This window comes from Diceros bicornis, chromosome 35, assembly GCF_020826845.1.
Source record: "Diceros bicornis minor isolate mBicDic1 chromosome 35, mDicBic1.mat.cur, whole genome shotgun sequence".
NCBI classification, from domain to species: Eukaryota; Metazoa; Chordata; class Mammalia; order Perissodactyla; family Rhinocerotidae; genus Diceros; species Diceros bicornis.
The window spans coordinates 18,960,315-19,031,200 of NC_080774.1; the positions used below are offsets into that span (position 1 = coordinate 18,960,315).

General features: G+C 51.7%; 1 protein-coding gene across 1 annotated transcript; it reads left to right on the forward strand.

Annotated features, from left to right (window-relative positions):
* Positions 1 to 8,089: 8,089 nt before the first annotated feature.
* CMKLR1 (chemerin chemokine-like receptor 1) lies at positions 8,090 to 47,265 on the forward strand. Its single transcript, XM_058532284.1, has 3 exons — positions 8,090 to 8,161; positions 42,334 to 42,409; positions 43,058 to 47,265. The coding sequence occupies exon 3, from the start codon at positions 43,061 to 43,063 to the stop codon at positions 44,174 to 44,176; it is 1,116 nt and encodes a 371-aa protein (XP_058388267.1). The 5' UTR covers positions 8,090 to 8,161; positions 42,334 to 42,409; positions 43,058 to 43,060; the 3' UTR covers positions 44,177 to 47,265.
* The last annotated feature ends 23,621 nt before the right edge of the window (positions 47,266 to 70,886 follow it).

Here is a 70,886-nt window from a genome sequence, read left to right on the forward strand (position 1 = left end):
TTTCTGATTCTAAGTCTAAATTTTCGTTTGTCGCTCTTAAAGTTAACATGGTGATATTGGACCCACAAATACTTTCCTGTCCTCAAGATAATCCCCATAAAGTGTTCTGAGTAAATTCCCACCTTCCAAGCCCCTAAACATGGATTTCCCTGCCGCTTAGGCAACTGCCATTCTCTTCCCCTCCTAGAAAAAGGAAACAAAAATAACAATTTTTTTGAGCACAGCACATTTATCGAGCCAAAGGTTTTCATATCTATTATCTCATTGAATCATCCTAAAAGCCTACAAGAAAAGGCTTTAGGATTATCATCCCCATTTCATGGATGAGGAAAATGAAGCTCAGAGAGGTAAAGGGACTTGCCCAAGGTCACACAGCAGATAAACAAAAGAACTAGAATTTGAACTTGGAAAATCCTACTCCTGTCCTGGGGTCCCCTTGCATTTGGAGTGTGTGTGTGTGCAAGTGTGTTTGTGTGTGCGTGCAGGTGTGTGGTTAGGGCAGGGGTTTTCCTTGGGCTGTATTCCCCCAGGGCTGGGCATAAGGGAAGTGGAAGTGTGGGCGTCATTGTCAAGTCCCTGGAGTGGGCCAAGATTGCTGACCATAAGGCAGCTGGGTGTTTGTCCTGGCCTGGGCGAGCCCAGTGTGGCTAAGTGTTACAGCCACTGGCCAGAAAAAAGAGAAGGAGATGGTGTTTGAGGACCCGGATTGACGGCATCTGTGGGTCCTGGATGATGCTGAGGCTTTGCCTGGGCCACGCACACAGTGGGTGTTTGGAAACAATTTCCTGTGTGAAGAGTGAAAGCTCAGCCCACGTGAGAACTTAAGATGGATCACGCCCAGCGCCTGTTCTTAAGGCCCTCGGGGGAGAGAAGGCAAACTTGTAACATGTCCTTTTATTCATTCACTCAACAAACATTTATTAGCACCAACTATGTGTCTGGCACTCCACAGGTAGAATGATGAAAAAGACAGGATCCCTGCCCTCATGGAGCTTTGGTGGGGCCGTTGAGTACTTATATTTGCCCCCACTAAAGATGAGGAAAGTGAGGCCCGAATTGGTTGAGTGACTTTCCTAAGGTCATTTGGTGGAATTAGGACCTAGGGCTTCTGGTTCCCAGTCCAGGACTCTTTCCATGCCCCTGGCTGAAGGGGAGGCCCTAGACCAGGCCTGGGATGCAGGCACTGTGGGTTGGCAGCCACTTTGTGCTGCTTCTGGACTTCAGGACATGCTGGTTTCAGGCAAAATTAGGAAACCAGTTAATTCTCTTTTGGAACCTCCATATTTTTGCAGTCATGGGCACAAGCATGGTAGAGAAAGAGTAGAATTTCTTGCCCTCTGGATGGAACCAAGAGGCAGTAATTCTACACAGTGTGATCAAAGAAAGAAATACCAGTGGATCTTTCAGATCTCGTCTCTGCCCCTTAACTTCCCGCCACCTCGGCATCCTCTTCTGTAAGGTGGGGACTATTAGTGCCTACTTCGTCGGGTTTTTGTGGAATTAAATGAGTTAATACATATCAAGCACAGAAAACAGCACGCGGTCAACTCGATGAAGGCGTTTCTATTTTTATTCTCAGGAAAGCGGGCATTGAAATTCGCCTTTGCACGTCTGGGTTGACGTGGGCATCTGGTGCCTTGTGACCTTGGGTTCCCCGGCTGGGAAAGGTCATTTCAATCTTCTGCCTTCCTGACTTGCCCCGGGGCACAGGCCTGGCTCCGAGGGTGGGGGCTGCTCCACCCACCATAGCGACGCTCTGGCGGCCTTGAAAGTTCCAGCAGCTGACTCGGCAAGGAGGTCAGCTGCCGTCCAGGCAGTGTGTCGGAATCGGTTCTGCTTTCTCAGGATGGCTTGGGTCCTCTGATCTCAGCCCTGGGCTCGTGTGGAGGGTGGCTCTTGTGCAAGGAGGGTGGGTGGGGCGAATGGTGCAAGAAACACTGGGTTTTTCCTTCTGGGAATCAGGGCTCAGAGAGACAAGAGGGCCGGTGGGGAGAGAGTGTGGTGCTGCCAGGCCGACCCGGGTTCTAGTCCTAGCTTTGGCACCAATCAGCTGTGTGAGCTCCGGCAAGTCACATAACCTCTCTGAGCCCCTGTTTCCTCTTGTCTCGGAGTTGCTGAGAGAGCGTCTGTGGAGCTCAATACAAGATCTAGGTGATTAAGGACAGGGGCCATTCAAAATACACCCATCCCTTGTTATCTGAATTTATTTGAACAGCTATCAGAATCTGTGAGTTCCTGAGTGTGAGATGAAGTCAGAGCTCAGATAGCCGGTGTATGAGTTTCCTGTTTCCGTTATAATAGTCACCACAAACGTAATGGCTTAAAACAGCACACGTTTATTATCTTAAAGTTCTGGAGGTCAGAAATCCAAATGCGTTTCACCAAAATCAAGGTGTCAGCAAGATTGCATTCCTTCTGGAGGCTCAAGGGGAGACTCTGTTTCCTTGCCTTTTCCAGCTTCTAGAGGACGCCCACATTGGTTGATTCGTGGCCCCTTCCTCCATCTTCAGAGCCAGGAGCAGTGGGTTGGTCCTTCTCACATGGAATCACTCTGACTGTCCTGCCTCCCTCTTTCCTTTATAAGGACCTGTGCAATGACATTGGGCCCACCCGGATTATTCAGGACAGTCTTCCTATCTCGAGATCCTTGACTTAATCACACCTGCAAAGTCCTTTTTGCCATGCCAACTAACATAATCTCAGGTTCTGGGGGTTAGGACGTGGACATCTTTGGGGGGCTGTTATTCTGCCCACCACAGTGGGGATATCTCAAACATTGATCTGCGTCTATTTGTTTGCTGAATTTGAACACTGAGGGTTTAGATGGCCATCCTTGTATTGACAGTGGCTCATCAGGACACTGACCAATCAGAACAGACGCTGGTGTAAACAACCAATGAGGCTGTCCCAGGATATATGGGGTGATTGTCAAGCCTGGCTGTGGCCCCAGGCTTTGCATAATTCAGGCCGGATTCAAATCCCTGCTCCACTTCTTGCAAATCTGGCTCTGAGCAAGTGAGTTTTCTCATCTGTGAAATGGGATGGCAATATGCCCTCCACAGGGTGGTAGTTAGGAGGAAACCAGAGTGCTCGAGTTAAGTGCTTAGCGTGGTGCCTGGAACCTGGTAAAGGGCTCCACATGAAACAGTGGTCCCCAGGCTGAGCCTCTCCACATCAGGCACTGGCAATTTCTAGACCTTCTGTCCCTACCCCATGCTGGGGAGCGGTTCTAGCCTGGCTCACGGGCTGCAAAGAGCAGAACTCTTTCCTGTTCCCTTGAAGGAAGAGGGTTCATTGTTGAGGATGTGTGTGCCAACTTGGGGGATGGGGGGGCAGGTACTAGCCAGGCTCGCGTTCAACTAGAAGATTCTCAGGAGCTGAGGTGGCTTGAGGGAGGGGTTATCCTCAGCTGCAAGACCCTGCAGCTCCCTGTTCTGCTGTCTTACTGTCAGTGTAGCTCAGTCTCCTCCATTGCTGCCTCTTTCTGAGTTTCTCTTTGAATTGAGTTGACATTGACCTTGACATTGTCTAGTCCAAGGATGGAGTTCCACACCCCTCCCTGATGAGCTGTGGCAGATATCACGAATCCAATCATGTCTCTCCCTCCAGCTGAACCCAGAGCTTTCCGTTATTTATCTCCAAGCATCAGACCACTCCAAGTGCAGTGTCTTGAAAGGACTTCTTTGCTCACGATTCTGTCATTGGGCAGAGTTCTGCAGGGATGGCCATCTTTGTCCCATACGGTGTCGGCTGGGTCACTCATGGGCTGCGTTCAGCTGGGAGCTCCACCAGGGCTGAGACATTTAAGACGGGCTTGCATCCTGCCGGGACTCCTGCTGTCTCCCTCCATGGCAGGACTGCCCGGACTTCTCCACCTGGAGGCTCAGGGCTCTGGAAGAGTGAAAGCAGAAGCCACCAGGCTTCTTGAGACCTAGGCCTGGGGCTAGCACAGCATCATTTTTGCCACATTATGGTGGTCACAGCACGTCACCAGCCCAGCCCAGATTCAAAGGGAGGAGAAATAGAGTCCACCTCTTGATAGGGGGAGTGACATGCGTCTGTGGGCGGGGGGATGTTAGGGTCTATATTTAAAGACAATCTGCCAACCAGGCTTGACCTTAAAATCCGACGGATGACAATGGTCGTCTAAGGTAATCATTCCTCATTCCTGAGAGTCTTGGTGCATTTGTGCTGCTGTAACAAATGCCACAGACGTGATGGCTTCTAAACAGCAGAAAGTCATTGCTCGCAGTCCTGGAGGCTGGAAGTCTGAGATCAGGGTGTAGTGAGGGCCCTCTTCTGGGTCGCAGACTTCTGGCTGTGTCCTCACGCGGCGGAAGGGGCGAGGGAGCTCTCTGGGGTCTCTTCTAACAGCACTAATCCCATCATGAGGGCTCCCCCCCATGACTTAAGCACTTCCCAAAGGCCCCGCCTCCTAATGCCATCACCCTGGGGGGTCAGGACTTCAACATGTGAATTTAGGGGGGACACAAACACTCAGATCACAGCCGCGAGTCAGTCCACACTTCCGCTTTTCCAATGGGAAAACTGAAACTGAGAAAGCCAGAGGGACTTGTCTAAAGGGGCACAGGAAGGTGGCGAGAGATCTGGATAGAGCCTCTGTGCACTCCAGCAGCATCTGCTGAGCACCTACTGTGTGCCAGAGAGTGGGATACAGGGAGGGACAAGCCCTGCCCTCAGGGGCTCCCAGCTGAGCAGGAAAACGAGGGAGTAACCAGAGTGCGGTCCATTTGGCTGGAAGGTTGGCTTTAACAGCAGGGTGCACGGGGCCAATGCTTCTGGGTCACATCACCCACGATGATTGCGTCCATCATCCATGCAGTATATAGGTGAACCCTGGGCCGTTTTGACCGACAGCTTATTGTTAAATACACTCAAATTAGTGCATTAGTGTGCAAAGTACACAGGTGCAAAGAAGGGGTAGCTTTGATCTGGGAAGTGAGGAAACAGTGCCTCGGGAAGGAAACATGTATTTGGGCTGGTTCCAAGGAGGAGCTGGCCTTGAGTGCCTGGAGCAGATGTCGGCCAGAAGTCAAAGGTGTTTCAGGCAGGGAGAGCAGCAGGAGCAGAGGTTGGGAGGTTTGGCGAGTGCGGGGTGTCTGGTGCGGGTGGGTGGAAAGCTGTGAGTGGCTGGAGGCAGTCTAGGTGCTCTGCAGGGCCCTGAAGATCTCATCCAATTTTCTGGGTGGCCCAAGACTCCCCATTTCACCGCAACAGCATCCTGGTGTCGCCAGGCCTCGCCCTCTCCAAACTCGGTGCTGCAACTCGAACATTTGGACAATCAAAGATTCCAGACAACCCCAAGCTAATTGAGTTTGAAATTCCAACTTGGCAGAGAGCATGTGGGTTTGTGGGTTCATCTCCTGGGTTGTCTGGTCCGTAAGCCAGCTCAGAGAAGAGAATATTTCTCTGCATGGTGGCTTTATGGACTGAGGGATGGGTCCCCTCTCTTACCATGCCCAGAACTTGCTGACAGATGTAGGCACGGAGCTGGGGAGAAATGAGGTATTTCCTTCCAGGGGTAGTTAATCTCGGATGGCACCTGTGGTCGGCCCGTGACGTGTTGACTGGGGGGAGAGAGAGGTTGCCACTGCCCACTGGAGCCAGACTGAACTGGGCTGGGCATCAAGGGGTCCACCGGCCTCCCAGCCGCAGGGGAGGTAGAGCTGAGTGACGTCAATACGGGGTTTTCAGGGAGTGCGGGCAATTGTCAGTCTCTGTCGTGACACACCTGACCCACAGGGGCCTCTTCACCTGTCGGGGATTTGGGTCATGAAGAAAAAGGGCGTCCTTTGAGTAAGAATGGAATGGCCACCCAATGGGTGGAAGCAGAAACTGCCAGCTCACACACCTGTCTTGAAACCCATTTCTGCCACTGCAGGCTGGGAGACCTGGGAAAAGTCACTTCACTGCTCTGTGCCTCAGTTTCCCCCACGGTAAATTGGGGGTCATGGAAGGGCTTTCCTCATAGGGGTGTTGTTGTGTGGCCTACATGAGGTCACGTGTGCCACAGGGTTGGGGCTGAAAACCAAAATGTGGCCTCAGCGTGAGGGGGCTGGCTCCGGGGGCGGGGGAGCAGCTGGGACCAGAAGTCCTGAGCCAGGAGGGGCTAAGAAATGCCAGGTATGGACCGTGCTAGGGTCGTAGCTTGGCCTAAGCTCCCCATCTGTTTTCTGTGTTGGCCTGAAAACATGGCAGGGACCGGGTGGAGACCTCAGATCGCCAGCCTCTCTGCTCCTGGGGGAGTTGGGGCCTGTCTGGACTAAACGGGCCTTTCTTTTTCCGTGTTAACCTCTCCTCCTGTGAAAAGCATCAGACGTGAAGGAAATCAGAGAAACAGGGCTCTGGGGAAGGGTCGGGCGGCTTCCGGAGCCCGGCTGGGCGAGGCCCCTCCCCTCCCCATCACTGATTCCTGGGGGTCTTGGGGGGCATTCATGGGATTGGGGCCCTGGGCCTCCTCCCTGCCCCGCCGGGCTGGCCCCTGCCCTAGTTTGCTGCTCGCTCCTCTTTCTCGGCCTCTCTCAGCTCTGGCCTCTCACATTTTCCATGGGGCTGGGCAGCCAGCAGCGCGTCCTCCTTCCTCCTTCCGAGAGCCCTTTGTGTTGTTTCCACTGCTTGTGGGGACAGGTATCTTTCACTCATGGAGTCCCAGGTGGCCTTCTGCCCAATCCTTCAGGCTGCCAAGATTGTCTTCTGGGGCCGGTCACTCTGGACGGATCACGGCAGACTCATCGGAGACGCGGGAGGTGGGGCAAACGGTCCCATTTTACAGCCAAGGACACTGAGGCCCAGAAAGAGGATGTGCGCGCACTCGCCCCTTCATTCTCTAATTCAGGACGTCTTTGTTAGCCAGCCTCCCTCTCTGTCTTGGAAATGCGCCCGCCTCGGGGGGCAGTTAGCTCTCTGCCCTCTGGCAGGGCCCTAAGTGTAATGATTCAGTTTGGAATTCGACAGATCTCAGTTGGAAAGGGGCCAGCTACTTGCTCTCTGCCTCAGTTTCCCCACTTGTAAATGAGATTGCTGACAGGATCTGCCCTGAGTTGTGTGGTGAGGCTTAACTGAGATAATCCAGGTGACGGCTTTAGCATTGGCCCCCACACTCAGTAGGCTCCTATAAAGTGGGCGTGCCTTAGACTTCCGGGCACTTAAAAAGAGATGGGGTTTGTGCAAGGCCCTTGGTAAATACTTTCTCAAGTGAGACTGGATTCTTTAACTGCCCCCTTCTGCTTCTACCCCCAGCCTGTAGCAGCCATGTTTTCCTGTCCAGGATGAGGCTCAGAGACCGAGGATCAGAGAGGTTAATTGGCTGCCTAAGGCCACACAGCTCGTAACAACGGGAGCCAGGCTCCTGTCACCTTGCCCTACCCTTGCCTGTACTCCACAAGGGCTATTCCTGTTCTCCCAGGCCCCTTCTCCAGAGCCCGCCTACCCTCCTCGTCTGTGATTCCCAGGCCTTTCCACTTTACCTATGCCACAGACCCTCCCCACTTCAATTAGGGCTATCTCATATATCTGATAGCTCGATCAAAACTTATTAGTCTCATGCCCCATTTCCTCAGCAGCCTCTTCTCATCCAGATGTCTAGCTGAAAACCAAAGCAATCAACTCTTTCACACTGAGGTGTCTGCAGCTGATGACAGCTTGCGGGAGAGGAGTTTGTGAGCAGGCTGGCTTAAGCCAGCAGAGTGTCCCTGATGGTGGACGTTCAGGCACTGTGGACTCAAGGTGAGAGGGGCTTCTTGGCCAGGGATCTTCCTGGAGGCAGGCGAGCAGCAGCCTCCCCTGTGCGAAGACCTGAGGACAGGAAATTACTGAGTCAGTTCCATAGGAGAAGTTTGTAGTTCTAACTTCCTCGCACCTTCACCGGGGCCTCTCTCTTCCTCCCTTTTCTGGTAGGTGGAGTGGCCAGAATTGGGTTCTTCTTTTTACGTGACGAAGCTGCGTTATCAGCAGAGCTCAGAGAAACAGGGCAGGCCCGGGAGGCCACGGGGGCCAGTGTCGCAATCTTGGCACGCCCCGTGTCTACGCTGCCCTGCCGCTGGACTGCGCGTTCTGACAGAGCCTGGGGGCAGAGGTGGTTGCTCTGTGTCAGGTGTCCCGGATGAAGAGCCTGGGGTCCCTGTCGCCCTCTGCTGAGCTGGTAAAAGCATCTTCTCGCTCACAGGCATGCCTCCCTTCCTTGTGTGGGCGTTGGGGCTGGTGCTGGGCGAGGCCCGGGCGGTGCCGGCTGGTGGGTGTGGGGAGAAGCCCAGCCCATCACCGTGTGTTTGAAGAGGCGGGATGGAGTGGTGGTCAGAGCTTCTGGAATCCAAGGCTTGGCTTCAAATTCCTTGACTTCCTGGCTGTGCATCCTTGGTTTCTCATCTGTAAAAAGGGGGTGAGAACGACATCGCCTCGCAGGGGTTTTGGCAGGGGGAGAGAGAGGTCTAGGGGATAGCACATTTTATTTTAGTTTTTATCTTTATTTTTTTGGTATTTGCCACAGCCAGTTGTTTAAAGGGAAGAGGCTGGGATTGGGGAAGCTGGAATTGGGAGACCACGTAGGGGACGCTTAGCTCCCAGCACTCCGTAAATGCGCCGCATCGGCTGTTTTGTCGCACGCGGGCTGTCCGTGTCCCCAGGGTTGGGGCCGCCGGACTGGGAAGCTCTGCCGCCTCCTGATTTCTCGCTGTGGGGCTTTGGGCAAGTTGCTTCATCTCTCTGGGAGGCGTGTTCTTGAAAACTGGGGCTGCGTCAGCTCCCTCTCAAGTGGTTGCGAGGATGCTGGGGGAAGTCAAACTCGCCCCTGGCCCCGGGCAGTGGTAAGTTTCTGGAACCATCTGAAAGGCCTCTCTGGGCATCATCTGGCTCCCCCGGGGGTGGTGGTGGCCAGCCTCTTTCTCCCCTTGGATGTCATATGGAAAATGCTGGGGGCAGCTGCAGACACTCAGGTTCCTTAGGGGTCTGCAAGGCTGGGGGGCTCTGGGTTGTCTCCCCAGACCTGGGGTGCAGAGCGAGGCTACTGTGAGGAATTGGAGCAAAGGCCGGCGGAGGGGCCCACTGTCTTCTCGGTGTGACCCCTCCTCCCCTCCTCTCTCCCCTCCTCCTCTTCCCTCTTCCCTCCGTTCTTCTGCAGCCAGTGCTCTGAGCTTCCAGAGGCTCAGTGGAACATCTTTGGACAAAACCAGGCATGTACCTGTCCCTGGTGGGAGGGCCCTCGAGGCCTCTGGTGCCGGCTGGGTTCTTGGTGGTTCCTCCCTCTGGGAGCTGGCTGTGGTCAGAGGCGATGCTGTGGAAGGAAGGAGGTCTCAGCTGTCCAGGAAACGTGCCCGGGCGCCCACGCCCCTGCACCCGGCACATCGTGGGCACTCAGCAAACCTAAGTGAGGGAATGGACAGAGGAGCCCCAACAGCAGAGGGTACACCTCGTACGTTAGGGAACAGGATCTGGGGCATCGTCTGAAGCCCCCTCTTTCCCTTAGGGAAAACCAAACCCTCACTAAAGTTATTTTGAGGTCCCATGCTTTATTTTTAAAACACGTAGAATTATTTGAAGGGCATATGCTTCATTTAAAAAAATAAATAAACGCGTGGGAATTTTGCATTTGGCACCATAATATTCCCACGCATTTAAGGATGAAAATTGCAGCCCTTGGAAATCTTTGGCCCCTGTCTGTGCTCTGGATTCCTGTCTCTGTGGCTCATTTGGAGAAACTTGGGGTAAAGAATGCATGGATTGTCAGGTCTGAGGGGGGCGCTCATAGACAACTAAGCCCTCTTACCCTAGCCTCTTTTCATCGCGTACATGAGGAAATAGAGGCACAGAGAGGTTAAGTGACTTGCCCGAGGTCACACAACTAATAAGTGGCAGAGCCAGAGTTTGAACCCTGGCAGCTTTGACCACAACACGTGCAAAGGTGCCACTTTGGGGAGCCCTGTTCCTGTCTACCGCCTACATCTGTGGCTGGGAAGCTGGGGCACGTTTCCTGGACAACTTGACCCACATCCTTTCATGGCATCACCTCTGATCACAGCCAGCTCCCAGAGGGAGGAACCACCAAGAACCCAACCAGCATCTGGGGCCTTGAAGACCCTCCACCAGGGACAGGAAAGTGCTCGGTTTTGCCCAAAGATGCAAACTTTGGGGTCCCCCAGCTGGAGTCCTGGAGCTCGGGGTCTCTGGATCCATTGGTCTCTCTGGAGCTGGAAATAGCCCTGGTGCCTGTCACCTGAAGCGCTGGCTGCGGGGCTCTTTCTCCGGGTGGTTCAGCTCTTGCCGCATCTCCACCCCTTGACCCCGTGCCACTGTCTGCGAGGCAGCTGTGAGTTGGCAAGCATCCTAAAACTCATTTCCAGAAAAGGAAACTGAGGCCCACACATGATATTAGAGAAAGAGGCTGGCGTCCAGTCCTGTTTCTCCAGCTGCGCAGGGTCACGCACCCGGGCAGGGCCGGGACCCCCAGTTCTCCATGCTGGACCGGAGGGCACCTTCCAGCTTAGTGTCGTCTGGAAGATCTGCAGGGTCACAGCTGAGAGACAGAAGTTGTGCAGGTTCTCTGAAAATAGGAGCAGAGTTGGGGCTGGAACAGCATCTTCTTCCTTCCTGTGTCCCTCGGGGGAACATTCAAGAACCAGGGTTTGGACAGGAAAGACAGAGCTGCTCTCTGGGTCTCAGTTTCCCCTGATGTCAAAGTGGGGGTTGACAGCCCCAGCCCGCTGGAACCCGTTATGTGGTCAAGTCTTTGCCATCCCACAGCAAAACAAAGAAAGAGAAAATATTGACAATAGAATGAATTGTTTCATAAAGTGAAATGTTTTCAACTGAGAGAGATGAGACTGCGTCCCACGGGTTTTGTTGGTATTAACATGTTTCTCTTCTGAAATGGTGGGGTGAGGAAGGGACAGTTTTAATGTTGCAGTGTCCTTACGTGGCAAACGTAGAAAGGTGACAACTTTAGGACAGTCTCAGAACCCTTTGGGGGATGTAGCTGGTTCATGAAATCCTGAAGTTTGGAGTTCACTGAGCAAAGACAGTCTCTTGGGCTCCTTCGAGCTCAGGGAGAACCCAGGTGACAGGCGTGGCTGAGATGGGGCGACTGGAAAGAATGGAGAGGTTGGGCCTGGGCATGGAGGTGAGGGTTCCAGCTGCCAGAGCCAGAGCTGGACTGAGGAGAGCGGAATGGACCTGGCACGTAGTAGGTGCCGACTGGGCAACAGCATGAAAAGATTACCATGTAGGTGTTCTGTTCAGAGTCAGGGCAGTGGGCGGAGAGAGGACAGGAGAGGAGAGAATGGAAAGGGTAGATGCTGATCTTGGGCGAGAAGGACACAGGAGGCTGATGGGAAGAGGAGCAGGAGGGAGACGGGAGCCTGCCTTGCCTGGGAGCGAGGGTGAGGTTTTGGTGGGAAGTGGCCTGTGTGGGGAGGAGCTAAGAGAAGGGCATCAGGTTGGGGATACACAGGAGAGGAATGAGTACAAGAAAGTTCTAAGAAGGCTTGTAGTGGCTTCTGAGCTGGATGTCTGTCTTAGGTTGGGTTCCCCAGATGCAGAGCCTGAGGCAAGGGTTTGGGTGAACATGTGGTATGGAAGGTGTGCTCTCAAGGCAGGGTCGGGGTTAGAGTGAGGCGAGTGAGGCAGGGTCATGCAAGCTCAGGGTTCCATCCCATCTTTATTTAAAATGTTGATATTTTGCTCATCATGCATTTTGTGCATTAGTTTTGATTTTTTAAAAATATCACATTAATGTATTATTTACTTTGATTAGTGAGTTTTTTGGCACACCGTACATTTGCATTCAAGGACAAGGTAGGGAAGGAGCTAAGCAAGGATGTGGTCTCAGTGGAGACTAACCTCGGCCTGGTCCCGTGGGGAGCTCTGGAGCCTGAACCGTCCCCACGTCAGTCAGGGAGGGGCAGCTCCTGCTTGGCTGAGGGCAATTCTCAGGAGAAGGGGGTGGCCGTGACCTGCGAGCATCTGGCATTCTCTGCAGCTATGGGATGGGTGCCCCCCCGCATGCTGGTACAGGGGATCTGAGATGGGTCCCAACAACATTTATGACAATACTCTTTGTGGTTCTTTGAGAGATGGCAGTAAAAATATGAATCATTTACAAGTGCTTTTGGCTGTCGGACTGTGTTTCTTTGAATATGACTGTCCTGGAGCTTCCAGGGCCCTGCTTCTGCTCCTGTTATAGAATGGATGAATGGATGGATGCTTTTCAGCAAGAAGGATGCTCTGGGCCAGGGGAGGGGAGCAGGAAAGTGGGCAGAGCTAGTATGGATGTGGGCATGGCCTGAGGGGTGGGCTCATTGGAGGGTGGGAGCTGGGGGCAGGAAGGCCGAAGCAGAGGAAGTGTCTGCGCTCTGGAAGGAAGGAGAAGCAGAGGGAGGAGGAGGAGACTGAGAGGAGGGAGGAGGAAGAAAGTAGGCGGGAGACGGCTTTGCCCCGGGGTGACCAGGCGTGTAGAGGGGGTCCCGGGAGGTGACCTGGCACTTCCGGCTCCTCCTGAACCAGGAAGCAGAGGCAGTGGCGGAGCCCTGGGGCCTGGATGTTCAGTCCTGGGTCCCAGATCCCTGGAGTGGGTTGGGCTTCTTGGTGGACTCAGGAGAGAGCACCAAAACCCTATGTGTTACATACCTGCCGGGGCTCCGGGAGAGGGGCCCGGACTTCTTCCCTGAATCCCACCCTCCCTTTGGGATTTTAGGGAGGCACCAAAATCTTTCTGAAACTCTGCCTCTGCTCCGCGCAGTGCCCGAGTTTGCACCATCAAAACTTTAAATCCCAACTCCATTATAACATTCGGCTCCAGCCAGGTTACTTGAATGTGCAAAGTTCTTGTGCCTCTGAGCCTTGGCCTCTGCTGTGCCTTGGCCAACTCCCACTTGTCCTTCAAGCTTCTCTTCCTCCAGGCAGCCTTCCCTGACTTGCCAGCTGGAGTTGATTCTATGCCCATGTGTTCCCCCAGCACGCAGAGCTTCCTGTGCTGTGATTTACTCATCGTCTGTCTCCTCTGCCTGGCTTTAGGTTTCTTGGGAGTAAGAACTGTATCTTTGTTTCATCAGCTCCTTGCCTGGCACCTGGCAGATGATATGGGCTCAGCAAAGTTTATTGACTGTATGAATGAGAAATATGTAACCTGTCATCAGATACTTACACCTCAGTGTGAAAGAAGCTCCGAGAGGAGGTTTTTATAATCGCACTCCCTTATGACTGTACCACAGTCGTGTCTGGGACAATGTCATATAATTGTAAGAATCATAACCATACTTGACAATGTTAATAATAAGAATAGCAATAGATGACTTACTGAGAACTTACCATGGGCCTGGGGGTGTTCTAGGTGCTTTATAGTCCTTCTCTTATTTAATCCTAATACCCACTCTACGAGGTATATACTGTTACTGCTCCATTTTAAAGATAGGGAAACTGAGGCACAGAGAATTTAAACAACAAAGAGGTCTCACGGGTAGTAAGTGGCAGAACTGGGATTTGAACTTGGATAGTCTGACTCCAGAGCCTGCCCCCTTCACTGTCGTGTGTTGAGCGTGGCTTTGGGTTCAAGTCCTGGCTCCTCCGTTTTCTAGCTGTGTGACCTTGGGCAAGTTGCTTGACCTCTCTGAGCTTCAGTTTCTTCCACTTTGAGGTGAGGTTGCTCATCAGGGCCGTTGGGAGGCTGGAGCAACATGAGGGGTGAGAAGGATCCAGAGTGATGACAGTGATGATTCCCGCGGCTTGGCATCACGGCGGTTTCAAGGGTCCCTGCTCGTGGCTGCAAACCGCGGGGGCCCTCGGAAACCTGCATCAGCAGAGACGTCACCAGGGTTCTTGGCAGGAGGGTGAGGAAGCAGGAAGGAGGGAGACAAAGGCTCCTCTGTCAGCCGCTTGGGCCCGCCCTTGGGTGGCAAGTCGGGAAGACGTAAGTGCTACGAAGAGGCACATGAAGCCTCCAGCCTGGGAGTGGGGTGGGCACCCCGTTGCCCGCCAAGATTTGTTCTTCATGAGCACTGGGTGGAAAATTACTTTGGATCCTTTCCTGGGGGCCCAGGAAGGTGAGGGCCAGTTCATGGAGGGGAGAGCTTTCTCCACGCCCCAGGAATGCGATCTCTGCTTTATTTTAAAACAGAATAAAAGCAGAAAACAGCTTCAAGTTGGCGGCTGCTCGGGGCTGCTCGAGGCTGCCAAGCACGCTCCAGAAAATGGCTCTTTGCAGGCTCCAGCTCTGGCCTCTGAGATTGGGGCCAACACTGGAAATCTGCTGGCTGGCCTGTCGCTACCCTGTTCTCTGCAGAGCCTGCCTGCTCCAGCCTGACTGGCCTCTTCTCCGGGGACCCACAGGGTCCAGATCTACCCTTCAGGGTTGTCGAGGGGGCCTCGGGCATAAGTCTGTCTCCCTCATACTGTAGATTGTTTCACATCCACAGAATTCTTTCCTGATCCCTGACCCCTGACCCCCACAATAGCCCTGTGAACGATTGTTATCTCCCTTTGATGAACGTGGAGACTGAGGACCATGAGCTGGAACAGCTGTTACAGCTGGAATAAGAACCAAGATCCTCTGACTTTCTGTGAGACCTTATACCACACACATGGCCCGGGCTCTGTGGGGACTGACAGTCTATGTGGCTCTGAAGAATTTTCTTGATAGATTAAAACAGAGCAAAGAGAGGGTTGAAACTCATTTGCTCATCATAAAAGACGAGGGCTTGAGAGCCCCTGATGCTATTAAGAATGAGTGGGGAATGAGACACAAAATGATTGATTGCAACATTGTAATGCATGATGTTGATGTTGATACATGATGATGAATTGTAACAGTAAGAGACTGGAAACAAGCTAAGTGCCCATCCCTAAGGGACTGGTTAAGTAAATGATAGCAAATCCAATGATGGAGTACCATGCAGCCATCAAAAATCATGGATGCTTTTTAAATACTGATATGAAATCATCTCCAAGATATATGGTTAGGTAGGAAAGGTAAATTGCAAAGCAGTGTGTGTAGTATACTACCTTTTATACAGAACAGGAGAGAAATTAGAATATACATTTGTATTTGCCTAAAGAAACTCTGGAAGGAGACATGAGAAACTAATAAAAGTTGATGGGTGCAGTGGCGATTGGGTGGATGGTGGCAGGGTAGGAGTGAGGATTTATATTCTAACCTTTTTATACTTTTAGGTGGTTTTGAACATCACCAATTAGAGGGAGTTATGTTGCCTAGTCAAAACTTTAAATTAAAAATGCCAAATTAGAGTTGTGAACGGATGCCCATTAGGCTAAAAGTAAGTGTTACTATGAAGTATTGTTATAAGCTCTAAGGTCCATGGCTTTCATCGCTATTATCTCCTTGACCATCACATGAAGACATTAGGGATTTTAAACTTAGCTCTACCCGACTCCAGCTCCTTGATGTCACACAGAGAAGGTTCCTTCTGGTCCATTTGAACCTAGCCTGGGAGGGTCCTGTTTGGGGTTTATGCGGGGCCCACTCCTCCCTCCAGTGTCCAGGTCATCGTGGTGGCTGGGATGTGCTCCCGGTGGCCCCCTGTGGCCATGGGTGGCCAAGCCAATGTCTCACAATGGACTTGCTGTCTCATCCTCAGAGAACCCTTGAACGCTCGAGGAAGTGTTTATAGGAAAGAACTATGTCCCCGTGGGCTCTCCTTGATGCTAATAATCAATGGAAAGAGAGACCCACTAGAGAAGATAATGACCGAAAACCCAGGCTCAGTCGAGAAAACAACCTGATAGAGCTTTTAGCTAGTTTCTTCTCTGCCAGAGCCTCCCCAGACTCTGCCCCCACCCCACCACCAAGCAGGCTGTGTGTTAAATAGTACTTAGCGTTTTCTGCTAAAATTAACCAAAGACACTGATGAGACCCCATCACGTATTTCGGTTGGCACGTGGTCACCAGTTGCTGTATGGCTCTAGCTTTCCATCCCAACGTGAAGGTCCCTCACATTTCTGCTGGGTCCCCACCTCGCCCCTAGCTCTCTGGTCTTTGGGAATTTTGGGAATACCCCAGGGCTGCCATCATATGCTCTTGAGCATTTGCGTAAATACAGCAGGAAACGCCCCCATACCGTCCACTCTCTGAGCTGCCTTGGGCCTCCCCCGGGAAGGATGAGCAATCATGGGCCCCCCCTCAGCCCACTCGGGGTAGGTCCATCGGGTCTTCCTGAACTTTCTCAGGAGCCAGGCAGAAAGGTTCCTTTCAGCTCCTTTCTTCTCTGTCTCTCTGTCTGTCTGTCCGTCTCTGAATCTTTGCATTTGCCTGGCCTGTCTCTTCCTTCCCCACTCTCGCAATTCTGCTGCTTCCGTCACTCTGTCATCGTGTCTGTCTCTGCTGTCCCCATTCCTGTCTCTCGTTGTCCCCCTCCTCCCGATTTCTCTGTCTCTTCTTTGCTCTGTTTTCTCCACACCCTTCCCTCCTCCCATCTCCTCTGTCTGCACCGTGGTGTCATCATCTTGTGTTCCCTCCGCCCTCTCTCAGCCGCCTCTCTGTCCCTCTTTTAGCTCCCCTGCTCCCTTCTCCCCACTGAGGTCACCCACCTACCAACCCTTGCCATGCTGGGGCCTTAGGTGGAGAGGACTCTTCTCCCAAAGCCCCCAGAGCTGAGGGGCAGGGCCGACCAGGGCAGCCACCCCGGGCTCGCAAGGGCCTGTGCCGGCCTTAATGCTCTGCAATCACCATCTTGAAATTCTTAGTACTTTTTGAGTAAGGGGCCTGTGTGCTGACTGCACTGGGCTCCACAAAGTACGCACCTGGTTCCACTGAGCGCTGTGGGCGTCCTGGGGGGAGACACGCTGGGGCTGAGAGGCAGGGTCCAGTTTCTAGTGCTGCTTCTGCCACTCGTCCACCCAATAGTACTGACGCCCGGACGTGCCTCGAGCTTTCCAAGATGCTCCCAGTGGGCGCTCGTCCTTCAACAACAGAGAGTAGTTGCCAGATTCGCTCCGGTTTTTCAGATGAGACAACCAAGGCTCAGAGAGGCCAAGTCACTTGCCCAAGGGCACACAGCTTGTGTGCCTGGACTGAAGAAAGCCACCTCTGGAATCTGGACACTCAGGCTGAGACCAGAGCGGCCTCGGCAGGCCACCCTCTTATCTGTGAGCTAAGGCTCAGTCTTTCCATCTGTGAAACGGAGGTGATGAGAGTGGCCATCTCTGTGAAGAACCAACAGGTATCTAAATCCTGGAGGGTTCCTGACACAGGTGCCTGGTGCGTGGCTACCTTCTTAGATAGTGACCACAGCCTCTCTGAACCTCAGTTTCCTCATCTGCCAGATGGGGATCTTGGTAGTAGCTGCCTCACAGGGGCCTTATGGGAATTTCATGACGCAGACAAGTGCTCAGCACAGGGCCTGGCACAGGTGGGTAGGCCAGGTCGGTACTCGGAGCGTCTATTCCGCTGGCTCCTCGCCCCCTGGGGCAGAGGAGGGGTGATCATAAGGAAACCATATGATTTAATGTCCAAATAGAGTGGACCATTAGAGTGAAAGGGGCGCTCTTAACATGTATGTTGGGACTAGAGGGATACACCGGGCTGTGGGGTCACACACGCAGGGGTCGTGAGTGTCGTGTCAGCATCCTGTTTCCTGAGATCACGCTAACAGACGAGTGAGGGTGGGGGAGGGAGCACAACGACGCCTCCGCCTGTCCCCAGCTGGTGGCGAGCACGGCTGGGTTCTGCATTTGCACAGAGCACGGCGTCCCACTTACCTGCTAACAGGATCAAGGCATCAGTCCAGAGACACAAGTCAGGGAGAACGCCTCGACGGCCACGCAGTCCAGGCCCTCTCCCAGACATTCTAGAAACTTCTTCAGATTAAGCCAGCAAGGATGTCTAGACTGAAACGCATAGTCGCTCCCTCCCCAGCACAGCAGGGAAAAGTGGCTCTTATTGAGCTGCCGTCTGGGGCAGTGCTGCCGGCTTAGAGGGGGGAGCACTGTATTCCGGCACCAAGTGTTGGAAGCCTCTCTGGAAACATCCAGAAGCTCGAGGCTGCGTTGTTGAGGATGCGATCACCTCCCTACAGGGACCTCTGGAGAAAGTCCTTCTGCTCCCGGCCCCGGGAGGCTTGCCATTCCCCAGCAGGTTTGTTGCTAGCGGGGCACCTGACCTGTAACTGGTTTCCCTTTTCCAGACTGGGAGTCAGGAGTCCACCGCGTGGCCCACCCAGGCTAAGAATTTAGGACATTACTTATCGTCTGCATTCTTCCCCTCCACCAGCCCTGGCTCGTCCTCCGTCTCCGCCCACATCTCCCTCTTCCCTCACTCTTGCTTTTCATTTACATTCCTCTAGATTCCTGGATATCTCTTTTGAGATATTTTTCCCTCCTTTCTGGACCAAGCGAATAGTTAAGCAAATCAACAAACCTACAGGAGAAACATCCTGTAGCGCCCCACCCCCTGCCCTGGGAAAGCGGTCCCAGCTGGTAGCGAGGGGTTAAGAATGATGCAGAGGAAGTGCCAGCTGAGGTTAAAGTGAGGAAGTGGCCGCTGCCAGGCGAAGGAGGTGGCCTGTTATCCATATGACTCCAGGGGGCTGAGCCAGGCCTGAGGTGAATGTGGCAGGTTGCTCAGAGTTCAGTTGAGTAAAAAAAGGGAGAACTTTCTAGTGACTCGAATTTTTCTAGAAGTTCTGCTTGTGGCGGTGGGGGAGGAGAGAAAATGGCAGGACCCAGGGAGAGTTGATTTCTGATTATTTTATTTCTTTGAGGCTTGAGGGAGATCTGAGCCTGTTTATGGGCTGCAGGGAAAAGGCGGCTGGAGAAGAGAACAAATGTCATCAGGAGATGAGAGTGAGGACTCGGGGACAGCAGGAGGGAAGGTCCCAAGTAGAGGCTCCCCTCCCCTCCGCCCTGTTTCAGGGCGAAACTGAGACTCAGAAAGGCAAAGCGAATTGCTGAAGGCCGCTTCTTACATTGCCTGGGGAAGGATGCCTTATACCCGTCTCTCCTCATTGCAAAGTAAGCTCGCCTGGGCACGGAGCACGCCCACATTGCTCTCTACAGCATTCCCACGCCCGACACCGTGCCTGCCACACTGCAGAGATTTGACAGATTAGTTGAATGAACAAACAGAGTTTATGGTGCTGCAGCTATAATTCCAACTTACTGTTACCTGACTCCAGAAATCACTCTCTTTAAACCTCACAGCCCAGGGGCGCGTTTCCCAGAGCCAGGGTCTTTACATCTATAGGGTGATCGACCTGACCTGATTTGCCTGGAACATTCTGGTTTTAGCACTGAAAGTCCTGCCTCTCAAGACCCCCCAAACTGGGATGACGGGTCCCCCTCTGGACCCTGCATTTGTGATCTCGTGTCGCCTTTGCATCAACCCACTTTGCAGATGAGGAGGCCGAGTCCGTGACGCAGGAGTACACGGCAGGCCTGGGGCCGGGCTGGCTTTGGCGTCTGGCTTTGCCGCAGCTGCGTGAGGATTAAGCGGTCAGCGGCACCGAGCCGCTCTCCTTTTTCTGTAACGTGAGGGTGGCAGACCCCTTGATCCTAAAGCCTCTCCAGCAACGGCGTTTAGGAGTCTGGAATTTCCTCTGGGCTTCAATCAGCTGTTTTTTCCGTTAGGGGGCAGCGAGGGGGGGGCGGGGGCAACTTTCCCAGCAAGACCCTTCCTGGGGCACGGCCTGAGCCTTGCCTTGGGAAAGGTGACAGCGCCCTGACGGGGTCGAGGGGGAGGGCAGCCGGTCCCTCCTCCCGAGCGCCTGGGAACAGGGTGGGATCTCATACTCCGCCGGCCTGGTTGCTGGCAGCGGCAGCAGCTCTCTCGTCAGCCGCCTGGGCTGCAGCCAGGGAATTCCAAGGGGCCAGACCTGCCTGCGTGCCCCGGGGCCCCTGTGCCTTGGGCTGGCAGCCTGGGCAGGGTGCGGCTGGGGCAGCTCTGGGCTCTGAGATCTCTCAGGGGTCTGTTCTGCTGCACAGGCCTCTGCAGGCCCCTGCCTGCCTCGGAGCCTGGTGCATGGTGACCGCGCCGTCCAGAGGTGGGTGAGTCGTGTCCCTGGGGGCTCTTTGAGGTGGGGTTGTGGATGTGCGAGACGCTGCCACCCGGCCAGCCTTGAGCACAGGTGAGGCCAGCAGACGCAAGAATGCAGGGCTTTGCACCCAGTGGGGTCCCCATGGGCAGCTCATAAGACGTCGAGGGCAGTCACGGTGATGGAAGACGTGGGCCCTGGTATCAGAACAGCCCGGGTTCAAGTCCCACCTCTGCCCCTTCCCAGCTGTGGGGTCTTGGGCGATTGGCCTTGCTTCTTTGTGCCTCAGTTTCCACATCTGCAAAATGGGAATAAAAACACCCACCTGGAAGGTTTGTTCTGAGTAGAGGCACTGGGTACCTGATAAGCGGGGGTTCATGTCCTCGCCCCCACCCTCTCGCTTACTGTTCCTCTCACTCTAGGGCTGTGCCTGGGACCCCGTGACAGGTGAGGGCTCTGAGTCCCCACGGAGAAGCCTTGCTGGTGGGACTCAGGGAGAGGAAAGGACTCTGCTTGACTGCTTGCCCAGCCTTGTAGTGACCGGGCCGGGCTGTCAGCCCAGCAGGATGCTGGGAAGGGCTGTGATGAGGACAGAGGAACACTGGACACCATGCTAGAGGGCCGGGGCTCCTGGAGCACAAGGGAGTGGGCTGGTTTGGAAGGACTTGTGCTCCCAGGGCCCCTCTGGTCCCTCCCATGGGAAGTGGCCTGGGGCTTCCCAGGAGTCCTGCAGCCCTGTTCTGGGGTGGTGAGCCCAGGTCGCTGACCTCGCCTGGGCTGGCCGAGGGGAACAGAGACCAGTGTTCACGCCCAGGGGCCCTCCCTTTCTCTCTCCGCCGCTTGTCGCCACCCGGTTTCCCGTTCTGTGCTGCCTCTTCCCCTTTATGTCCCCTCCCTGGAGCTCTGCGATGTCAGGATCACACACACACGCACGCACACGCTCACCCCACACACGTGCTTTTAGTCTTTTCTTCATCAGTAGTGAGAAAACAAGAGCCAGGATCTGTTCTAAGCGCTTTACGTATGTCAAGTTATTTAATCTCAGAATACTGCTGTGTAAGAGGTACTGCTATTTCCCCCATTTCACAGATGGGGAAACTGAGGCACAGGGCGGGTAAATAATTCAGGCCCCACAGCTGGCTGAGATTAAACCCAGGCCACCTGGCTCCTCAGCTGTGTGCTCAGCCCCTCTACCACCCAGCCGCGGTGCCAGCCTGAGTTGGATGGGCTGAGTGTCTAGCTTTCTCCAAAAATCTCGTTTCAGTGAATAACTCATGATTGCCCCAGGTGGCTGCCCTTGTCTCTCACACCTCTGAGACCCCAGATTTCTCCACACTCACACCCCGACTTTCTTTCCTCTCTCTTTCCTTCTACCCCTTTTCCTCCACTTCAAATCTTCTTGTCTCAGTCCAACCTGTCCATTTTAGAGATGTGGACACTGAGGCCTGACCAGAGAGGGAAGGTGCTTGCCTAAAGTCACACAGCAAACCAGGGATGCGATGGGAGGCCCTGTCATTCTGGTCACTAAGCTCAGCCCTCACTGCTTCCCCAGATTTGCTGGAGTTGAAGAGGGAGGGGGGATCAAGTTCCATCTTTGAGAGGTCCCCCACTCCATCACTTAGCATCAACCATTCTCTCCCTCTCCTCCCTCCACGCTTGTAACCCTTCTAGCGCCTCCTCAAACCAGCCTGAGCCAGTGGAAGAGGTTTTTGGCCCCCAGACCCCCAGGGTCCTGGCGGGAGCTCCTGGAGCCGGCCTGGGGGTGGGAGTGATGGAGGGGGGGGGCCCCAGTGTCGGGTTGAATGGGGCTCAGGCTTGGAGTCTCCAGGGCTCGGGTACCAGAAAAGGCACAGTGGCCGAGGCTCTGGCGTAAGCAGAGCTTGGTGTCTGGCTCTTGCAGACCTGCTGGGTCACCCTCCAGCATCGAGAACTGGGAGGCAGGGGCGGGGCTGCAGGGGCCTAGGAGAGAGGCGGGGGTGTGACTGCCAGGTGGGGCTTCGCCCTCTGCTGAGAGGAAGGGAAGCCCCTGCTTCCTGCGTGCCAGGCTCCAGATGAGGGTCCCGCTCCCGCCTGGGTTCCTCTCTCACCCGGCCCTGCCAGCCGGGAACCCAGGGCACCTCTGACGCCTGGCTCTGCCTCCTCCTCCAAGTTCGCTCCTTCCCCATGTCCCGTCAGTTCTGCCTGCCTTTGTCCCTTCTGTCCGCACCCAGCATCACTGCACCCGGGCTCACCGCCGTTCTCTGTCTCCCAGCCGACTGGATCCACTCTCTCCTCCCCCCACCGCTGCTCTGCGCAGAGCCCTCCCTGGCTCCCTGCTGCCCTCAGAGTAGTGTGCAAACTCTTCAGCCTGGCCTACAGGGCCGCCCTACCTGATCGGGCCCCGTGTTGCTTCCAGCCTTACCTCTCACACCCCCACCTCCCCACCCCGCCCTCCTCCTCCACTCTCGGCCCACGGAGCTACCACCTCTCCTGTTCCGGCCTGCTGCCCTGCCTTCTGTCACGCTCTATTCCCCTCTGCTATCTCCCCCTCAGCTGGGACTGATCCCTGCCTCCTCCCTGCTCCTGCTGTGAACACACAGACGTCCACCGCGGCGCTTGTAATGCGCAGACACCTGGGTTCGAATCCTGCTTCTGCAGCTTCCCGGCTGGGCGACCTTGGGCAAGTTACTTAACCTCTCTGAGCTTCTGCTGCTTCATCTGTGTAGTGGGGCTAATGATATTCTAACCTCACAAGACTGATGTGGAGATTGAGTTAATAACCTGGAAATGCCTCACACACAATAAGCTGTCAAATCATACATGTATTTAACAAATTTTATGGAGCACCTCTTAGGTGTCATACGCTATTTAAGGTCCTGGAGTAGCAGTGAATAAAATAGAGCAAAGGTTCTGCCTTTAAGAAATGTCAGCTGTGATCCATGCCTCTATTCCCGTGCCTCCTCTATGCACTGCCCTGCCAGGGTGGGGATGGTGTGCATTCTGCATTCGTGCATCAAACACACAGTGCAGGGTCTGGCCCACAACCTGCTTATGAAATGGAGAAAAGTTCTTCAGTTTGGGGATTCCCTTGGAGATCCTGATTGCCCTAGAGGGTTTATTGCACCTGAAGGGGCCCTTTCATGCAGAAATGGACATTGTAGGGTTAGGCAAACCGGTCTGGGGGGCCCTCAGTCTCTCCCTCAAGCTGCCACCATTATGCTCTGTTGTGGCGAGGTCCCTCCTCAACTTGTGGGGCATCAGAGCTGGAACAGGCATATGAGAGTCAAGATTCTTTGGGTTGCAGGTGACAGAATCCTGCTCGAACTGGCTGAAGCAGTCAGGCAAGTTCACTGGCTGGGGGAGCTCCTACGTCCAGGCTTTCAGATGTGGTTGGTCTCTCTCCGTCTCTGAGCTCTGCTTTCCTCTGTGTTGGTCTCGTTCTCCATGAAACCTGCCGAGGTGGTGGCCATGATTGCACCCCACAGCTCCAGGCTTCCATCCTCACAGCCTCGCTCCCAAAGTTTCAGCAGGAGTCCCAGAGAAGGCTCTCATTGGCCCACCTTAGGCCATTCCTGAAGCAGTCATTGGCGGCTAGGGGAAGGGGGTCTGCTCATTGGCACGCTTGGAGCAGGGGGTGGGCTCAGCCCCTTCCAAACCCTGCAGCCCGAGCGAGGGGGAGGGGCGGCTTCCCACAAAGAGGAGACGGGCAGGCCACTCCACAGAGGGGTGAGGCCAGGAGCAAGTGTAGGTTTTAGAAGGAAGCTCCGGAGAGGTGAGCGAGGAGGAATAGAGTAGTGGGTGAGGCGCAGGCCCTGGAGCTGGTGCCCCGGCCAAATCCAGCTTCCTAACCGCGTGGCCTCAGGCAGGTTGCTTAACCCCTCTGTGCCTCAAATTCTTCGTCTGTAAAATAGGCACAATAGCTCCTCCTGTATTTACTGTCTGGATTATATCAGTTAACATGCATAAAGCATTTAGAACAGTGCCTGGTGCACTGTAAATTTCAATAGATGTGAGTCGCTGTTTTACTCTCTTCAGGCTGCTATAACAAAAATATCATAAGCTGGGTGGCTTATAAACAGCAGAGTTCTCATCGTTCTGGAGGCTGAGAAGTCCAAGATCAAGGTGCTGGCAGGTTTGGTGGCTGGTGAGGACTGCTTCCTGGTTCATAGATGGCTGATGGCCATCTTGCTGTGTCCTCACATGGTGGGGCTGGGGAGCTCTGTGGGGTCCCTTGTAGAAGCCCTAATCCCATTCATGCCTCATAAGGTCCACCCTTATGACCTAAGCAACTCCCAAAGGCCCCACCTCCTAATACCATCCCACTGGGGGTTAGGTTTCAACATGCGAATTTTGGGGGGGGAGACAGAGATCAGACCATAGCAATTATTATCATCATTATTACTTTTACTGCAGTTAACTGGGGTGGGGGAGTTAAAAGTAGAACTCTAGTGGTGGATTCCAGGCCTGGGGAATGCCTTTCTGGAATCTAAAAATCAGACCCCAGAGGGAGCTCCTTCATCTGCATTCACGCTCATCTCCTGCGGGTCTTCAGACTTACCTGCCTCCACACCTGTCCTAGGATGAGCGTATCTTGTAAGCTGCCGGTCTTCCCTCCGTGCTGTTGCTCCCCATCCCCGTGCTGAAATCTGCTGGGTCACTGAGGCCCGGGGATGGGGAATCAGTGTTGCCATGGTGACCAGATTTCATCTCTGGCATCAGGGACTCTGGGGGTGGGAGATGGGTCTCAGCCCCTGGGACTGGCCAGTGTGGGCCCCTCTCCGTAGCCAGGCTTCTCCCATGATGCCTCGCCCGGGTGTCTCTGGGCCCGATTCACTTGCTCATCCGAGACCTTTCTTAGAGCATTGGCAGTTGCTATGGAAACAGCTCTTGAGGCAAATCTGCCCATGTGGGCTGAGGAAAAATTCCTCAAGAAAATGGAGAGATTGCCAGCTCCCCGCCTCCCCCCCCCCACCTGTCTCTCTTGATTCCTGGAGCCTCCAAAGATTGCCACTTCTGGGTGGACCTGGGACTGGTGGAAGGATCCTCACTCAGCTTATCAGCCCCTGTGCTAGCCTCCTGCCTCCAGTCTCCCCTCTTCCAACGTAGTGGCCGTATCAGCCATACAGGTTAGAGCGGGGTCATTTTAGAAAGATGGGCATCCCTCTACTTAAAAACCATCCATGGCTCCCTAGTGCCCACAGGATAAAGTTGGTGCCTTGTGGGAGTCCCTCCTCTTTTCTCAGCCATGTCTCTTCCCATCTCCCCGCAGCAAGACACACGCTCTCTAACTATACTATGTCAAGCCTTTGTGCCTTTGCACACACAGTTCTCTCTGCAGCTCAAATGCCACCTCCTCCAAGAAGCTTCCCCTGATTTCCTCAGCCACCTTCCCTTTACTTTGTACAGATCCAGAGTCACAAACTCAGCAACCAACAGGACACGTGAATGACTCATGTAGGGACATTCTTCACTTGTGTAAAGAAATACACCCTCTCCCACGAAAGCTGAAAGTGAGAGTGACTTGGTTCGTCTTTCTCTCACCAGATTGCCCTTATTCTACCACAGCAGAGACCCAGGGCGAGCTCTACGATGGACTTCAGCTGACTCATTGCCCCAGAGTCAAGAGAAAATAGGGAAGGGTGGGGACGGCGGAGAAACCCATCCTGTCTGTAATGCAGGCCCAGTGTGGCCAGTTTGCTGAAGTCTGGACTTTAGGTGACATCTCAGAGCACTGGCCGTGCCATGATCTGTTCTGGCACCCACTTCCCCTACGTGAGGGCAGAGACTGGGCCACCTCACTCTCTTAGCTTGTAGCAGAGAGGGTGGCACGTAGAAGGCACCCCCAGCAGCCTCTGAATGGATAGTTGAATGCACAGATTTGTGCTGTTTCCTGAACCTGCCAAACCTGCTCCTGCCTCAGGACCTTTGCACTTACTGTGCTCACTTGGTGGAGTGCTCCTCAATCAGATAGTCACGTGTCTCCCTCTCCTTTTATTCAGGTCTCTGCTCAAAGGTCTCCTTCTCAGAGAGGCCGTCTGTGAGCACTCTGCCTAAAATAGCACACCTCCCAGATCTCTATGCCCTGTTCCTCTTTGCATATTATTTGTAGCACATATCACCACCTGCCATTATATTCATTTTATTTTTCCAGCATTTACATAGTGCTTCCAATGAACCAGGCATGCTTCTAAAACATTACCAGTGTAAACTCATTTAATCCTTGTAATATCCCCGTGAGGGAGGAGTTACTATCACCCCTATTTTTCAGATGAGGGAACTGAGGCACAGAGAGGTATGTGACTTGCTCAGAGTCACACAGCAGGTGAGGGGCAGAGCGGGGATTCAAACCCAGGCAGCCTGGCTCCAGAAGGGTTTGACTTCTTTGTTAAGTATTTGTTTATCTGTTTGTTACCATTTCTCCCCCCGGAGAATGCCAGCCCCTCCAGGGAAGCGACGTGTCTGTTTTTGTTCCCTGCTGCATCCCCAGGACCCAGATCTAGGCCTGGCGCAAAACAGGTGGTTAAGAAATATTGCTTGGAAGGATGGAGGAAGGGAGAGAGGAGAGTCAGAGAATTGGAGGAAAGAATCCTTGGCCTTCTTTCCGTTAGCCCAGTGTCAAGGCCAGCTTGTTGGAAGTCTGGAAGTTTCTCAGCCTCCTGGAAGTTTGAATCAGCCTGTCTGGGAGGGGCCCCTCCTCGCCCTCCAGTAGGGCTTCTGTTTTCTGACCTCTCCCAGGCAAGGGTGCCAAACCGCACCCCTGGAACCCTGGGCCCATGCTGAGCACACTTCCGCCTGTGACAGGGCCACGGAGGAGAATGTTCCAGGCCGGAGGCGGGAAGTCTCCGGAACAAGGTGGCCTGGAGTGAATGAGGCTGTCGGGAAGCCAGTGAGGGGCCCAGATGGAGCTGCCCTTGGCCAGATGTGCTGGGGCCTCAGTGCTGTCAGGGGACAGAGAGATGGGACGTGAGGGGAAGACTGGAGGGGTCTGCGACCTGACACTGCAGCCTCTTGGCGTCTCCCATTTACCCAGCGTTCCCTGAAATCTGACCCTGGGGGTCCAGAGAGGGCCTGTGCCCTGCCGAGTTCTCCTTGAACCCTAAAATGACGGACCCCACTGAGAGAGCGGCAGGACCACATTCCCCAGTTTCTCCGCTGTGAGATAACCCCCTTTCCTATAACGTTGATAAGTAATCGCGATGTGACAGGCTGAGCACTTCACCAGCCTTGTTTCATTGAATCCTCACAGCTCCCAGAGATGGATGCTACAGATGAGGGGCCTAAGGCTCAGAGAGGTGAGGTAAGCTGTTCAAGGTCACAGAGCATGCAAGTGCTGCAGCTGGGATTAAAACCTAGTTCTAAGGGATATGCAACACGATTTCAGGGAAAACCAGGAGAGGAGAGGCCAGAAGCCCAGCCTGGAGCTCCTAATACTCCTGTTGCTCACTTGCCGAGTGATGTTGGGAAAGATCATGAAAGTTGTTTGAATCTCATTTTTTCTTCTGTCGAATGGGCATGAGGGAGAATTGACATTGTCTAGGACCCTGCGAGGGGCTGGCTGTTTTGCCTGGTGCATCATATAGGTCATTCTCCTTCATCTTCACAGGATGTGGGGACATCTCTACATCCCAGATGCAGATATGGAGGGTCAGAGATGTGGAGGCCACACATCCAGGGCCATCTCTCTTACGTTTAATGCTCCGTGCTGACAGAGGTGGGACGATAGCTTGGTTTCAACCAAGGGACTTTAGTCAAGTTGAAAAGCGCTTTGGGGAGTCTCTCACAGAGGGTGTGGGGATGCCGGGAAGGGAGCCGGGGCCGAGCGGAGGGTGGGGAAGACAGTAGCCATGGCTTCCTCATCCGGCCCAGGGCAGCGTCTGGTCTGGGAGGGGGAGGCTGAGAGGAGCCGCTGGCTGTGGCCTGGCTCCCATCCCTCCTCTACTTCCAGACACCATCCAGCTCCTCCCTGAGCTCTGGTGGTTTCCGGAAACACAGCCCTTCGCTTTGGCTCAGAATGTGCACACTGGATCCAGCCTGGCTTTCTCCCTGCCGTGGGGCAGGGATGCCGCTGGTTCTCGCAGACACGGCACCAGCTGATTTTTCTATATAAACGTTTGCTGAGCACCTACTGCACGCCAGGCGCTGTGTCCACATCCTTGTTTCATGACATGCTCACGATGACCCTGGGAGGCAGGTAATCCTATCCGCCCCATTTTACAGATGAGCACACTGAGGCTTAGAGAAGAGAGGTGGTTTGTCTATGGTCACTGAACTAGGAAGGGCCTTTGAACCTGGTCTGGCTGACTCCCCAGTGTGGGCTCTTAGCCACTGTGCAGCTGGGAGTGGAGGACGGGTCTGAGACAACCTGGTCACAGTCAGCAAGTCCCCCAGACTTCCTCATGGGATGGTGCTGGGGAGGCTGGTACATTAAGCTTGAACCTCCAGCCCAGAGATCTTAGACCTGCAAGGGGTCCCCAGAGATCGCTTCATCCAGACCCCTGATTTTCTGAAAGGAAGGTTTTACTATTGTCCTTTCACAGGCAAGTCAACTCTGGCTCAGAGAGGTAAAGAAACTTGCCCAGGGTCACACAGCGTGGAGCTGAGCCACACTGTCTTTTTATTGGCACAAGGCTGGGAATAGACAGACACTGGGCACCTTCAGCTATGGCATTTTTTAAAACTGCAAGGGAGGCTTTGACACCATCAACTCCAACCTCCTTGTTTTACAGCTGGGGAAACCGAGGCCCCACAGGGTCAGGGATTTATCTAAGCACGTTTGCCAAGTACGGCCTGCAAAAAAGAGCACTCGACTCTTAACCTGGGTTCAAATCCCACCTCTGCCTCCCACTAGGCACGTGACCTCGGGCAAGACTCTTGTCCTCTCTGGGCCACAGCTTCCTCCACTCTTAACGTGGCCATAATAATGGCCACCATCCCACGGTGTTTGTGTGAGATGATGTACATAGAGGGCTTCTCGACGTCCTGGCACACGTAGTAGGTGCTCAATAAAATAGTGTTATTTTGGTGATTATTATTAATAACATTTCATCCTGACCTTCTAGGGCCCAAAGCTCCTCACCAGGATGGCCGGCTGGGTCTCGTACACCCGGGGGTTCTGGTGCGAGACGCAGGGACCTGGTGAGGTTCTCACTCATCCGACTGAGCAACAGAGAGGGAGGGAGGGAGCAAAGCCTTGGGGTTGAAAACAAGGGCTGCGGCAGCTGACGAGCCTGGTTCTCAGCCCCCTGCCCTTCTCTCCCCGAGCAGGCTGGGGCCCTGTTGATGGGGAGGGTCCTTTGGCTGCCACCTCCCGGGTGTCTCAAGGTGCCACGAGAAGAAGCCATGCTCTGGGGCATATCAGATGCAGCCTGGCCGTCAGGGCTGAAGAGAGCTGTGCTGGCCTGGATTTAGGGGGACAATGGCTGGAACAACGACTTCTCGGGGGGCACCGAGGAGGCCCCTTGAGATCCTAGGCTCCAAGCCCACGCAGTAAACAGGACACGGAACTCATACCGTGGGCTGGCTCCTGGCTTGGGGCGACCACCACTGGCAGCCTTCTCAGACCACATCCTGAGCGGCTCGTGTAAACGCCCCCGGTGCCTGCTGCCTTCCAGATGCGCTGTATACACAGCAGGGGATTAATTGCATGAGTGGACTCAAGGCTGATTTCAGGACATTAAGCGAATCGGGTGCTGGGCCTCCCGGTCCTGTGGGATATAAGCAGGGGAGAAAACGTGCTTACGGGCCCACTCCAGGGGCTGCGGCAGTGTTTATGGGGAAAGGCCATCGGCCCAATGGCTTTGGACACAAGCTGAGTGGCCAGGAAGACACATAGTGTTTGTGCATTGGACCCGTTGTTGGGGGCCGGGGTGGCCTTTTGGCCTGAGAGCCGCCCATCCAAACGCTCTTGCTGGGGAACTTTTGTGGCTGGGAATGGCTGCTGGGTTTGCAATCAAATAGCAGGGCTGGGTTTGCGAGGAAGTGTCCACTCTCTACCTGGGCCTGGAACCTGTTGCTGAGTCAGCCTCGCTCAGTCCTGGGGTGGGCAGGGGCCTTAGGGACTTTGGTAAAGAGCTGATGTTATTCTAAGAACAACGAGTAGCTGCTGAGGGGTTGTAAGCAGGGAGGCCGTGATGTGGTTTGCATTTTGAAAAGATCTCTCCGGCTACTAAGTGGAAAATGAAATCGTTGTTGAAGCGAGAGGCTGGCTAGGGGCCTCTGGCAGCATCCAGGTGAGAAAAAATGGTGGACACATTTGTGAGCCGTACAGGAGACAAAATGGGTCGGATTTGATCGACGCGGGGGTGAGGGAGGGGGAGGCAGGGAGAGTCTGGCTTCTCCGTCAGGTCCTCAGCAGGAAACAGATGACCCACTCAAACGGGGTATGGATGAGAGCTTAGGCGAGGGGAGACTTAGACAGGGGTGAACAGAATAAGGGATGGTGCAGCGATGAGAGGCCTGGGATCCAAGGAGACCTTCCTGTCCCTAGGCTGAGGGGCCCGGGGAAGGAGTGGTTACTGCCACCCAAGGAGGGTAACTGTGGCCAACAGGTGGAGACCTTGCAAGGAGGGAGCTGGGAGAATGAACAGCTGGGTGACCCCGCTCTCCTCTTGCCCTGCAACCCAGCTGGGCCTCTCATTGATCAAACTCAACCAGAGGTCACAGGGCATGGAGCCTACTGCTGTCGTTCCTAGAGGTCAGCCTTTAGGACCCAGAGCAGGGGGAGTGGATTTGGGGACAGCACTCTGGGGAGGAAGGAGTGGCGTCTAGTGGAGGATGCCAGGCAGTGGAGTGGATATCTGGGGGTCTCCTGCGTCTGCGCTCTCATTAGCTGCTGGAGGTTTTCCGGGGTCTCTGGCCTCTGAGCAGGTGGGCTCTCCAGGACCAGGGACATAAGCTCCTTGCTTTTGCTCCCCGCCACAGAGTCCTAAGTTCAAACGTGGCCCCATCCAAACCAGAAGAAAATGGGACAGCCTGTTAGGCGGCCAGCGCCTTCCAGCCGCACTGCAGTGACTCAGCGTGCGCTCCCGGGTGTGGGCGTGGGACCAGGGAGGAAATTCTCTCCCGACACAGAGCTAATTCCGTCCCGGGGCTGGCAGCCAGGCCTGCGGCTGGAACATCTGCTGGCGCTGTGTGGTTTCGAGGTTCCTGAGTCTCTCGGAGCTCGGGATCCAGGGATTGTAAACCCTGAGGTGTCTCTTGGAGCCGTCTGTGGGGGTTGGGGGGTCCCTTCTCTCTGCCCTGAAGGGTGAGAAAGTGGTGGATGGGACCAGCCAGGGAACTCTGGCAGCGGGCAAAGACACGGGGACCTAGAGTCGGCTGAACGGACCTGGAGGAGTCAGGGATGCTCCTGAGGGGGGACATTTGTGAGGGGGAAGGTGGTGCCTGGACGGTCCCATTACATTCCAGCTGCTGGCTGAGGCTTGGGCAAGTAGAAATAGCAAAGGTTTTGGGGTCAGAGAGTTCTTGGTTCAAATCCTGGGCTGATGCTAAAGGCTGTGTGAGCTTGGGCTAGTCACTTCACCTCTCTGAGTGAGCCTCCATTTGCAAATCTATGCAATGGGGATACGGAGTGGTGAGGATTAAGGTGTGTGCAGTGCCGGGCACAGTTCTAGGCTCTGGGGATATGCCACACACAAGACAGACCAAGGCCCCCTTCTCTTAGGGAGGGTCATTCACTCTCTCTGGACCTCAGTTTCCCCAGCTGCAAAACAGGATGCTCTCTGAGGGGCATCCCAGCTCCTAAAAGCCTTTTGGAGGCCAAGAGAGCTGGAGGGAGGCCTCCGGGGCCGCCAGCCGGATGTGAGGGTGGGCCGTGGGGGAGGTGGGAGATGGGGACAGCAGCCAGGCCAAACACGGTGGGAAGAGCTTCCAGTTTCCCTGATGGGCTCCCACGCCCACGGCCCCATAAAGTCGCTGCACGGGGCCTGGGGCCTGCACCAGAAGAAGGTTCGCGGGAATCTGAGACGGGAGAGCAGCGGGTTGGGAGACTGAGTGAGCGGCTGCTGGCAGCTGGGCCGGCTAGGCACACAGGTGAGTGATGGCTGAGCCTGTCAGAGGGGACAGTGGAGAGAGGGAGGAACAGGGAGACAGAGAGAGAAGACAGACAGGGAGAAGAGAGAGGCAGAGAGCACACAAGAGACAGAGGGAGGAAACCAAGGTAGAGGCTGATGGAGAGGCAAGCAGAGAGAGACACAGACAGAGAGACACAAGCAGAAAGGGAGCGAGTCCTTTGCAGACTCAGCGCACCCATTTGGCAAAGGGGCTTGGGCAGTGACACGGAGAAGTGGAAGGGACACATCTGCTGCCCAGATGCCTTCAGCCCTGCTGTCCCCTGAACCCATGGGGACTCAGGCCAGCAGGTGGCAGCTGGAGAAGGTGGAGCCCTGGATTCATGTGGACCCAGGTTCAAATCCCTGCCCTGCTGCTAATCAGGTGTGTGACCTCAGGCAAGTGACCCTCCCCCTGCTCCGGCCACAGATGTCCCCGCGGTAAAGTAGGGCTGACAACAACGACCTTGCAGGGTCAGAGGGAGGTCCAGGTGGGAAAAGGCGTGCTTGCTGTGCCCCAGCCTCCTCACCAGAGCCAGCGAGCAGCGGGCCCACACATCCTTGCAGGATGGATGAATGAAGAGGCCCCGCCTCCTGGGGCTTTCCCCACAGAACCTGGGACCATGACACATTCCCATCTGGGCCATTAACCAGAGGCAGAGGGGCTTGGGGACGAATGCCAGGGGACCAGGAGCCTCATCTTGCCCCATCTGTAAAATGCACACCCCGAACGCTGCCAGAGTGATCTCGTGGGGCCTCTTGGGAGGTTCCACTGGGGCAAAGACCAGAGGATTCTGGAATGTTCTGAGGAGATGGGGCAGTGGACAAGGAGAGAGAGCAGTTTCGGCAGTTCAGCGGCTCTGAGCTTCCTTCTCTGTCCAGAATGGCTAATTTGACCTACCTTGCTTACCTGAGTTATCGGTGTGACCTTAGGCATGTGATTCACCCTCTTTGCGCCTCAGTTTCCTCCTCTGTAATAGTGTTTAGAACCATGAGTGGAATGTAGTGACGGTTGTGTACATGTTTATTTAATAAAAATTAAGCAAATAACATCTGCCTGAGGTTTTCGTTCTCTGTGACGGGAGGAACCAGATGTGACCTTGAGAAGGGTCTGCGGTGGCCATGTGGGCAGGGCAGGGCCATCTGCAGCAGGATCTTCTGCCTGATGACAATTCCGTCCCCGGCAGGGGCTCTGCTCGCCAAGGAGGTACCGGGGCCGTGGCTGCTGCACAGGCACCTCTGCCTGGCCTGATGCTAATCCTTTCGTTGGCTCGTCCGAGTTCACTTCACACCTGATGGAGGAGGCTGGTGGGTGGCTGCTTGGTTGGCCCTCGCCTGCCCAGAGTGGCTTCATCAGGGACTCAGTGACCCGGGCATGGGCTGGGCACTGCCCAAGCATGAACCCCAGGCAGGGATGTGGGGTGATTGTGTGTTTGCTTTGGGTTTTTAGGGACCTCAGGAGAGGAGGGAGGGCTGACATAATGACAACCCTCTGTCCATCCTCATCAGCATGCTCGGCCTCCGGAAGCCCTGCATTTGTCTTATTTTCTTCCTTCTCTGTGTTCATTTCCTTTTAGCTCCATTTCCTACTCATTCCCCCTCCCACTCGCTCCCACGGAGCCATTCTAATCTGTTCAGTGTGTATCTTGTTATTTGGCCATGTTTTTGCAAAACGTGTGTCACTGTTTTGTGTGCGTTGCTGCTTTTGCATGCATGTTTTCAATGTGCTTGAGTGCTATTAGGGTCGGTTTTAAGATGCTCCCAGTTGAGTTCCATTGCTGTGTGTACCCTTGATAATTTGTTGGTTCTAACAGCTGCATAGCATTCACCCGTCCCCTCTCCCACAAGGGACGTTCACAGGCCTCCAGCTTCCAGCCATCAGCACACACGTCTGGGTGCTGCCCGAGTCCCCTGGATCCTTGATTGTTTTCGTGCACACAGTCTCCTGGGGGCCCTGGCTCCGAGAGCCAGCACCTGCCCCTCTTGTCGGAGGATTGACCTCAGAGGCTGGGAGTGCCTGGGAGTGCAGACCCCCAGGACAGGGTGGAGGATACCAATGCTCAGCCTCCTGGAATGTGACCTCCATTGTTCCCTGAGCCCCAGCGCGAGCTAAGGCCATCTCCCGTGGGACCTTGCCTGGTGCTACACCCTTGCCCAGCCTCCTCCCCTTCCCAATCCTACTTCTCCCCTCCCTCTCCAGGGTTTCCTGGAACACTTCCTTAATAAATCACTTTTGCAGGAATCCTCATTTGAGCTTTGCTTCTGGAGAACAGAAGCTAAGACATGCCCTTGAAAACACTGCACACCAGCATGCCCGAGTGTGGTTCCTTGCGGGGTTGTGAGGTGCACAAGGGTTCATGGTTCCTGCAGCACAGCGTGAGAGCCTGGGCCCTCACCCCGCCCACCCCCGGGGTCTCCCGGGGTCTCCCTCCCAGCTCTCTAGTCCTTGTCGCAGTTCTCATTTGCATGTCTTTGATCATCAGTTTACTTATGCCTGTGGTTGGGAGTTTCCCTCCTGTAAATTACCTGTTCATATCATTTGCCGGTTTTCCTGTTCGAGTTGCTTCTGTTGTTGTTTTGGATTTGCAGGAAGGAGTTCCCTGCACATTCTAGATGGCAATTCCTTGTTGGGTTTGGACATCATAAATCTCTTCCTCCACTGGAGGCAGGGCATGTATGTGTGTGTATGTGTGTGTGTGTGTGTGTGTGTGTGAACACATCGTGTGTGTATCTCTATGTTTGTGAGCATGCTGTGTGTGTGTGTGTGTGTGTGTGTGTGTGTGGATAGGGCCTGGGCCCAGCATGGGTGAGGCCATGGGGCAGAGAGCTGGGAGTTAGGCCCTCAAGCTCAGAACAAGGGATCTGGAGGAACCTCAGAGGGCAACGTTAAGTTGTAACAATAATGACAACAGTGTAAGAGTTGTGGGTTGAATTGTGTCCTCCCAAATTTGTGTGTTGGTATCCTAACCCCAGGACCTTGGAATGTGACTGTATTTGGAGACCGGCCCTTTGCAAAAGTGATTAAGGTAAAACGAGGTCATTAGGGTGGGCCCTAATCCCATCTGCCTGATGATTAGGACACAGACACACACAGAGGGCAGACCACGTCAAGACGCTGGGAGAAGGCGGCTGTCCGCAAGCCAAGGAGAGTGGCCTCAGAAGAAACCAACCCTGCTGACACCTTGATCTTGGACTTCCAGCCTCTGGAACTGTGAGAAAAAAATGTCTGTTGTTTAAGCTGCCCAGTCTCTGGTCCTTTGTTACAGCAGCCCAAGCTGACTGATACAGGAGGCATCAGGTCTCTGTTTCCACAGCCTCAGGGGAGAAGGATACCACCCTCCTTGCAGGGCTGTTTGGGGACAGTGTGTGACAACATTTCTAATGGGCTTGGCACCTGCCACATAGTAAGTGCCCAGTAAATCACTATGCCAGGAATAGTAACACGTATACTTATTAAGTGCTTACTGTGAGCTGGGCACTGAGCTGGAGGCTGGTGAAGAACGAGCGTCTGCTATCTAGCAGGCCTTTTGGGGCGAGTGGCCTGGGTGGGGCGTGGGCAGGACATGGTCAGCGTCATCAGAGGGAGAGGCCTGGGGCACTGGACAGAGTGGAGATGAAGGAGGCAGGAAGCGTCAGAACCGGGCACTGATAGAAAACTCGGGTGGACCCTGATTGTAGACAGAGCCTCCACTAACAACAACAGTGATGAAGACAAAAACAGTAGTGGCTTCACGCTCTACAGTGGTGCAGAATGCTTCCCAGAGCTCACTTCACCTCCCTGTGCCTCGGTGTCCCCATCTGAGAATGGTGTAATCATGTCCCAGCCCCAGAGGGCTGTCGTAAGGACGGGGTGAGCTGTGCCTAGAGTGCATGGCCCATTGTCCAGCGCACAGGAAGTGCTTCATTAATTATCCGTGCTGAGCTTTCCATGCACCAGGCAGTGCCCAAGCACTTAGCAAACGTCGTTTATTCAGTCCTCACCGCAGCCCGAGAGGTTGGTCCATGGATGAGCCCCGTTGCACTGGTATTGAAATTGAGCATCAGAGAGGTGAAGCAACGGGCCTGAGTCCATTCAGGCTGCTGTTACAGAATACCAGACACTGGGCAGCTTAAACAACAAACATTTATTTCTCACAATTCCGGAGGCTAGGAGGTCCAAGATCAAGGCACCGGCAGATTTGGTGTCTGGTGAGAACCTGCTTCCTGGTTCACAGACGGCCAACTTCTCACTGTGTCCTCATATGGTGTAGGGGGCAAGAGAGCCTCCTGTGGGCTCTTTTATAAGGGCACTAATCCTGTTCCTGGGGGCTCCACCCTCATGACCTAATCACCTCCCACAGGGCCCACCTCCTAACTGCATCACGTTGGGGGTTGTGGATTTAGGGGGGACAGAAACATGAATTTTGGGGGGACACAAACATGGCCAGAGTCACACACCTTGTAGGTTGTGGAGCCAAGAGTCCAACCTTGGTGGGTGTGAGGCCATATCCTAGAACCTTAATTCCTTTGTTTTATTGTGCTTTGTTCCATGGCATCATCATTGTCATTATTATTATTTCTAATTTCCACATCAACACAATGAGATAGAAAAAGCATCATTCATTCATCCATTCGTTCACCCGTCCATTCGTTCATCCATCCATTTTTCCAATAATACCCCAGGAATGTGCCAGAGTTATGTAAGACACCACTATCAGGGAAAATCAAATGATAGGTACATGGGACTTCTCTGTACTATTGTTGCAACTTCCTGTGAGTTTGTAATTATTTCAAAGTAAAGTTATAAAAAGAATAGGACAGAAGTGACACTGTGTGGTTGCCACGCCCTGACCCTGAGGCTAGGTCACAAAAGACCATGCAATTTCCACTTTTTGCACTGGAACACTCGCTCATGGAGCCCAGGGCTGCTGTGTAACAAGTCACGACCCTGAGGCGGCCATGCTGTGAGTGAGCTCAAGCCACATGCTGCTCTGTTCAACAGAGTCAGAGAAACAAAGCAGAACAAAAGCATTATCCTGAGGACCTGTTGGGTTCTGCTCTGACCTGGGAACATGGAGCTGAATAAGACCCGGATTTCACATTCAGGTAGCTTCCAGTCTAGTCAGATGTGTAAGCCAGCAATAACCATATAAATATCACGTGCCCTACAGTGGGGGTGGGTGCTGTGGGAGCCAGAATGGGGGTGTATTTGTTTCCCAGGGCTGCTGGAACAAATTACCATAAACTGGGTGGCTTAAAACAACAGAAATTTATTCTCTCACAGATCTGGAGGCCAGGAATCTGAAATCAAGGTGTTGGCAGGGCTGCGCTCTGTCTGAAGGTTCCGGGGGAGAATCCTTCTTTGCCCTTCCAGCTTCTGGGGGCTCCAGGTGTTCCTTGGCTTGTGTCAACTTAAAAGCAAACTCACCTGTTATTTTACCTTCGAAATGAGTTTATTTGGGAATAGCCAAAAGAGTTGCAATTCAGGATATGCACGCTGTGGCATACCATCGGAAAATCTGGAAAAGAAGGGAGGGGAGCTGCTTTTATAGAGAAACAGGGGGAGTAGGGAGGGGCTGCTCTAAACAAAAGCCCATTGGGGGAAAGTAACAGTTCAGGGCAGCAACAGCTTCTCATTGGCTGAGCTGTGGCCTTTCTCATTGGCTGAGCTGTGGCGTTTCTCATTGGCTGAGCTGTGGCATTTCCCATTGGCTGAGCTGTGGCATTTCTCATTGGCTGGGCTGCGGTGTTTCTCATTGGCTGAGCTGCAGCCTTTCTCATTGGCTGAGCTGCGGCATATCTCAATGGCTAGGCTGTTGCCGGCTGGGGAGAGAAATCTTCCTTCAATAGTAAAGTAGCTTTACTTCCTGTGGAAGATGCAAGTGTCCCTCTCTTCCTGTTTGGTGTAACTGACCGTATGTGATAGGGCTTGAGAGCTCCCCTTGCAGGCCTTCCTTAACTCCGATTTAGTTAAGGTGTCTTTTATTAATTTCACACCTCCACTCTCTGCCTGTCTTTGCATGGCCTTCTCTGTTTCTGTTTCAAATCTCCCTCTTCCTTTTCTCTTATAAGGACATTTGTCCTTAGGTTTAGGGTCTACCTTAATCCAAGATGATCTCACCTTGATATCCTTACCTCAATTATATCTGCAAAGACCCTTTTTCCCAATAAAGTCACATTCACAGGTTCTGGTGGACAATCATTTTTTTGAGTGGGGAGGGCCTTCAGCTCACTGCAGGGGGTGAGAGGGGATGCCGAGGGAAGACTTCCTGGAGGGGATGCTTGAGCCTGGTTTTCAGGGGTGAGTTAGAACTAGTAGAGGGAATTTAAAAGGGAGTAGAAACTCTTACCCCCTGAAAAAAAAAAGTGATTGTGATTTTTGGATGCTGCCACCTAGCAAATGTGTTGGCCAAGGAAGGTTTTGTTGTTCCAGTTCGTGGGGCTTTGTCTCTCCCATGAAGCAGAGCTCTCAGACCTCTCAGGGCCTCGACCCAGACTTGGGTCTTCTGGGTCTTCCCGTGTCATCCTCACCAAGACTGGGACAAGCTGGGAGGAGGACCTGTGACAGGCACACGCAGGACATCTTGGAGCTGGGAGGGATCTAGAGACTGTCTTCCTCCCAGTCCTGACTCCAAAAGCACCTTTATCGCCTTAGCTCATTCTCCTAGCAGCCCTGAGAAGTATCAGGACAGCCAGTAGTATCATTCCCATTTTGCAGATTGCACAACTGAGGTCCAGAGATGGCAGCAAAGCTGCTCAGATGACACATCAGGTCTCCTGCCTCCCGTACCAGCCCCTCCCTGGCATCCCCTCCTGGAGACCTGTGGGAACTGTCCTAAGGAAAGGACTGCAGAGACCAGCCTGCGGAGTCTGTGCCTGGAGCCTCAGAGCAGACCAGCTCTAGGCCCCAGTTCCAAGTGGGTGTGAGTTCAGGGTCACAGGAAGATTCTGGGAGCTGAGCCAGGACAGCTCATCTGCTCCGTGGCCTCTCTGGGGAGCCGAGGGTGAAAAGGGGAAAAGCTGGTCACAGCCTCAGCTGCCCGTCTGGGCTGTGATGGACGATGTCATTTTTGGCAAGTGATCGCCATGTGTGCCCCAGACCTCAGCCAGATTGTCTTGGAAACGGGTGAAGGTGCCTTCCTTGAGGGGCTGGGAGAAGGAGATCAATGAGGAGGTGTCCCTGGAGGGTGGAGCTGGGGACCCTGGGGCGTCAGGAAGGGTGTGAACAGACATGGAAAGATGCACTCCACTTTCTGGAAAGCAAGGCAGTTAAGAGCAGGGCGTGGAGTCAGAGCAACCTGGGTGTGCATTGGCCACTAGCTGACCATGTGACGTTAGCCTCACTTCCTCATGCTTACATTGGGAGTAATAGCAGTACCACTCCTGGGGGTTGTCGGGATGTGTGAGCTCATGCAATTAAAATGCTTAATGTAGTGTTTGAGCTATTGTGTGCACCAACCAATTATTATTTATCACAAGGAACTAAAAACAATTTAAAACATTTAAGGAAATCCCAGTGTTTGGCATATACTGAGTGCTCAAATAAATGTTAGCTATGTGTATACATATTACGAGGGAGGGGTTTTTACCTCTATTGGAGAGACGAAGGGTCTGGAACTTAGAGAAGCAAAGTTCCTGCCTGTGTCGCCATTGACCTGCCCTTGAACCCAGAACTGGGGAGACAAGTGGGCAGGTGCACTGGTCCTCGGGCCTTCTTGGTCTCTCCCACCTTCCCAGGCAAAGGCCATTTTAGGAGGGAAGCCTGAGAAATCATAATAACAACAACAACAGTAATAACAATAACAGAGTATTGCTTACCCTGTAACAAGTCCTGTTTGAAGTACTTTACATGTGATATTTACTCCTCACCACCATTCCGTGAGTTTGAAACTTGTGATGATGCCCATTTTACAGATAACACAAGTGAGGTGCAGAGGATAACTGACTTGTCCAAGGTCATAGGGAGATCACGCAGACCCTGGATTTGGATGCTGGCAGCCTAGCTGGGCCCAAGTATGTCCTCGACCACTTTGCTGTACTGCCTGGAACCGGGACAGAAACGGGCTCAGGGCAGGAGGGATGTGTGTTGGGACAGAGAGGAGGCTGATGGGGCCCCCCTCCAGGGAGATCCAGGGGGGTGGGGTGGGGGGGCACACGCCAACGCTGATTCACTTAATTCCTGGTGGGATGGGGTGTGAAGGGTGGACGGACAGACATGCCCGGAGGATGTCAGTGCCACCTTCTGCTGGCCCAGCCTGGCCCTGCTCAAAGATGGAAAGACGCGGCCTCTGACCCCGAGCTGCTCCCAGCCCAGCGAGAGAGCCAGACATGACGTTATTTGCGTCTGTCGCATCTCTGCAGACACTGCGGTGCGGAGAGTTGGGTCTGGAGACCCTGCTTCTCTTCACCCTCCTTGCGGGGTTCAGACACGCCCCCTCTGCCAATGAGGGGGGCATACTGGGGAGTGGGGAGGTGGCTTGGCATGCCCTCCCTCCTTCCATCGTCTTAACTCCTAGCCGTCCTTTAAAACTCAGCTCAGATCCCACCTGCCCCAGGAAGCTCCGGCGCCCAGGCTGGGGAATGCCCCTCCTTGGGGCGCCTTGGGGCATCCTGGCCTTGCCCCCCACCCAGCACTACCTCTGTCTTGTGCCTTGTGACTGACTGAGCTTCTATGGGAAGGGACCCTAGGGAAGCCGTTTCCTCGTCCCTGGGGCCTGCACAGCGCTGCACAGGGACATGGACATGGTCGTTTCTTCCTCAGGGACACACTCGGCGGCTGTCATCAGATCACGATTTCGGGGGCAACGTGGAGTGACGCTCAAGAGTCCAGGTCCTACCGATCTGGCTCAAATCCGGGGTCTCCTGCCTCCTGCCTGGATGCCTTGGGCAAGGGTTTTCGTCTCCTTCGCCTCATCGTGGCTCTCATGGGGTTAAAGGGAGACCACCCGTGTGAAATGCTCAGCACAGTCTCTGGCATACACTATTATCCCCAACACCAGTCTCAGTTCCCCCGATCATGGTGGTGGGGGTGGCTGCAGTGTCCCGGTCTTCTCTCCCCACTCCAGAGCTAAAGGAAGCCCTCGGGGACCCCTCATTGGGCACCTCTGAAATATCCTCCCAGCCTGCAGAGTGGGACGACACTCAAGCTTGAATTCTCAGTCCCTTGGGCCCAGAGTCCTTAATGGAATTTTCCAAGTGGCTTTTATTTAATAAAAGCCAAAGATGATTTTTATGCAATAAAATATAACCTCAAGCCCATTAAGGACCAGTAATGCTTTTATATGGAGAAAGGTTGGAGTTGTTTATAATGAAGCATCGATTGGCAGTCTCACCGGGCTGAAACATCTGGTTAGGATGGGAGAGCTGGCGTGGTGGACAGTGCACTGGCTCTGGGGTGTCAGAGCCCTGGGTTCAAATTGCAGCTGTGCATCCCTGGGCTGTAACATAATCACTAATATTCATTGAGGCTTTACTACGTGCCAGCGCCGAGCCAAATGTTCCATATACCTGATGCCTATAGTTCTTATTCCACTCTGTGAAGTAGTGAGCATTCCCATTTTACTGATGAGGACACTGAGGTTCAGAGAGGGGCATGTTCAAAGCCACACAGCTGGGAGGCGGCCGCGGCTGAACCATGCGTGTGACAACTGCCCCCAAGAGCTCCCAAGCTCAGAAACTCCTCAGAATCTCAGTTTGTTCTGTAAATTGCGAGAATACCCAATGAGGTTGTTATGGGGGTTGTATGAAGTACCAGGTAAGTGGTCTGGCATACAGTAGGTGCTCAGCGAACGTCTTCACGTCTGTCTCCTCACAAGACCTCTGTGACAGCAGGGCCCCAAGGGTGCCCAGGGAGAATGGTGCTTTTCTGGCTGGGCCTCAGTTTCCACAGCTCCAAAACAAGAGTGGTAACACCTGCCTGGAAGGGCCCTGGGGAGACTAAATGACACGAGAGACTTGAAGCTCTGGGCTCGTGGTAGGTGCTCTGGTCCCTCTTCTGTCTTCAGAGTGCCCACACCGCCTGGAATGGTGTTTCCTGAGTTCCGCCCCGGCAGTAGGTTTGCAGGGAGCATCGCACTCTCTCCTGCACCCACCTCTGCTGGGCATCAGCTCTGGACGTGCTGGGGGGAAGTGGGGGCTGGGATGGAGGGTCCAGCAGTTGCTCTGGGGTCAAGGGGCTCTACCACTTCCCACCTGAGTGACCTTGGGCACGTCACTTGGCCTCTGCTTCCTCCTCAGCAAACCTGGAGTAAGGACACTAGATCCCGTCTCTGGCTTTGAGTCTACCCCAACCTCTGGCTCTGAGACCTGGTCTAACTGCTGCCTCCCGTTCTTCCCTGCAGGTGTTTCCAGCTGTGCACAGGGACTGATTGGCCAAGGACCCACATTGGAGAGCTTCGGATGCCATAACAGTCCACGGTGAGGGACTCCTGTGGTCTGAACTCGTGCCTCCAGAGGGCACCAGTGGGGGACCGCTGAGGAGGTGGGGTGCGCTGGAGAATGCCATCACGGCTGCCCCCGGGAGTTTGAAAACATGGTTGGAACCGAGTTCACAGCACCGTGCACCTCTTTTTTGTTGCACTTAGCATCATCGCGATTTTTTCGTGATCTGAGGAGTTTTTTAATGAATGCTCATCTCCCCCTCTAGACTGTAAGGGGAAGAGGAGGGTCCCAGAGAGGCAGCAAAACATGGTTGTCGAGAGGATGGCCTCTGAAGTGGGGGTTTGACTTCCCAGCTGTATGACCTCGGCCAAGTGACTTAAGCTCTCTGTGCCTCAGTTTCCTGGTTTGAAAAATGGGGTTCATAACTTACCTACCTCGTTGAGTTGTTGCGAGGATGGAGAGGGTTTATATATATGTCAAGCCCTTAGAATAGTGCCTGGTATACAGGAGGTGCTGGAGAGGTGTTTGTCACATGAATAAAATAGCAAAGCAGGAAGTGGTTAAGCCACCCAGTGGGCCTTGCTTAGAGCCAGGGAGGACATTGTCAGTCTTGGTGGTGTTGGTCAAACTCTTAAAGCCAGTTCCAATCAAGGTTCCCCTGATGACACCTGTCTCCCTTCACAGAGAATGGAGGACGAGGATTACAACATGTCCCTCTCCTACAGTTATGAATACTCCGATGATTTGGAACCCATTGTGGTTTTGGAGGAGTCTTCTCCGCTGGAAGGCAGGGTGGCCAGGATCTTCCTGGTGGTGGTCTACAGCATCGTCTGTTTCCTCGGGATCCTGGGCAATGGCGTGGTGATCGTCATCGCCACCTTCAAGATGAAGAAGACCGTGAACACTGTCTGGTTCCTCAATCTGGCCGTGGCGGATTTCCTGTTCAACGTCTTCCTCCCGATGCACATCGCCTATGCCGCCATGGACTACCACTGGGTTTTTGGGACGGCCATGTGCAAGATCAGCAACTTCTTGCTCATCCACAACATGTACACCAGCGTCTTCCTGCTGACAGTCATAAGCTTCGACCGCTGCATCTCTGTGCTCCTCCCCGTCTGGTCCCAGAACCACCGCAGCGTCCGGCTGGCCTACCTGGCCTGCTTGGTTATCTGGGTCCTGGCTTTCTTCTTGAGTTCCCCATCCCTCGTCTTCCGAGACACAGCCCATGTGCACGGGAAAATATCCTGCTTCAACAACTTCAGCCTGTCAATGGCCGGCTCCTCCCCGTGGCCCGCTCAACACCAACTGAACCCTGTGGGGTTCGGCCGGCACATGGTGGTGACCGTCACCCGCTTCCTCTGTGGCTTCCTGGTCCCTGTCCTCATCATCACAGCCTGCTACTTCACCATCGTCTGCAAGGTGCAGCGCAACCGTCTGGCCAAGACCAAGAAGCCCTTCAAGATCATCGTGACCATCATCATCACCTTCTTCCTCTGCTGGTGCCCCTACCACACACTCAACCTCTTGGAGCTCCACCACACTGCCATGCCTGGCCCCGTCTTCAGCCTGGGTTTGCCCCTGGCCACTGCCATCGCCATCGCCAACAGCTGCATGAACCCTATTCTGTACGTCTTCATGGGTCAGGACTTCAAGAAGTTCAAGGTGGCTGTCTTCTCTCGCCTGGTCAACGCTCTGAGTGAGGAGACGGGCCACTCCCCCTTTCCCAGTCACAGGAGCTTTACCAAGATGTCCTTGATGAACGAGAGGTCCTCAGTAAACGAGAGGGAGACCAGCATGCTTTGAGGCCCACCTGGGAAACGTCCAGTGGACACTCCCATCCTTGGAGGCCCAAAGCTATGCCTTCTCAAGACCACGCAGGAACCTTTTCAGCACCCACCAATGCCCACTGCGTTTTGCACGGGGGTGAACAGTGCTTTGAGCTGGGACTCCAGGGCTAGGAGCCCCTTTCTTCCAGTGGCACGGTGGACAGAGCATGCCATGTGGCTCAGCCGTGGGCCAGCATCCCATGCTTCTTGGGAGACCAGCCTTGACTGATGCAAAACCAAAAAGGGAGAATTCTCAAAAGCACTGCCGTGAACTGGGATTGGCAAACGATAGCGAGATTAAGCTACATACTGTGTGCTCTCCAGGAACGACACAAACGCTCTCCAAGGTCCATTCCTGGTGTGAGCAGAGGAGGTCAGAGCAAACCCAGTGTGATGGAGATCACACCTCGCCCCATGTACCTATCTTAGTAGCCGGCCAGAGGTACCACCCTGCAAACCATTCCTCTGGGTTAGGGCGTGTGGAATGCACAGGTTACCTGGGAGAGGAAGGTGACATGTGAGCCCAGGAGCTCCCAGAACCATGGATTTGGCTTTCAGATCAGCTCGGAAGACAGAGAACAGGTCCTAAGGGGCCGTGTGGGCTCTTTGTGAGGACAAGACAAGCCGGGCTGCATTGAGGACTTGGGGTCTAGGAGAAGGAATGGAGAAAGAAGAGGAAAGACCCTTCGAAGGGTGCGGCCTGCAGCAACTCACCCCGGAGCCTCCCTGGGTGATGGTGCTTTGGCCGTAGCTACTTTGGGGTGGGGTGGTGCCAGCCCCTTGCCCCGGGCCCTGCTCTCACTCTGCATTTGGTATTTGGGGGCTGGGTCCGGCAGGCAGCTTCACCAGCAGGCCCCACTCCATCACAGGGATGCCTCCCTCCTTCTCCAATCCACTGGCTCTGGCGGGAGGTGCTCAGAATAAAACACTCCAGGGCGGGGGTTGGGGGGGGCGCATCTCCTCCTCCTCAACTTCCTCAACGCCTTGCTGAAGACTCGTCCAAAATCAGCTTCGGGAAGCAACCCGGGAGAGCCTCACGGGCCAAAGAGTGTGTCCGAGGGCTCAGTCACCGAACTCGAAGCCGAATCTGGAGGCTGACTCCTTGAACTGTGCTTCTGAGAGGTGGGCTGTGGGCGCCGCAGGCACAGAGCTCCCCCTGTGTGCGGCCATCCTGTCTTTTCTCATCTAGGACCCACACCTTCCTGTGCTACAGAGCGTCACGGTCCCCTTTAAAAACGACAAAGCTGAGCTCAGAGGAGGGAAGTAACGCCCCCAACGTCACACAGCTAGCCAGAGGCAGACTTAAGATCTGAACTCACCTCTGTCTGGCCCCAGAAACTCCGTTCTTTTATGGATACCGTATCTATTGAGAATATTCTGGACTATAATGATAGCCTACATTATTTAGCACTTCCTATGTTAAGCACTTTACATGTGCTATCTCATTTATTCCTCAGCAACCCTGAATTAGGTACAACTATTACTTTCTTTTTGCGTATGTGGTATCAGGGGCTCAGAGAGGTTAAGTAACTTGCCTGAGGGTGCCCAGCTGGTCTCTGCGAGAGCCTGGATTTGAAACTAGGTCTGTCTGGCTCAAATAAAGCTGCAGAGGCTTGGGGTTTTGAGAGAGGCTTGGAGTTTTGACCATAAATATAGATTCCTCAGCAGAGTAATGTAAACATCTTAATGGCCTTTAAGTCACCTTTGTAAATAGTTTTCAAAAATGACCCAACATAGCTAAGAAAGTGCACTTGGCCTCAGGCTCCCTCGACGTCCATCCACACACACCCACCGTGGCTCCATCTCCTGCCTCCTCAGAGATCTCTAGGGAGGGCGGTGGGGAGAGAGGCCTGGTGGGAGGCAGCCTCTTGTGGGCCCGAGGCCCTTTGGCCTCCAAGCGTCCACATTCTGTTCTCTTGTAGTCCCTTCGTTGTGAAGCCAGTTCTCCAAGAAGATGCAATGAACAGATGTCATGTCTACACAGCGCTGGGCAGGTCCTGAGGCCATGGGCTGTTGGGACTCACACCTCATTAAGAGACAAACTGTTCCTTCTCTCATTGGGTCATCGTGCTGATTGGCGAGGGAGCTCTCAATTCACCCCAAGTTGGGGCCGCCAGTTGCTTCAAGAAATCTGAACTCGGACAGTTTGCAAACAAACAGGGTAGCTCTGAATATTGCCCAGTGCCCCCATGATCCCCTCCCCAGCTTCACAGCAGAAGCAACCAAGGCACAGGGTGGCCCCAGTCCCAGACAGTCATCAGCCCCTTGGGCCTCTGCCCCTGGACGGTGCTGTTTCCTCAGACTCGTTTCCTCGCTCCTTCTGGGCTGCGTGCAGGCCAGGCCAGGCCGCGGGAGCCAGGCAGTCATTTTGTCATTGGAAAAGCTGATGAACAGGAGCGAGATTCAAACCAGCTGCTTCCCTCCGTGGGGTCAGGCTCCCTCTCCTTGGCTGCCCCACCAGCCTTCCTGTTCTGACGGTAGGGTCCCATCAAATGCTAAATGCAACCACGACGCCCTTCCGTCTGGTCCACACAGCCTCTTCTGAGGATCTCCACAGGTCACACGTACAAAGTCCCTGCGTTCACCAAGTGTGTTCACCTGCATTGCTCCACAGGTAGCCTACACGCTGTGTGCCCCAGAGCCCTCCCTCTGGGACCAGGACCCTGCCGATGGGGTCTCAGCGCTGCCTCTCGGGTGGGGTGGGTGGGCCGAGGGGCATGGGGAAGCGGGCAGAGGGACAGGAAGAGAAGATGGTGTTTGAGGATGGGGCAGGGCCTGGTGGGAGACTGGGTGGGGGGAGGGAAACAAAGGAAATGTAGAATGACAATGAAGGAAAGGGATCCTGCATTTATACACACCTACTGTGTGTCAGGCAAAGATCTCATCAAGCCCTCAGAACGATCCTGTGAGAAGACCATGAGTCCCACGTGGGTGATGCAGAAAGGGAGGTTTGGATGGCAGACCTCACTTGTCCCGGGTCACACAGCTAGGAAATGGTGGGGTTGGGCTTTGAACCAGGTCTGCTGCCTGAGCTCCTAGCTTCTTCAGCCCTTGGGAGAAGGGAGAGAGAGGGAAGGGGAAGGGGGAGGGGGAGGAGGAGGAAGGGGAGAAGGAGGGGGAGGAGGAAGAGGGGGCAAGGGAGAGGGACTCAGAAGAGGAGATCAGGCACTGGCAGAGGAGGAGTCAGCTCTGGAGGGCTTAGGGGCCAGGACGGCTGGGAGAAGATAGAGACCAACAGTGAGAGCCACGAGGGCCCTTCAAACTCCTCTAGTCCAGGCCTTTCCCATTTTACAGATGGGGGAACTGAGGTTTCGAGAGCTGCCCTTTGAGAAATCTGCACAAGGAGGTGGTATGTGGCTTGGATGGAAGTGATCATTTGTCCCCCAGCCCCCGCCACTGGCTCCCTCTCCCGCTCCTCCCTAACGTGCTCTGGCAGGAGCTGGAGTGCTCTGGGCCTGTGGTTGCCAAACCTTGGATGTGGAAAATTGTTGCTGGGCCTGGTATCCAGGACCAGAAGGAACCAGGAGGCCACTTGTCCTACCGTGAAATGATTCAGTAGGGGACTTCCTTGCTTCCTCCCTTTGAGGACAAAGTTTCTCTTGAATAAAGAGACTGAAGCAAGCATGGGGCTCAGTGCTGGAGGTTCCTGCCACAACCTCCCCCGAAGTCCACCTCACAGAAGAGCAGCAGAGGCTCAGAGAGGTGAAGTGACCTGTCCAAAGTCACACAGCTATGTTGTGAGACAGCAGGAGAAACCCTGAGATTCCCAACCTACCATTCCCCAAATTTTGGACTTTGAGGAATCTACATTTTGAAAAAATTTCCCTCCACTTGTTTCATTTTCCTAGCAATCAAGGATATTAGACAGGTAGTGACACAAGATAACATAGCAAGCTATGGCCGATAGGAGACTGAAACCCAGGGCTCCTGACTCCCACGTCTGTGCTTTTTGTCACGACATCAGGCCACCCAAGGACAGATCCTCCCATCTACAGGTTTATCTCTCCATCCTTTCACCCACCCACCCATTCACCCTAACATCCACCCAGCCATGCACTCATCCATCCATGCATTTACCCCAACATCCATCTACCCGTCCACCCACCCATTCACCCCAACATCCATCCACCCATCCCTCCACACTACCCATCCACCCGTCCATTCACCCCAGCATCCATTCACCCACCCACCCATCCATCCACTTATCTATTCACACACCCATCCAGCTATCCATCCATCCATCCACCCATCTCTTTACATAACCATCTCTATATTCACCCATTCATGCTGTCCATAAAAATCTATTTAATACCCCCTCTTTGCCAGGCCCAGTGGTAGGCACTGAGAATCCAGGGATGATCAGGACGTTTGGGTTCTGTCCTCATGAGCTCATTCATTGGCTAGTAGGAGAGAGAGCCAAAAATTTTAAAAAACACGCCCTAAATGGATAACGACCACAGGAAGTGCTACACACACATCATGGAGAGATCTGACCCCGTCCAGAGGCCAAGGAAACTGCCTCAGGGAAGAGATACTTGAGATGCAAAGGATGAGTAGGCCCTGACTCAATGGGGAGGCTAGAGAGAGGGTGCTCCAGGGAGGGAGAACAGTGTGGACCGCAGCGTTGATGTGGGAAGGGGCAGAGTGATTACGGGGGACAGAAAGGGCGTGGGGGCTGCAGCGGAGCAAGTGGAAAGAGCCGGGACCAGAGAGGATGGGGAGGAGGCAGGGCCAGACCATGGGAGGGCCTTTACCTGAGATGAAGGGGAGGCCACATGCAGGGGAGTGAGGTGCTCAGATCTGCATATTGAAACATGCCGGGGCTGCTCTGGGGAGGACGGGCTGGAGAGGGGCAGGAGTGGGAGCCCCGAGGGAGGCTGTGGCAGCCTCCAGATGCGTGCGATGGTGCCTGGGCTGGCGGAACAAAGGGAGCAAAGGTAGAGCCTGAGAGAAGTGGACTATTGGAGGGATATTTAAAAGCTGCCCCAGCTCTCTCTGGGGTGCCGTTAGCGGGAAACCAACCCAGGGTCCATTGCAACTGCACAGAGGCCTCGGCGCGTTGCTTTATTGGCGGAAATTAATTGTAAATATTATTCAAATCTGCCTCCCAATGCACAATTATATTTCTCAGGGGAGCCCTCTGAGCACATAATAAAGCCCTATAAATAATACATATATTAACCTGAGAGGCACAGAGGCATATTAATGCTACAATTGTGGGTGGTGGCTGTGGGGAGTTTCTGCAGACGAGACTCCAAATGCTTGGACTTGGGGTTTAACTTTGGGGGTCCTCCGAGTTCTGTCCTGGTGGATCTTCCGGAAGTCTCTCCCCCCGCCCTGGAGAGGTGGATACCCCCAGGCATGTCAGCCAGCTATTGCTCTGGAGACCTGGTCCGTGGGCAGGTGGGGGCCAGGAGAGAGTTGGTGAAGGGAGGAAGAAGCCCAGGTCTACAGGACACTTACCTGTGCTCAAAGCTTCAAAAACAGCAAAAACAACAATAATAGTACGCAGTCTTAACTGAGCATGTCGAAGGTTTGGGCATCCTGCAAGCACTTTAGTTTCATCATCTCATTGAGTCCTTACAACAACCTTTGTGGTAGGGGCCATTACTATCTCCATGTACAGAAGAGGAAATTGAGGTTCAGAGAGGTGAAGTGACTTGCCCGGTGTCACGCAGCTAAGTCACAGAGCTAGAATTCAAACCCCAGTCTCTTTGACTCTAAAGCAACTTGCAAATATAAACTATCCTCGAAGAGACTATTCCCTGCAGAGAGGAAAGCAAATTGATACTCTCTCTCTAGTGTCAGATTTTGAGGAGGTGGGAGTAGGGGAATCTGAGGGATTGCTTTTTCCTTCGGAGGGAGGAAGTGGTGTCTGGATGGGCTTGTCACTTCCTCCTGCCTCTGGGAATCGGAAGATTGTTGAGTTTGAAAGAGACTCTCCTTCATCAAGTTCATCCCTTCCCATCCTCCCATTTTACAGATGGTGAAACTGAGGCTTCTTTGCAAATAAGGTTGGGACCTCCTACTTCACAGATTGCTCTGAGATATGTGTGAAAACACTCATGTGAGTCACTTGTAAAGTACCATCATGCTAGAGACCTGGGCATTCACCCAGTCGCCCTCTTTACTTCTTAGTTTGTTGACAAGGGCTTTGGTGCTGGTCTGCCTTGAAGGACCCCTGTCCAGGATCTGGGAGTCACTGGTGAGTTTCCAGCAGAATCTGGATTGAAGAGGAGGCAGAAGATTCTGGAAAAACCTGCTCCAGGGCAGAGATATGCTGTATTTGGGTCATAAAGTTTATCCTTCAAAATTGTCCTGGATATGGGTGAGGGATACTCGATCTTGACGTAGGTGGTGGTTACATAGCTGTCTTTATATGTAAAAACCCATTTATTTGTACATATAAGATTACTGCACTTTACTGTAGTAAGTTACGCCCCAATAAAAGTATTTTTAAAAATAAAATAATTAACGGTGTCTGCAGGAATGCCTTCCCACTTCCTTTGTCTCTCTGGACAGAATCAGGTCTGGGGGCTTCTCTCTGATTCGAAAGAGCAACTCAGAGGTCGGTGGTCCCTGCAGGGTCCATCCGAAGACGCAGCATCTGAGAAAGGACTGAGCCCTCCCAGGGGTCACCCCAGCCCTGCCCCCTGACTCAAAGGGCCTTTGATGGTTATGACAGAGGATCACGTGGGCTCAGGAGTCAGACTACTTGGGCTCGAATCCCAGCTCCACCATTTACTGGGGGTTAGGGCGAGGGTTAAGGCTCTATGACCTTGGGCAAGCTACTCAACATCTCTAAAACCTCAGTTTTTTCATCTCTAAAATGGATAAAATAAGAATTTGCTGCTCGCAGGGTCTCTGTGAGGATTAAATGAGACGCCGCACGTGAGCATTTAGCAAGAGCACATCTCTTTCATCCGGACGTGCATCAGCCTCCTCACTGGTCTCCCCACTCCCAGCCTTGCCCGCCACAACCCGCTCTCCACGAAGCAGCCAGAGTGAGCTTCCACCACAGGGTATAATAATCTGGTCCCCTTCCTATGACCCAGAGCCTTCTAGGGTCTGTATCGCTTCCTCTTCTTCATCTCGTGCTGCTCTCCAGCCAGGGGAGCCTTCTTGCCTCTCAAAAACAAAGTAAAGCAAACCAGGTAAACAACAACAGTACTTCCAAGGTTGTTCCACCTCAGGCCTTTGCGCGTGCTGTTCCTTCTGTTCCGGGACCACTGACTGGTTCCTCTGGCTCCTTCAGGTCTCAGCTCAAATGTCACCTCTTCAGAGAGGCCCTCCTGACCTCTGCCTCCGCTGCAAGTAGCCCCATCCTGATTCACTGTCTATCAGGTGCCTTGTGGTATTTTCATTTTAATACTTCCTGCCATCTGGAATATTTTATATATTCATGTGTTTAGCTGCCTTAAGTCTGTCCCCCTGCTGGGCGGTGAGCTCCACCAGGGCAGGGACCAGTCTCTCTTGCTCACTTCTGTATCTCCAGCACCCAGAGCAATGCTTAGTACAGAAAAAGTGCTCATGAGTTTTTGCTGAACAAACGAAGAGATAACTGACATTTTTCTCATCATCATCATCATCGTCGAGTTTCATGACAATCGCCATAAAGATATACCATATCCAACGTATTCTCATGTTTTTTTCTATCTAGATGAAACTTGGAGTGGGGTGGGGGTGAGGTATACCCCATTTCACAGACACGGAAACTGAGGCCCCAGGCCACTTAATTCAGAAGTGGAGAAGCTAGGGCTCTTTCTCTTGCACCCTTAGGAGCAGTCACACACAGAGGAGGTTTCCATCGAATGCTTCTACCTCCCTTGGTCTTTTCCTTTCCCCTTTGTCTGATTAATTGCAGTCTGAAAATAAAGGAAGCAGATGCCTCCCTGCCCCTCCTCCCCGTCTTCCTATTGTTTCGTGGTTCTTTTCCGGACCAGGACTCTATTAAGGATTTGGCTGGTACAGCCATGACCGCAAACTTCCTGTGTTTATCCTTTTACTTAGAAATCGGGGATGGGGCAATCAACCGGGTGCCAGGTCTGTGTTGGGCACTGGGTGATGCTGTGGCAGTAAGCACAGCCAGATACCTGTCTTCTGATGCCCCAGTGTTCCTGGAGCCCAGATGCCTAGCTCTGGGAGAGGCGGAACCTGGGGTTATCTTTTCCCTGGTTTCTATCATGCAGATGTTCGGCACTCAGAGAGCAAACATCTGGATGAGTGAATGAGGTTCTGGCAGGCTCCTGGATGTTGGTGTCGCGGAGCAGAGACGCACACAGAGAGGTGGCAAATGGGGCTCTCAGCCTCGGCTGCTGGCTGGTAATAACCTGTGAGCCCCTGGTGGATGGCAGGCAGCTTACGATGCCCAGGCCACTGCCCAGGCCCCAGTGCTTTGCTAGGAAGGACTGACTCGTGAGGGGAGGCAGCCAGAGGCAATTCCACATCCATCATCACACCTTAACTTGAGAGACGAAGAAGCCAAAGCTCAAAGGGGTCAAGTGAGAGTCCCAGAACCACCCAGATATCCATCAGTTGATTTTTATTGAACACCTACTATGCGCCCATCACTACGCTGGGATCCAGGGATACATCAGCAGTCCATCCTTACTTTCATCAATCTTACAATGTATTAGTACGTAGAAGAGTTGGGATTTGAGCCCACGTCTGTAAAGCTTTGTGGCTTATACTCTTTCACTAGATGTGCTGCTTCCTGAGTTAAATAAGTTAGGTTCAGAGGAATTAGTACAGAACGGAGGGAAAGGCTTTCCTCTATAAAGCCTTGCACCTCTCAGGAGTGAGAGAGAGAGGAGTCACATCTTGGCCGGGAGTTGCTGAATCGAGACTGATTCTGGGAGCCAGGGTGCAGCTTTCAACACCTGCTCTCCTGTCCCTGACTCCTCAAAACAGCAGTGATCTGATCCAACAGCTCTTCGCCTCCTTTGAAAAAGCAGGGAGATGGCACGGCTTAACCCTAAAGAATGGCATGCTAAAGGGGGAACTGTTGGACCCGAGGTAGATTGAAGGAAAAAGCTATTGGGACTGCACTGGAGGGTTTCTATGCTCCCCTTCCAGGCTCACCACAGGGACAATTGGTTTTTCAGCTTGTAGGAATCTGAAATGTCACTCTTTTCCAGTTCCTGGATTTCTTGGGCATGTCACCCTCTTGTAAACCTCATCCTGGTCCTCAGACCACAGCATCTTCAACCATGCAGTAGATCTATGGAAACAGTTTGTTCCATCTTAACATGTCAAAGCTGACAGGGCCGTTATGGTCAGTAGAGCCAAGCCCCTCCCAGGCTCCCTGATGGTAAATTAGTGCCACAATCCATCAGAAGTGAGCCAGGGCAGGGAGCCAGATGTCCCCACGGCAAGCAACTCCGTTCCCTGCCCTTCAGTGGCATCATCCGTTCCCTTGAATGGCTTAATGTTTTTCTCACATTTTGGTTCAGACACATCAATCCATGCAAACTTGAGAAGCAGAGAGACAGAAAATCAGTGTATCTTAAGTGGCTGGAAATATAAATAACACGAATAAAAGTCCTGATAATCCGTGCTAGTTGACATTCCTCTTTGGACTCCATTTGAAAGAACTCAAGCAAAGGTCGGAAGAAATAAGATTGTATCCGCTAGGATGCACTTGGCTGCAGGTAACAGAAACCTCAAGTCAAAACCGCTGAAGGAACACAGACAGTACATTCCTTCACATAATAATAACGCCTGGAGGTTGGGAATTCAGCAGCTGAATGATGACATCAAGGACCCAGAGTGTTTGCTTGTCTCTGCTCTGTTGTCTTCAGAGGTTAGGCTTTGTCCCCAGGATGGCATCTCTCCTGATCATGAGATAGTTTCTATCTTATATCACACAGAGCAGAAGAGGAGACACTGTTTCAGAATGTTGCAAGGGAACCTCTCCCAGGGCTCCTGGCAGAGCTACCCTCACACCTCTTCGGCTAGAGCTGGGTCACATGGCTACTACTAAACCAATCACTGACAGGGAAAGGAGATGGCTTAGACCAATCAGAATCTACCCGGGAGACACAGGGGAGAGGAGTGGACTTTAAAACACAATCAGGTTTCTATGCCAGGAGGAAGGGGTGTGGATTGGGGACAGGCATGCAGGGAGATCTCCTACAGAGAAGACAGGAGATGCTCTAAAAAACTAACGAGTAAGCTGATCAGGCCCTAGATTCACATTCTTGTTACCAGGAAACATAAATTCCCAGATCTGAGCAAAAATATGGTGGGGGGCTGAAGGAGGACAGCTCTTAGAAATTAAGAAAGAGAACTTATTTCTTAGAAAATCAGAATGCTTTATCCGTTGAGAGTAATGATTTTCTTGTTTCCTTTATATTAGGTGATGCATGATCTTTGGCAAAAAATTAAAACATATGAACAAGCAAAAAGAAAAGAAAAATTAAAGGAAAACCACCTATAATTCCAGGGTCACCCTAGTATAAGTACTATTATCATTTTAGTTTATGATCTACAGTCCAGTCTATATATCTATATCTATCAATATCTATCTATCTAGCAAAAAGATTTGTGTGTATATATATATTCTATTCTACAATATTTTTATCCATTTTTCAATCAGGTCACTAAATGTTCCCTTACATAATGTTGATTATCCAAGTGATTGCCTAGTAGACCTATTAGAAGTACCACAGTTTATTTAGGCAATCCCCTATCGATGGACATTTAGGTTGTTTCCTTTTCAGAAGTATGGTTATTGTTATTTTTGTAATTCTCTTTTGAGTTCTCCCTGGAGAAGCTACAACACAGCTGAACTTCTGTAGCCCGACGCTCAAGCCTTGGGAAACCGGCAGATCTAACCAACCTGAGCTTTCTGCCCTCCAGCCCAACCTCCACCTCCCTTGGAGCAGAGGGAAGAGTTCTTCGGAGTCTGTGAGAAGAGGTCAGCCAGCTCAGGAGAGGGGCAGGTGGGATGGGCAGTGATCACATGCATAGGCTCTGGAACCAGGCCAGTTTGATGAGGCAAATAATTTTCCTCTCTGAGCCTCGGTTTACCCATCTGTAAGGTTGGGAGTAGAATAGAAATGCCTTGTAGGGTTGCATGATGATTTAATAGAATAATCCATGTCCAGAGCTTATCACAGCACCTGGAAAATACGATGTGCTTAAAAAGTTGCTAGCTCTCACTGTTGTGATGTTTTATTTCCTTTTTTCCTTTTCCTGGAGCCACATGACTGTGTTTTCTGTGTTATCTCTGGGGTCCATGCCTAATCCAGGCCATTGACTCAGGAGGCTGCACAAATCTGCCTAAATTATGTATTGGGGTTGCACATGGAATGCTTGCTACGATTTGGGTGTGTGACGAAAATGTAATTTCTTTGTCTGTATCTGATCTGGTCTCCCTTATGACATCCTTCCCAACCCCTCACACTCTCCACCCTGCACTGGCAGAAAACAAAACAAAAAACAAAAAATTAAGCTTTCCCCATGTTATGGGTTGAATTGTCTCCCCTAAAATTTCATATTTTGACATCCTAACCCCCAGGACCTCAGAATGTGACCTGCTTTGGAGATAGTCTTTACAGAGGTTATCAAGTTAAAATCAGGTCATTAGGGTGAGTTCTAACCCAATATGACAGGTGTCCTTATAAAAAGGGGACATTTTAATACAGACATGTACAGAGGGAAGACGACATCAAGAGACACAGGGGGAAGACAGCCTTCTACAAACCAAGGAGAGAGGTCTTGGAGGGAACCAATCCTGTTGGCATCTTGATCTTGGACTTCCAGCCTCCAGAACTGTTAGACAATACGTTTCTGTTGTTTAAGCCACCCCGCCTGTGGTATTGTTATGGCAGCCCTAGCAAACAAATATAACTAGTTTTAACATTAGTCCAAATGATGGTTTTACAGGCTCCTGAGGTAAGCCTCCCCTGGATAAACATGCTCGTCCTCTCCAAGGCGCTGCCCTTCTCTGCTTTTCTCCTGTGATGGTTTGGGCATATGGAGGGCGGGGCTTGGTCTGGTGGTCTTGAGGGAGTGTAGAGGAGTCTGGAGCTCCCGAGGGTCCTCTGCCCCTCCCAGAACAGAGATGTCTCCATTCTCCCTGGTCCTGCACGTGCAAGTGGAAAATTGAGAGGACCTTGCTCTGGGCTTGGCTGACTAGTTTCCACTCAACTCTGCCGAATGTAACCACACTCCCTCCGGGTGACCCTGCTCTGCCCTCCTCCTAGCTTGTCTGAAGCTTGCCCCATGGCTGCCCTGCTGACTTTCACCCCGCATACACGCCACGTGAGAACTGAGGGTGCCCAAGGAAGCCAGTGAGATGGGGCTGTGACCCAGAGAGCCCCAGCTGTCTTTGGTGTATCTGGAGCAAAGCTGCGAGAGAGAAGACCAAGCAAACACCTAGCCGGTCCACTCTCCAGAATTCCTCTCCCCCTCTCCCTCTGTAAGTCCCGGCTCTGGAAAGAAGCAGCTCTTCTTTTCCTCTCCCCGTGTTATATTCCCCTATCATCTGGTGGTAAGCCTGAGTTGTAAAGGGAGAGGATCTGCTTCTCACCCTGGCAGAATCCGGGAGCCGGGCTTCCAGGCATGGCTTTTGTTTTAAAGGCAGAGAATAAAAGAAGTTGGAAAATCGGCCCTCGAGACAATAGCCTGACTTGAGTCCAGTGCTGCACGATCCCATTTCACACGTCAGAGCGGAATAGCACATCCTTCTTTCTCTTATGTAACAAATCCCACTCTCCTCCCACGCGCATGCACTCCTGGGGCCGATTGAAGGAAGATCGCGCGTTCGGAACACTAACAATAAGAGCTGCTTTATCATTTCCAGGAGAACCACCCATTACCATTACTTCTTGGCTCTTTCTGCTGCTCCCAACAGGCTTTGAGTCTTAAAAATTGGAAGGAAAGTATCATAATGATTCACTCTTAAGATAATTAACAACTCGTCAATAATTAGCGACAATTATTCTGCATTTTGCAGATGAGGAGTGGAAGCTCAGAGAGGTGAGATCGCTTGCCCAAGATGACTTGGCTGGGGGGATAATACAGCGATGGGGGTTGAACCACCTTTGTCTGGCTTCAAGCTGCCTGTCATTGCACCACAAAGAGCATTGCCTCCTCGTAGCCCAGGAGGGTTTGGCATTGCTGTCATCAGGCTCCTGTACACAGTCGCACATGATTTTTCTGTTCACTTATGTCGAGCTGCTCACCAAATTTCTGAGAACCTGGGGATCGGCCAGCGACGGGGTTGGAAAAGCTCCATGGAGACGGCGGTGCTTCGTGCGATCCCCCGAGGTTCCTGATGTATCTGTAATAGGATTAGCTTTGCCTGCAATTCTAGGCGTCTGCTCGCCCTTCCTGAGCTGTGTCTCCTGGGTCTGAGGGTTGCCAAGAATTAGAAACCCATCCTGGGTATTTGGAGACGATGAAAACAGTTGCTCAAGCCATTCCCCAAACGTTCTGTGAGTGCTGTTTATAGGCAGACCTTCTGGCTTATGCAGGGCTTTCACCTGCTTGACCTCACTCCACCCCAAGTGTTCACTGGGACAGGGGTGATGAGCCCCACTTTTAAAGAGGAGGAGCCAGGTGCTCAGGGAGGTCAAGACATGTGCCCAAACAACGCAGCTAAAGAGCGGCGGTGCCGAGATCTGAGTCCAGGACACGGTGGCTGCCGAGCTCCTGGGCTCAGCACCCAATGGGGTGACCCTGGCCACTGAGTGCCTTCTTCACTTTGTGCCTCAGTTTTTTCATCTGCAAAATGGAGAGGCAGTGCAGGATCTGAAAGGGGATGCTAGACCAGGAGCCAAGAGACTTCCGTTTGAGTCTCAGCTCTATCACGTGGTCTCTGTGTAACCTTGAGGAGATCACTTTCCCTTTCTGGGTCTCAGCCTTCCCTTCAGAAAAATAGGACGGGGAAGGAAATGGGTTTTGACAAGAGTGCAGTTATCTGAAGTTAGCATATAGCGAGTACCTACTGTGTGACAGATACTTAGGATGCACATCATTTCATTGACTCCTCCCCAACCTTAGGAGGCTGGCACGGTTATACATGTTATATGGATGTGGACACTCAGGTCTGTGTGTTTCTGGAGCCTTGTTCTTGCCCAGATGGCCTCTAAGGACCCTTTAAGCTCTGACATTCCAAGATTCCAGGCAGAGGGTTGAGACAGATCAGGGTTCAAATCCTGCCTCTGCCACTTCCCAGTCGTGTGACACTCTGCACAAGTTGCTTGACCACTCTGAGCCTCAGTTCCTTCATCTGCAAAATGGGTCCAATTGTGCCCACCTTGTGGAATTACTGAGATAATTAAGTGACACATAACAGGTCCACCATCCAGCACATTGTAAATGGTGTCTCTATTTGCCCCTTTGTTACCCACACTCGGGGAATGCTTGGAAAGGATCAGGGCTAACTAAGTGGCTTGGGAAAAGAGCTCTTAGAAATTTCAGATTTTCTGCTTCCTTGGACCCCCAGAGCACTCTGCACGAGGCACTGGTTTCCTCCAAATAAATCATGTGCTGGTGTACTTGTGTTCACATCTTGTTTCATACATGAGATGGCAGCGTCTTTCCCCCGCCCTCCTTCCCCACCTGCCGTGTGGCAGGTGATTCAACCCTCTGGCTTTGGCCTCAGGTCTCAAGTCCTGGTCCCGCGTCTTCCATGCTTGTCTTGAGCAATTGCTTTAATCCTCTAAGCCTCAGTTTCCCCAGCTGTGGAAGGGGACCATAACGGTTTCTATCCTGTAGGGCTAATGTGAGAATTACCTGCCAGTATGTTTCCTGTCACTTAATAGTTTTACCAAAACGGCAGCCACTAAGGACATGAGCCAGAGTGAGGGATCACAGCCTCTGCTCTCATGGGGGCTGCCGTCTCATGGGGGTCCCAGCCATGTAAAGAGTGAGGGATCACAGCCTCTGCTCTCATGGGGGCTGCCGTCTCATGGGGGTCCCAGCCATGTAAAGAGTGAGGGATCACAGCCTCTGCTCTCATGGGGGCTGCCGTCTCATGGGGGTCCCAGCCATGTAAAGAGTGAGGGATCACAGCCTCTGCTCTCATGGGGGCTGCCGTCTCATGGGGGTCCCAGCCATGTAAAGAGTGAGGGATCACAGCCTCTGCTCTCATGGGGGCTGCCGTCTCATGGGGGTCCCAGCCATGTAAAGAGGCAGCTGCCAGTGGGTGTGATACTTGTTAAGTAGAGGGTCACTTAACCCAGCCTACAGGTCCTGGGACCACTTCCCAGAGGAGGAGGGGCTTGAAGAATGAATAGGAGTTGACCAGAGCCAGTGCTTTCCAAACTTTTGTGCACATGCAAATCCCTGGGGATCTCGTTAAAATGTAGATTCTGATTCCATGGGTCCGAGGCGGAGCCTGAGATTGTGATTTCTAACCAGCTCCCAGGTGATGCTGATGGGGCTGGTCCGGGGACCACCCCCTGAATAACCAGAGGTTAGAGAGTTGATGGAGCCAAGATCTGAGGCCAGCCAGCCTGGCTCCAAAGCCTGCTTTCCTAACTGCATTCTGCCTTCTCATGAGCCCATCAGGAAGATGGGAACAGTGATCCTGGGGCATTTAGCAGAAGTGGGCTAGAGAAGCTTGTAGCCCGGATGGGAAATTTCATTGGCATTTCCTTATTTTATCTTAAACTTTTATGGCTATTTTGCATTTGACTCTGTGCTGTATTTGAGCCTTTTCATATACAAAAATAACATTCACCTCCCTGACTGTTCCTCTTCTTCCTATATTCCAGTCCAGTTGATGCTCCAGGAAGCAGTGATTTCCCAGACGGTTCCTCCAGGAAGTGGTGGTCATATGTGATTGCTGGGCTGGGCACCCCTTCACAGGCTCTTTCTGGGACTGTGCTGTCTGCCCTAGGTCCCATCTCAATCTGAATATATTAACTCCTGAAGGCGTGTGTCCCCAGACATGGTATGGTGGGGTTTCGTTAACGCATGGAATCCTGACTCCGGGAGGATGTTCTATAGGAAAACCCCAGCAGCGTACCTCCGATTGTATCAGAGTGGGGCCTGGGTTCCAGGGCTGGCCTTGCCTCTCAGCAGCTGTGCGACTTTGAAGACATCACTTACCGCTGTAGCCCTCGATTCCTCATTTGTAAAGCAGGGCTTGTAACAGCACCCCCTCAAAGTGCTGTCATGAGGGCTAGTGAAAAACATGACGCATAACTCTGAGCACACGGCTGCCCATTTTAAGTGCTCACTTACTGTATTATCATCACAATTTGAACATATGCTGTGTCCGGGGCATCTTACTAAGTGCTTTACATGTGGTTTTCATTGAAGCGTTTAGCCAGATATTGCATATGATAATTGATACAAAAATGCCTCTGTCTAGTACACGGTTGCCGCTCAGCAAACGTTAGTTTTTTGCTCACCTGTAACATGGGAGAGTTGAGCTAGTCCAGGAGTTGGCAAACTATAGGCTGTGGACCTGCATGCCGCCTGTTTTTACCAATACAGTTTCATTGGGACACAGCCACGCCCGTTCATTTTCCTTCTGTCTGTGGCTGTTTCTGTGCTACAGGGATTGAGGTGAGCAGTCTCAACAGAGACCTTATGGCCGCAAAGCCTAATATGTTTGCTATCTGGCCCTTTACATAAAATATTTACTGATCTACTCCAGTGAATTGCAAGCTTTTATTAGCTGATGTAGGGGCCACTTTTGGTTGCCTAGCTGTTGCACGTTGGATTTTCAGAGTAGCAGGCTCTGAGATGGAGTTTAATGTGCAGGAAATTGTTTTAGGGCATGCCCTTGGATCACCACTTGGAAGGTGGGGAAGGAAGCAGAAAGGAGAGGGAAGACCTGTGATGCAGGCTCAACAACAGCCTCAACTAACCCACAGAGAGAGAGAATGGCCCTCTGGGGTCGTCTCAAGTTGGGCTGAAGTGTTCAGCCCTCTCAGCCTTACCTCAATCAGTTGTTGGATGTGGGCTGTCCTGGGAAGGGCATTACCATGAGTGAGGTGGCTCTGAAGGGGCTGACAGCTGAGGGCAAGTCCTTTATTTTAAGGGGATTGAAAGGGGCGGCACATCCCAGCATCCTGATTACCATCCCCCAGCCATTCTTGACCTCTTCTTTGATGACAGCACTCTGATTTGTTTGGGACAGCAACACGACCAACCCCAAGATAAACCCCGACTTGATTAAACCTCTCATATCTCTCCCCTTTCCTTTTACCACATATTTGCTTTTTCAGCTTCTTTTACAGCCAGCAGTGGTCGTGTGACCCTAGTTCTGGCCAATAGAGAATAAGGAGAAGTCTGCAGGGAAGGGGCAGTGTGGTTCTGAGAAAGCTATTTTGCTTTCTCATTCAAAGGCACGGGCATGAGAGATGAGAGAAGGAAGAGTTGGCTGGCAGCCCGTCTGCACTTGCTTCCTACCTCAAATGTAGGCATTGATGCCTGGGGCTATGGCAGCTATCTTGAGGTGTTGAGGCAACACATGTAAGTTCATCAAAAGATGATTACAATAAGAATGGCAAAAAAAAAAAAAAAGGATCTGGATCCTTTATGTCATTACTGAATCTCTGAATTGGGCTTGGAACTGTCTACCTCTAGTCTTCTTGTTAAGGGGGATAATACCTGTTGTTCAAAGTACTATAAGTAAATAAATAAATAAATATATATATATATAAAGTACTGTGAGTCAGATATTCTAATACTTACTGTCCAAAGCATTCCAAACTGATAGAGCAGGGGATTGATTTGTCATATGAAACCCTGCACAGAACTTAAATAGGTGAAATAGAAAACCAGTGCTGTTCTAGTCAAAGCAAAGTTGGAGGCTTGGATCCCCACCCCCATCCTCTCATCTCCCTCTGGACATTTCCATAGACCTCTGGAACTGAGGAATCCTGTTTTCAATCCCCTAGGATGGGTGGTGTATCAGTTACCTATTGCTACAATAACGCTGTGTAGCAACCACAAAATTTCAGTGCATTCAACAATTAGGGTTTGCTGCTCACGCATCTGGGCTGGTCAGATATGAAGCTGAGCTGATCTTGGCTGAGCTCACGCGTATGTCTGGAGATGGCTGATTGTTGGTTGATCTAGGATGGCCTCAGCTTGAGCAATTGGGGTGACTAAGCTTTGCTCTCATTATCCAGCGGGGGTGGCAGACACGCAAGAGAGAGGTCAAGACCAATCATGCAAGTACTTCCCCAGCCTCTGATTACATCATATTTGCTGACATCCCATTGACCAAAGAGAACCACATGACCAAGCCTGGAGTCAGAGTGGGAGGGCACTTCAAAGTCACTTGGTGACGGTACAAGGAGAGATGGAGAACTAGGGCCATTTTTACCGTGTAACACATGTGGTCTCTGAGAGGTCTCCTAATTTCAAGCACATGACCTTGAAAGCTCCACGGAAACCCTGTCTTAAAAAGGTGCTTTTTTCTATTTCACTGGTTGGACCATGGGATTTTAGAGGTTACTTCTTAGGGCTTATGTTGCAAAAATTATGAGCTGTCTGATGCTCAGGCCAGCCAGCCATTGTTCAGATAGCCCTGTGATTACAAATATGACCACCCATAATGAGGATTCAGTTAATCACATCCATATCTCTAAATTTGCATAAGAGCAGAAGCATTGCGCTGGTAGGATCAAGGAGCTTGTGACCCCAAACCAAGTTGCCCAGAGTGAGAAGGGGTGTGACTTCTAATTCAGAAACACAAGAGGAATGTCAAACATCCATGAAATCAGCTATATAAATAGTTAACTTAACACAGTTCTACTTGTTCTGTGATGCATAAATTTCATCAAGATGAGAAGAAAAACACTGAGCATGCTTGTGTAACTAACTGAGGCTGGCACACCAATTATGCCATGTTTGTCTCTGTGGTGCTTGCTTTACTCTCCTGGCCCCAAGAACTTGTCTATTTGCATGGCCACTCACACAGCTTTCTGCCACTAAGTACACATGCTCTCACTCTCCTTCGGCTATTTAATTTTCTACTCATGCTGTCGTTTTGTCTCTTTCCTGGGAGCTGCTACCACTTGAAAGTTTTGTCCAATCAAAAGTTTATCTTCACCTGGTCAGTCTTTTAAGGGAACTGTCTGCCTCTATGCATTTGTGTGTCTTGTTCACGTCTTTCTTTTTCTATTCTTTCACCTGGATTAGAATTCCCAGAAGGCTAGATTGAAATTATCAGTCTCAAGAGAAACAGTGCTTCCTCAGCATAAATGATGTTTCAGGACCGTGGACAGAGCCCTCACTCTGTAGATATGGTACGCCTATAACGCAGTCTATGGAGAGCAAATCTGTTCCTTAATTTTCCTCTGTATAGGGCATCATTTCATCAAGATATGGGTAAGTGGTTAAGAACTAGAGTCTGGGAAAACAGTGCCTGAGTGTAGCTCTGCCCTCGCTCCCATCACTAGCTGTTTGACTCAGCCCCTCTTTCTCATCAGTAAAATTGGAATCACAATAGTACCAAACTAACTCCTAGAGGTGTCAGGATTATATGGCATGATAGGTTGAATTATTGGCCCTGATTATTCATCCCTACTTGTTTTCATGCTATGTAACTTGGCAGCTAATTCTACAAGAGTCAAAGTGTACTTCCCCACCCCTTAACTTCGGGCGTGCCCATATAACTTGTTCAGTCTATGGACTGTTAGGAGATGTGATGTAAGCAGAGACTACCAATATGCTTGGAAATGCTCTCTTGTGCTTCTGTCATCACCATGAGCAAAGCTGCCACCAAGTAGTTGTTGCTTCTTCAGGTTGGGCCCTGCAATAAACACACATGGAACAAATTTGAACTCAGTCTGGTACATGAAGCTTGGAGTCCAGTCTAGCCCTGCCAAGTTGCAGCCCATGCCTACACCCATGAGAATAAATGATTGCTGTTTTGCATCCCTGAGTTTTGGGGTTGTTGCTATGCAGCATTACTGAGGCAGTAGCTGATCAATACAAGTCAGTGTAAATCACTTAAAACAGTGCCTGCACAAAGTAAGTGCACTGTACATTTTCGCTATCAAGGTTGTCGTTATCAGGAGGAGATGTGAAGACCAGTGGCACATTACCAAGATCCGGCTGTCTGAACTTGGGCAAGTTATTTAACCACATTAGTCCTCACTTTCCTCATATACAAAATGAAACTAGGAATACTACTTCTGGGTATGTCTGAAATCATCAAAGGAGACGTGAACTTAAAACAGTCTTGGAAACTATAGGTTGGTCAATAACAAAGGCAATGTGATCAGGTGCTTCTAGCACAACCAATGTGTAGGAAACAACACTTTGATCATGGAATCCAGTCTGAAGACACAACAGCATCATATGGGGACAGCAGCCATGAAATCAGCAAGTCACCAACTTTAAATTGATTTGTCAACACTACACCTTCTACCAATTTGCTGTTAATTCCCAAGTACAGAGTCAGGATTCACCAGAGACTTCATGTGCATGGTATAATTTAGCTTCAGGAGAAGATTCAAGTGGCCCCCACCAATCTCCTGTCATGGCTGGGAAACAAAATGCTTCCATGAGCACTGTTCTCTTGGGGTAAGGAGCTGGCTCCTGCAGGTCTCTTTGAAAAGGTATCTAAGTTACTAGAAACAGAGACACAGAGATGGTCACACCTCTCACAACAGATCAGCAGGCTGTCCACCAACTGAAAGACGGAATGAAGCAGAGTGCAGATGTGTGTTGACGGCAGATGAAGCAGGGTGGAGACACAGAAAACACAAGGCATGGAGCCAGGCCAAGGAGCAGGAATTGGGGGGGTGGGAGAGGATGGAGGAAATAGACAGTGGTGTTCTTGGAAGGCACTAGAATTAAGAGGCCTCTATACACCTGGGTTCAGAAGAGCATGTGGAATCTAAACAAAAATTTATTACATAGGCCACAAGAAGCACAAACTAAAACAGAAAAACTGATAAGTTGGATTCTGTTAAAATGAACAATTCTTGCCCTTCAAAAGAAAATATTAGGAAAGTGAAAAGGAAAGCCACAGGCTTGAAGTAAATTTCTTGTGTCTAGAGTATATAAAGAATGCTTACAATTCATTAATAAGAAGACAAACAATGTGTTTTTTTAAACGGGCAGATTATTTGACTAGACACTTCACCGAAGAAAATATAGAGCTAGTAAGCACGTGAAAAGATGTACAACATCATTCGTCATTAGAGAGATTTAAATTCAAACCTCAGTGAGATGCCACTCACACCCACTAGAATATCTAAAAGTAAAAAGACTGATGATAGCAAGGGTCAGTGAGGATGTGACCAGTTGAACTCTCAGACACTGCTGGTAGAAACACAAAATGGTACAGACTCTTTGGAAAACAGTTTGGCAGTTTTTTGTAAAGTTAAACATCTACTTACCTTGTGACTTAGCAGTAATTTCATCTTAGGTAATAAATGAAAAGAATGAAGACATATGCCCACTAAAAGACATGCATATGAACATTTATCGCAGCTTTATTGATAATAACCAAAACTGGAAAGAAGTCAATTGCTGTCAATTGGTGAATGGGTTAAAAAAAGATGTGGTATGTCCACACTTTGGAGTACTACCCAGCAATTAAAAGGAATGAACTACTGATACATACACCAATGTGAATAAATCTCAAAAGCATTATGTTAGCTGAAAAAAGCAAGACTCATTGTATGATTCCATTTGTATGAAATTCTGGAAAATTACAGTAATAGAAAGCAGACCGGTGGTTGCCAAGGGCCATGGGGGGTGGAGGGAGGGAATTGACTGCAAAGGGCATGAAATAACTTTTTGGGGAAATGATTACGTTCTATAGCATGATAGCGATGGTGGTCACATGATTATTTCATGACTGTTAAAATTCATCAAATTGTATACCTGAAATTGGAAAATTTTGTTGCGTGTAAAATATACTTCAATAAAGTTGACCAAAAAACAAAACAAAAGAAAACACTAAGCTCATGGTGGAGGAAATTCTAATATGGACAACAGTAATAATTAAATCCCTTCAGTGGGTCAGGCCCTCCACATACATTTGTCTCCCTTTCTAGACTAGGAAACTGGTGCTCAAAGACACAAAACAACTTTCCTCAGGCCACATAGCTGGGAAGTGTGAGAGCTGGGACTTGAATCCCGGAAAGTGAAGGAACAGCCCATACACTTTCCACAGGACCCCTCATCCAGGCTCTGAGAACAACCAGCCTGCCTTTCTGTGGCTTGGGAACTGGGTCACCTGATGGGGAAAGACGCAATTCTAACACCTGAAAGGCCCCTGGTTTGTCTTTGGGAATTAGCTAACAATTATGGACTCCATGCATTTAATGAGGTGGAAAGTGGCCCATGATAACAATAATTAGCACTTAAACATTGCTGTTTAACATTAGCTTGCTTTAAAGACATGTTTCTTAATTAAACACGTTCCACAGCCCTGGGAGGCAAGAGAAGGATGGGGTGGCTGGATTTCCAGGAAAGTCAACCGAGGCAAGGAAGTAGGTATGGTTTTTCCCAGGTCAGGCTCTTGCCAGCCTCCCATCAGGGCACAGTGGCCTCAGTTCATTCAGCCCATCAACACACAGAGAAAGGGCACGTAGTGGGTGACTATTCTCTGAATCATAGTTTTGACAACAGAGAAAGTAGATGTGAAATACAGTGGGCCTTTGGGCAAGGCCCTTCCCCTCTCTGGGCCTTGTTCCCCCAGTGGGTTGGTGTGTGTGATTCTCAGTCCTGCATATGCCCCTAGTCTTCTCATTCCAGGGATGGCTGAGTCCTTAGAGGACCACCCAGTTCAGTACTCTGGTTTTACAGGGGGGAATACTGAGACCTGGAAAGGGTGGGGCCTTGTGTAGGTAATCTTACTGGAGCAAAATTCAGTTCCATGATTGGGGAAGGTGCAACAAATGGATTTGGGATGAAGGAGGAGTTGCTGAAAACACCACTCTTTGGTTCAGCCCTCACGGGAGAGCCTGGATCTGAGGCAGAGCTGGACTCCCTTGTAGAGCATGTGGATAAATAGAATTCACCAGTGAGTGAGGGCATGGTGATGAGCAAATGTGTGAGCCAGTGTGTTGCCAATGAGTGGTGAGCGAGCAAAGGAATGAATGGTGGATGAGAAAATGAATGATGTTGGACAGGCAGCTAACAGTCTTAGCCTCAGTGTGTATCAGTGTCTCAGCAGGAGATTAGGATATTTGGAGGAGGGTTTCTTCACAAAAAGATATTTACACAGGTGTTGCTGGGATGTGGGGACCCACAGGATAGTGTGGTAACCTGGGGCAGGTACCTAAGAAGTTTGTTACCACCTACAGGCCCAAAAGGAGGAAGCGAGGGGGCATTCCTTGGAACCTGGAAGGAGAGAGTCCTGCAAAGAGCAGAAGTGCTGTGATCCAGAGCAGAGCCCGCAGGGAGGGGCTGGGAGAATAAATCCTTCCTTCCTCTCCTCCCACTCCCGATCGCCTACCAGCTCTCTACTGTGGGTTAAACCTAGATAGGGGAGCCTCTGATGCAGTCTCTGGAGCAGAAAGTAGGGAGGAGATGCAGGGAAGTGACTCCAGAGAGCACGTGGATGTCACCCAGCAATCCTGGAAACTGGCCACCACTTCCAAGGCTCCTCCACCTCTGATTCCCACGCCCACCCCTTAGAGGCATCTTGAAGCAAATCATGATAAGTCAAACCTAGGGTGAGCCCAGGAGCCTTGCCCCAGTGGGGACAGGCCAGTTCTCCCCAAAGTGTCTCTACTCCCCATCGCCCAACACGACAGGCTGTGCTGGTCAAAGATGGCACCATCATCTGCCATCCCATGTGCTATTCTAACAAGGTGATGTTGACACTGCTCCATCGAGAGGTAGGGTCTAGGCCCCTCTCCTTGAGTCTGGGTGGGCCTGTGACTATGGAGGAAGTGATACTCTGTGGTTTCGGAGGCTAAGTCATAAGAGCTGAGACAGCTTTCATTTGGTGCCATCTTCTGGGACAGATGCCTTGGGAGCCTTGGCCGCCATGATGGAGAGACCATGTGGGAGACCACATGGAGATAGAGAGAGATCCTCTAGATATTCTAGCCCCTTGACATCTGAGGGAGTGAGCCTTTAGAAGATCCTAGCTCCCAATGCCTAGCGGAGCAGAGGTGAGCTGTCCCTGCTCAGACTAAAAATTCATAAGCTGATCAGGGCACAGGCTCTGGAGTCAGACTGCCTGGGTTTGAATCCCGTTTCTGCCCTTTATTCCCTTTGATCAAGTGACCTCACCTCCTTGAGCCTCAATTTCCCCATCTGTGAAATGCCATAGGGTTGTCATGAGGATTGATTTTGTTCATTCATCTACGTAAAGTGTTTAGCAGAGTGACTGTACTGGTTCAGTTCTCAATTAATGTTACCTATTCTTTATTCATCATAGTCACTGATTTACCTCCAAGCAAGTTCTACACATTATCAGGGCCCCAGTCTCTCCCCACAAAACAAAGAGTTTGAAGCCAGTGGTTTCCAAGGTTCCCCGATTTCCTGGCTCTGGGAACATTTTACAAGCTCACCTGCTTGGGGTTGGCGGACTGGACCCCAGACCACACAGGTCGCTCCCAGCAGCTGCACCACTAGCCCATATAGCATCTTTTTGCAAAACAGAAAAGGCACCTTTTCTTCAAGACACTTTAATTCCATTTTCCAGAAAAATGTCGTAATATATAAATTTACATGACTATGGGCTAATGGCGCCTAGAGTTGTGCAGTGCACAATCCATAGCACCACATACAGAGGACCTGTCTTGGAGCTTAAAGAGCTAGATTGCTCATTAGAGCCGCATTCAGAGTGGCCCTGAGAGTTCTGCTCCGGGGACAGCCGACTTGAGCCTCCCACTCCAAAGCCCTGTCTCTCTCTCTGAGAGAGCAAGAACTCTCCATTCCAGTGGTGGTATCCTCTTGTTGCCATCTGCAGGGTCAATTCTGGCCTCATCAACTTCTCACGGGGAAGAGGGAACATTGTGGCTATGCCATGATTCTTAGAGATGAAAAGACCAGTGGTTCTTGGTTTCTCTAGTGTAACGTTCACAAACTAGCTGGCCATGGGGCCACATGCGACCTGAAAATATGTTTTGTTTGACCAACATTGTGTTGAAGATGATGAAAAGTTAGGAGATTTCTCCTAAGAATCTCTTGAAAAATTGGAATCTCTAAAACTGTGGTTGATGTAGAAAGAGCTGGCTGAAGTTGAGCTGTGGCTATCTCCTTCATGAGACATAGACTCTCCTATACAGCTCCATTGCCCACTTCACCCTCTTCATCTTTATGTTGTTCTGGTAACAAATTACACTAAAAAATACAATACTGGCTTTTATATTTACCTATGTACTTACCTTTACCAGAGTTCTTTACTTCCTCATAGCTTTGAGTTACTGTCTAGTGTCCTTCAATTTTAGCCTGAAGGACTCCCTTCAGCATTTCTTGCAGGGCTAATCTACTGGCAATGAACTTCCTCACCTTTTGTTTATCTGTAAATGTCTTCATTTCTCCTTCATTTTTGTAACATATTTCTCTGGATATAGCATTTTTGGTTGACAGTTTTTTTTCTTTCAGGACTTGAAATATGTCATTCCACTGCCTTCTGACCTCCATAGTTTTCTGACGAGAAATTGGCTGTTAATCTTACTGATCTCTTGTAGGTGATGAGTAGCTTCTGTCTTGCTGCTTACAAGATTCTCTGTTTGTCTTTGTCTTTTGATTGTTTGATTATATGTCTCAATATGGATCTCTTTGAGTTTATCCTACTTGGAGTTTATCCTACTTGGAGTTTATTGAGCTTCTGGGATGTAGATTCAAGCATCTTGTCGAATTTGGGGAGTTTGGGGCCAGTATTTCTTCACATATTCTGCCTGCCTCTTTCTTTTTCTTCTTCTTCTGGCACTCCCATATGCTGTTATGCTTGATGGTGTCCCATAGACTCTGTTTATGTTTCCTCATTCTTTTTTGTTCTTTGTTTATTTCTTTCCTCAGACCACATATTTTCAATTGTTCTATCTTTAGATTCACAGGTTCTTTCTTCTGCCTGCTCAAATCTGACATTAAAGCACTCTAGTGAACTTTTCATTGCAGTTTTTGTACTTTTCGGGTGCAGAATTTCCATTTGTTTCCTTTTTATAATTTCTATCTCTTTACTGATATTCTCATTTTGTTCATGTATTTTCCTGATTTCCTTTAGTTCTTTGTGGTTTTCTCTAACTCTTTAGACATACATGGGACAATTGATTTATAGTCATTGTCTATAATTTCAATGTCTGGGCTTCCTCAGGGATGGTTTCTGTCAATTAATTTTTTCCCCTTTGAATGGGCTATACTTCCCTGTTTCTTTGCATGCCTTGTAATTCTTTGTTGACAGCTGGGCATTTGAGTACTATAATGTGGTAACCCTGGAAATCAGATTCTCCCTCCCTCCCCAGGATTTGCTGTTGTTGAGTTTTGGGGGCTGCAACTGTTCATTTGTTTAGTGACTTTTCCAAATTATTTTTGCAAAGACTGTGTTCCTTGTCATATGTGGTCACTGAAGTGTCTGCTGTGTTATCTCAGTGGTCAGCCAGAGGCCTGACAGAGATTTCCTCAAAGGCTGAAATTCAGTCCTTAAGTCCTTTTCTTCATCAAGCATTGCCTTGGTTGCTATAAATCTTGGATTAGATTCTAGAGATTAAAAAAAGTTGATTCTGTCAGTCTTTGAAAGTTCATGGTGGTTTCAGTGGAGGGACTGATTCTTTGACTGCCTTACTTCATGA

Bases quoted from the DNA above. Each gene is read 5' to 3' on its own strand.
- CMKLR1 (XM_058532284.1), top strand. From the start codon at position 43,061: ATGGAGGACGAGGATTACAACATGTCCCTCTCCTACAGTTATGAATAC.